General features: G+C 36.5%; 1 pseudogene; it reads right to left on the reverse strand.

Moving 5' to 3' along the window:
• Positions 1 to 24648: 24648 nt before the first annotated feature.
• On the reverse strand, positions 24649 to 25431 carry LOC118021345 (annotated as a pseudogene).
• Between the last annotated feature and the right edge of the window lie 25505 nt (positions 25432 to 50936).

Below are 50936 nucleotides of genomic sequence, written 5' to 3' on the forward strand. Positions count from 1 at the left end.
ATTATTATTATTATTATTATTATTATTATTATTATTATTATTATTATTATTTTAAGTAGGCTCCACATCCAGCATGTAGCCCAACAGGGGGCTCGAACTCATGACCACGAGATCAAGATCTGAGCCAAGATCAAGAGTCAGACACCCAATTGACTGAGCCACCCAGGCACCCCAGGTCTTTTAAATTTTTTACACAGTATTCCACTGTTCAAACACCAATTGCAGTGTATTTTAAAGCTTTGAAATAAAATTGGAATATGAAATCCCCAATTCAATGAAAAAGTATCAAACTTCACATTAGTTCTAAGCCTGAATATATTCTGCTCTAGAACTGACTTCCCTTACAGCAATCTTGTATTTGGACAGCAAATCTCTTTACATAATATACAAAAACTGGACTACAGTGTACTATATAAACACAAAAGAACATGAGATTTCTAAAAGCCTCAATAACCACAAAATACATAATAATTTAAAAGAACAGACAATTGGGGCACCTGGGTGGCTCAGTCAGTTAAGCGTCCAGCTCTTGGTTTCAGCTCAGGTCATGATCTCAGGGTCATGAGATTGAGTCCTATGATGGGCTCCATGCTCAGAGCAGAGCCTGCTTAAGTTTCTTTCTCCTTTTCCCTCTGCCCCTCCCTCCTGCATGCTCTCTCTCGCTCTCAAATAAATAAAGAAAACTTTAAAAAAAGTAAGTTGTGATTTCTAGTTAGTAGACTTTTTAGGTCCTATACACTGCATCATAAAAGCAACTCTAATAAACTTCGCAGCCTTAGGAAAGAACTAGAAATGAGTTATGGATAGCAAAAAGTGAGTCATAGTTACAAATACACAACGTGCCACTGAGACAAACAGCAACAAGATCAGGCCTGAAGTGTTATCACTTAAAAATGGCATATTTTATCCCATTTTCTTGGGTAATACTATTCATCACTAGCCTTGAACATTTGTGTCTGAGGCAATACTGCACAGAGAAGGAGTGTGGATAGATATTGGAGCTCTGATTTCTAAATCAGACTGTTAATTTCTCATGAAGAATCTGAGAAATTACTTTACTTCCATTGAGCTCCGTCTTCTACTTGATTCAAGGTTCGTTGAAAGGATTAAAGGAAAAACATCTGACATCCCAGTACATAAATGACATTTGATAAATATTATTTTCCCTTTTCCTTTCCTAAAAGTGCAAAGCAGTCCAAGGAAAGCCAAGTGTTTTCTATAAAAATTTGAACATTCTAAGCAATAAATAGTTTGACTTTGGTAGCCATGAGTTATCTTTAATCAGAGGGTCTGTTTTTTTTTTTAAATAATCAATCAGGACTTTTTATAAAAATAATGATAATTCTTAATTTCCAGTTTAATGACCTACAGTCACATAAACCAAATCACTCCCTGCCCCCACCCTCCCCTGCCAAAATGGATAAAAACACTTTGTTCTATAATAGCAATGTAATGGGACATTGTCATACAATGTAACAGGTGGCTACCCTTGTGGCGAACATAGCATAATATATAAACTTATCAAATCACTATGTTGTACACCTGAAACGAATGTAACATTGTATCAACTATACTCAAATAAGAAAAACTACTTTGTTCATATATATAAGCAATAGATATGAAATACTGAAAGTCAAAGAAATTCTCATAGTTTCCTTAATATAAGGAAGTCATCACAGAATTTTTTGGCTATAGTTTTGCATCATGTAAGTATACCCTTCTGAAGTCATAATGACTTCGATATGGTAGACACATTAAAAGTAAAGGCAGAATTGTGAAGGCTTTACTCTTTCTTAAATTTCACCATGTGTTCTAAGGATTAGTGTATTAAAATTAGTTTTGTTTCCATTAGCTTAAAACTTAGTTTCTCTTCACAGTTTCCCTAATGTGTTAAGTTTGAAAGCTATCACCACGGACAGCAAGACTCAACATAGGAAAACGGATATCCCTGCTTCTCTCTCTGCTCTCTTCACTTCTCTGTACCTACTACACTCTAGGTTCTTGGTAGTGCTTGTTGGATAAATGGATGAATGAATGGATGATCTAAAAAAACTTCCAAAATTTTAAATAAAAATATATGAAGGTGAATCACTTGGTTGGTACTTAACTGATACCATAACGAAAGGACCCACAGGAGGATACTGCAGAACCGTGTAAAATGGGGTAAGCACATTTGTGCTTTTGAGGAAAGGGATTAGACATTGTAAGTAATATATCCAGAAAAGGGAAAATTACCTAAAATAACTGTAAAAGGTAAGAGACATTGAACTTGATCCAAGTATTCTGCTAAAGGCTGGGAATACAAAGATGAATATAGAGTTCACTTTCAAGGAATTCATAGTATCATGGAAGAAATGAATTCATAAACAACCTAAAATAAATGTATATGTAAAATAGAGGCATAAATAAACTATATATATTTTTATTTATATTCTATATATTTATATATATTTTATCTATACCTCTATGTATATATAATATATATATTTATATATTCTTATCTATACCTCTCTATATACATAGAGAGAAAGAGAGCGCACAAATATATAGGGCATATACAGATATGCTACCATGCTCAAAAGCAGGAATAATCAATACTGCTGGGGGTACAGGGTGTAGACAGGAGAGGGGAGCAATGAGATATGCCTCTGAGGAGACAGTTTAATTGTCTCAAAGATGAGCCAGATATTATAAGCCACACAAGTTGAGGCAGAGCATTCAGGCATCCAGTCGAGGATATGAAATAGCAGAGAGGCCACAAACAAAAGTGACCAGTTTAGGGAAAGGCGGGAAGATCAATATTGTGAAGAGCGGGTGAAAAGGTGTGAGGGTGGGGAAGACTGAACAGCCTTGTTTACCATATGGAAGAATTTGAATTCTATATCACAGGCCAGTGGTTTTCAAGTTGTAGAATAGAGTCCTCTCAGGCCTGCTGGAAGTAAAAGCTTCTTAGCTTTTATCTGTTTGGGCTTCTACTTAACATTTCTTTTGTTTATTAAAAAAAAATTTTTTTTTTAAAAACCTCTGTTATAGGCAAAGAGCCTGTATTTGTTTTTGAGAGTAATGAGAACAGATTTACATTTTAAGAAGTCACTGACTAGATTTTCAGTGGAGGTGGAAGGAGCCTGAGGTTTTTAGATCCTAAGAATAATCATATCACCAAAGCAAAGATCTGGGAGCCTATTCCCAGATGGCAGCAGGCCACTGGAGCAGAACTGAATGGTCTTTGTAACTCTTCTCCACCTCCCTGGAGTAAATGATTGAACTCCATATTAAGAGAAAGCAGATCAGGATTAGTCCTAGGTTTTAGCTTAGGTTTTTGCATATATAAAGAATGGTATTCTTCACCAATGATAAGGAATAAAAGAGGAGGATTAGGCTTGGATGCAAAAATGTAAGTTGAAGTTGAAGTATTGTATTCCGGGTAAATGAATATGTGTATTCAAAAGTTGGGCATAAAAGCTGGGGGAAAGAAAAAAAAATGATCTAGACTGAAGATACAGCTTTGAGAGCTGGTGGCATAGGAATGTGTCTCCATACAGAAGTATGTAGTACATCACTCCAGGAAGAGATAAGTACATGAAAGTTCCAAAAATAAAATGTTTTATTTTATCTAAGGGATAGGCAGAGGAAGAGAAATCAGTGAAAGAAACTAAGTAGGCAGGGAAGAAGAAACTAGGAGACAGTGGTGTCACACAGGGTAACAGCAGTTCCAAGGGAAGAGTCTGCAGAAAGATGAAGACAAAGTGAGGAAAATCTACTGAATTTGGTAATGTGCATCTCCTTAGAGACCTCAGCTAAAGCAGATCCACTGATGGAATGGTGAAAGCAGAAATGGTGCTCCAGTTTGAGAAAGTTAGGAAATCACTGAGTGGAAAGAAGGTACTGGGATTTCATTTAGAAGGAACATCAGGAGCAAACTCTGTGTGTGCAGAGTTTGTCAGAGGCTTCAAGAAAGTCAACATGGCTGTAGGGCAAAACCAGGAAGTATATAATTTATGCTTACCTATGAGACCAGTACCATCTTATAGGGAAGAGGTATTGGTTCTAAAAACCACAGGATTTTTAAAGGAGATTGAGAAGCAGTTCGAGAGTAAAAAATACACTGATGGACTTACTTCAAGCTTGATAACTGATTTATAACTTTGTCTATTCATTCTGGATTCATTTCCTTCAGTTGCCATACTTGCAGAAAATTAGATCAAACTGATGAGAAAGTCCAAAATCAAAATGCCATGCAATGGCTATAGCCAGGAGAGCTGGTGCCAGGAATTGCGCCCTTCTGTCTTGAAAGTAGAAGAAACACTGAAGCATTTAGAAGGCAATAGAGCAGAACAAAGAGCAAGTAAACAGCTCTTTCCTAACTAGGGAACAGATCCATGAAGAACACCATGGCTATTCTAGTATTAACAATGTGATTTTTTTTTTTTTTTGAAGTTCAAGGACTAACATATTTAGTTAATTTGGTGAGGAAAGCAATGACCTACTTTCTACAATTATGCTCAGTGAGAGCACAAGTGAACCTTACTTTTCAAGGACTGTCCATTTTTTCCCCAAGAAGAAAATACTTATATAAAACACTTAGGGTTTTTTTTTGGGGGGGGGGTGGAGATAAGGAATATAGTTTAAGGATTTATGTTTCCTTTAATTTTGATGAAAATTCTATGACCTTTATTTATGAAATAACATGTTTCTAAATAGTTCTTAAAAGCTAAATTCTTCTAATTCTGTTTTATTTAACAGGTTGTAGCCTATCCTACCCCAAATCCAAAGTCTTATTGCTGGTTTGTTGAGAATTGACTGATACTGGTAAAGAAGATCTATAAATTCTTTGAAAGAAGATGGCTATATCCTCAGGGCTTCAGAGATACATTCTTACATACATTTTTTTTTAAGTTTATTTTATTATGTTATGTTAATCCCCATACATTACATCATTAGTTTTAGATGAAGTGTTCCATGATTCATTGTTTGTGCATAACACCCAGTGCTCCATGCAGAATGTGCCCTCCTTAATACCCATCACCAGGCTAACCCATCCCCCCACCCCCCTCCCCTCTAGAACCCTCTGTTTCTCAGAGTTCACAGTCTCTCATGGTTCGTCTCCCCCTCCAATTTCCCCCCTTCATTTTCCCTTCCTACTATCTTCTTTTTTTTTTTTTAACATATAATGTATTATTTGTTTCAGAGGTACATTCTTAATGAACTAAATTAAGTCATATACGAAATAATATTGGCCAAAATTTCACTTATTACGGTGGTGATGTCATCTTACTTTTAAAAGAAAATGCTCCCCAGCACTTACAGATTTAAGAACTCAATAGCTATTAATCTTAAAAAATAGGTTTTGTTTGGATCCATTTGATTGATTGACACAGTTGTCATTATTTATTCAAACAGGAATAGTTTAGCTCAGATATAAAGAAATCAATGCCCATGAGTTTGAACCCTATGTCAGGCATAGAGCTCACTTAAAATAAAAAGAAGGCGCCTGGGTGGCTCAGTCGTTAAGCGTCTGCCTTCGGCTCAGGTCATGATCCCAGGGTCCTGGGATCGCGCCCCGCATCGGGCTCTCTGCTCAGTGGGAAGCCTGCTTCTCCCTCTCCTACTCCCCCTGCTTGTGTTCCCTCTCTTGCTGTGTCTCTCTCTCTCAAATAAATAAATAAAATCTTTTAAATAAATAAATAAAAAAGAAAAACAAAAAACCCAAAAACCAAAAACCAAACAAACAATGCCAAGATAGCTGAGGAGATAACACAAAAGGGGGAAATGTGTGGGTGTAAAGGACCAGAGACCCTTGTGCCTGAAAGGAACCAGGAAGCAGCTACGTCACTCCAGGAGATCGTGCTGCATAGGCATCTGTCCCAGATCGCCTGATTTTTCAGATCTCAGAAATATGTATTTTGAGGATAAATCTCTTGACTTAAAAACTTCAACTCACTTGCTTTGAAAACACCATGTGTTTGAAAACACCAACACTTCTGCTCTAGGTAGATACTTGGCAATTAAGGCCTTCGGACATCAAATCCATTAAAAAGGGTGAATAAGTACAATGAACAGATTATGTGTTCAGCCCGTGCCACCTAAGAATTACAAGTAAACTTTCTTAGTAACAAGGGTATGAAAAATACCGTGTACAGCTGTAGGAATTGTTGTCAAATTCTCTTTTCTCTTTTCAGTTGTAGCAGCCTGTAATGCTACCATAATCTAAAAGTTGAAGATCAAAATGATTAAGAAGAAAAAAACATTTAGAGACTTTTGCATAATTCATCACTGCAGCTGAGACTGAAAGATACATTGTCATGTAGCACAAATAGTTTATAAATTACAATACATAATGAAAATTCAGTTAAAGTACACTTAAGTGAAAAGATTTAAAATGTAATTTCTTCCATTATTAGAAACATCCACAAAACAGTTCATTTCTTGTAACCTAAATGAACAAGTTGCTAACTTTTGGATATATTTATGGAATAACATTGTTTGATTGGGAGAGGCCATTTTGTGCAATTCACCCATGACCTATTCACTCCAAATGGCTGGTTTGTAGGTATTATTACTGTTCCATCATATGAGAAATGCATCAGGGCCCATTCCTCTGACAAAGCATGCTGCAGTAGAAACACCACAGGTGGTGTCAACTTCTGTCACACTTCAGTGAAGGTATTTAGAATAATTTACTTTAGCTGTGGATCATTCCCTGACAAAGACCATCAGTCTGTACCACACAATACTTTTAAGGCTAGATTTTTAATAGCTATGTATTTAGGTGAGTGTGTGGGGGACTAAGAGGTAGTATTTCTCAGCACAGGACAAAACAAATGCCCCAAAGTCACAAAGAGCTGGATTTGAATCCCAGATCTGCCACTCGTTAGCTTTGTAACCCTGAACTAATAACCAGAATATTTTTGAGCAGCTTTCACCTGCACGGCACCCTATGCTAAGCACTGGGTATACAAGAGTGAACAAGATACAGTGCTTGCCCAAAGGAGTTTAAAATTTAATAGGAGAATCAGAAAAGAGTAGGCAATTTCAACACAGAATCTTAAGGGCTAAAGTAAATGTTAGCAGAGAGTATTTTGGGAGCAATAAAAGTAACATCTATCCCAATCTTAAGCCGTAAGGTTTCCTGGAGGAAGTGATATCTGAGCTGATATCTGGAGGAAGGTTAGGAGCTGGTGAGGGAAAAGTAAGGCAAAGAATATTTTAGAAGGAGGAAATAACAGAGGTCAGAAACTGAGAGAGAAGCTAGAACTTCTAAGGACCTGCTCATGGTTTGTATGTCTGTACAAGTGTACATGATGGTCTATCAGCTGGACAACCCTCAGTGTTTATCATAGCCAAAACAAAAGTTGAAAGGACACGTCAAACAGGCAAAAATAAATAAATAAATAGATAGATAGTAAAAAATACTACCTTATTACTATTAATTCATTTATTCCCCACTTAATAAATCGTTAGTTCAAAGCTACTATGTTTATGGTTTCACTCATATGTGGAACATAAGCAATAGCTCGGAGGACCATAGGGGAAGGGAGGGAAATCCAAAGGGGGAGAAATCAGAGAGGGAGATGAACCATGAGAGACTATGGACCCCAAGAAACAATCTGGGGGTTTCAGAGGGGAGGAGGGTGGGGGGAGGGGGTAACAGGGTGATAGGTATTGAGGAGGGCGAGTGCTGTGATAAGCACTGGGTGTTACACTTAACTAATGAATCATTGAACATTACATCAAAAACTAATTATGTACTGAACAGTGGCTAACTGAACATAATAAAAAAGAAAAAAAGAAAGAAACTATAGGTTGCCCCAGCTTTGACCTCTTCTCACCTACCTCCACTCCCGTGAGGAAGGCAGGAAGAATGAGAAAGAGCTAGTGTGCAGAATGCTTTAGTGTGGAGGTTGCGACGGCTGCTCTTCTTACATTTCCAGAAAATCTAGACTTTAAATATGGAAAAAGATACCCTCCCCCCCGGAGCGGGGGAGGTGGGGGAGAGCGCAGATGCAGCATCACCTGAAGCCATAAGCTCCAGGCAGGTGAGAAGATAATCAGGTCCCTGTCATTCCATCTCGGCCAGAACCAAATCTTCATCTTTTAAAAGTGGATTTGGTATTTAGAAGCAGCTCAAAGAAACGAGTTCCTTAACAAAATTAAAGTCTCTTCTATATGGCCGTTAAGAAACTTACACTTTCCAATTTCAAACTATAACTACAAAGCCATAGTAATAAAAAGAGGATGGTCCTGACATAAAAACAGACACACAGACCAATGGAACAGAGTTGAGAGCATGGAAAGAAATCCATGTATATATAGTCAAATAATATTTTACAATACGGCCAAAAATGCTCACTGGGCAAAAGATAGTCTCTTCAATAAAGAGATTGGATACGGCTGTGGGAAAAGTGGATTTCCACATGTAAAAGAATGTAACTGTACCCCTATCTTACACCACTCACAAAAATTAATTCAAAATGGATTAAGACCTCAAACCTTAAAACTCCTAGAAGAAAACATAGGGAAAAAGCTTCTTGAAGTAGGACTTTACAATGATATTTGGTTAACACCAAGAGCACAAGCAACATAAGCAAAATAACTGAGACTATATAAAACCACAATCCTTCTGCACAGCAAAAGAAACAATCAACAAAATGAAAAGGCAAATGTAAAGGGAGAAAGTAATTATAAATCATATTATCTGATAAAGGGTTAATACCCAAAATAGATAATAAACTTACACTACTCAATAGAAGAGAGAGAGAGAGAGAGAGAAACAATCTCATTTCAAAATGGGCAAAGGATTTGAAAAGGCATTTTTCCAAAGACATATAAATGGTGAACAGGTACATGAAAAGATCTTCAATAACACTGATCATCAGGGAAATGCAAATCAACACCATAATGAGATATTACCTCACACTTATTAGAAGCTGTTATCAAAAAGACACGAGATTACAAGTGTTGGTAAGGATGTAGAGAAAAGGGAACTTTTGTTCACTCTTGGCGGGAATGTAAATTAGTACAGCCACTATAAAAACCAATCTGGATGTTCCTCAAAAAGGACTATCATGTAATCCAGCAATCCCACTCCTGGATATATATATCCAAAGGAAATGAAATCACTTTCTTGAAGAGTTATCTGTACCCCTGTGTTCTTTGCATCAGTATCTATAGTAGTCAAGACATGAAAACAACCTAAGTATTTGTATGCAAGTGAATGGGTAAGGAAAATGTGGTGTATATATACAATGGAATATTAGGCAACCTTTAAAAAAAAAGGAAATCTTGCCTTTGGGGATGACATGGATGTCCTTGAGGGCACTATGCTGAGTGAAATGTCAGACAAAGACAAATACTGAAAAATCTCATTTATATGTAGAGTCTAAAAAAAGTCAAGCCCATAGAAACAGTGGGTTTCTGTGGCGGGCGTATTGGTTGTGGTTGGTTGCCAGTGTGGTGATTGCCAGGGGCTGCAGTTTAGGGGAAACAGAGAGATGTTGGTCAAGTATACAACTTCCAGTTGTAAGATGAGTAAGTTTTGGGGGATCTAATGTATAGCATCGAGACTATAGTTAACAATACTGTATTATATACTTGAAAGTTGCTAAGAGAGTAAATCTTAAATGTTCTCACCATACACACACACACATACACAAAAGGTAATTATGTGAGGTGATAGAAGGCTTAGCTAACCTTATTGGGGTGACCATTTCATAATATATCCATGTATCAAATCACACTGTATGCCTGAAACTTACACAGTGCTATATGTCAATTATATCTCAGTAAACTAGGAAAAAAAAAAACCAAAACTATAGCCATTGCTTTCATACAGTCTATTAATTTTCACATTAAATGTGGCAATACTTCTGACACTATTTGAAATAAAAACAGTTAACTGATTTTAACAGAGAAAATGCTCATTTCCAGATCAGCACCTAACTTCATGATGGTCATTCTGCAGAGCACTAGTATTAATAAATTCCATGAGAAGAAAAAAATGTCATTGGTCAAATAATTTGGGGAAATGCTACATACCACCCCTATTGCAAACTGACTATTCATATTAACATATTTAATAATCTGAGAAGTCCTAAAGTAAACAGAGCAATCGACAAACATATTTTAACCCAGGTTTAGATAGAGGTTAATCAGCACAGATTTAGTCAAGGGACTAGAGATACCATTCACTACGCTTGAGCTGAGTGCCCTTGAAATCCTGGAGAATTTCCTTTACAAAGGACCTAACTCCCTTACACCATGATATAAAGAGTACTTTTTTTATCAAAGGAAACTAATGAGATTGACCATCATGATTACTGTCTGCTATCTTTCAACTATATATCTCAAGATAATATGACCCTTCCTAGAAATAGCCTACATATCCAATGAGGAAGAAAAACAGCACACTACAAATCCTTTATAAAAATAAGTTTCATTTTCCCTGGAAGTCCTACTTTCTTGATTGTCTTTTAAGTTACTTTAATAGAATAGGTGAAATTTGCTTATCCATACCAAAATTCATTAAAAATAAGTTGTGACTTTCTTTCACCCAAACCAAAAATTCTTCCCTAAAAAGAGTAATGAAACAGGTCAGAATTCCTCCCCTTTCTTGGTGAGCTTGCCTGTTTGTTTTCAGGGTATCTTGGGCAACTTTTGCCATCAATCCCTATGGCCAAGTGAGCCATGCTACCTTTCAGGGTGCAGGACTTTTCAGATACTTGAAAAGGGATGTCTTCAGCAAAGGGCAGGAACAGTGCCAGTGATAGAGGTGTTACTTAGTACTGAATTTGTTAAGGAATAAAACATAAATTCAACTTCCACTTTATTTTTTAAAAAGAAGCTTCCTAAGGATTTGTTTCCTAACCTGACAATAATGCAAATGATGTCATGCAGTTTCTACCTCATTGTCTGGCATAAAATACCTACAATATGGTTTTGCCTAGAGAATGGAAACATCTATAATTTTGGCAGACCTTACAACACCTTTCTACCTTTTCTATAACAACTTTATAATAAAATTTAGCAGCATCTATAAGAAATGGATTCATGTCAGACTTGTTCACTCCTCCATCCCTTGCACTTAACACAATGTCTGGCACAGATGGGACTGCGATAAATGTTTGTGGAGGGAGACCAGGGATGGAGGACAGGCTTAGAAATCAAACATGAAGACCGCCACTTTTAAAGGAGCAAATCTTTGTCACTGACTTAAGAAATTAAAGATATGTTCTAAAAGAAGTTTTGGCCTCTATTTAGGGGAACATACTGCTTTCGTATTATTTGATACAGAGTAACCCTGGACCTACATTTAAAGAAAATCTCATATAAATTTTTTTTAAGATTTATTTATTTATTTTAGAGAGAGAGCACGAGTGGGAGGGGAAGAGGAAGAGGGAGAGAGAGAGTGAATCTCGAGCAGACCCCACACTGAGTGCAAAGACGAGGTGGGGCTCGATCCCACAATCCTGAGATTATGACCTGAATGGAAACCAAGAGTCGGAAGCTCAACTGATTGAGCCACCCAGGCGCCCCTCATGTAATTTTAATTATAAATAGCATTCATTAGACTTGACTGATCCTTAATTCATATATTTTGATCATTCTCTACTTCATCTGCTATTTTCAAAAGAAATGCTATTTTTGTGTGTAACACCAAACAGGCTCACCTAGCTTATGTATTCATATATCTCGTTACCAGAAGCTATGGTTGAGTAAATGTGTCACTGTTACTGCACAAAAACATATTTAAGGCCCTAATATATACTTGAGGTTCAAGATACCTTCATGAAATCTTCCAAGTTCTTAACTTTGAACTCAATCATGTTGAAGCACTGAAATCATGCATCCACACATTGTAATAATCAGTACATTTTTAGTTACAAGTAGCAGAAACTCAAAACAGACAGGCTTATGAAATAAATGAATGGATGGATGAATAAAATGTTGGCTCACTTCACTAAAGTCCAAAAGTAAAAGCTTGGTTTGAAGATATAATATTAGAAATCTATGTTATTCCATTTCTTAGCTTTCCTATTTTCCATGCTGATTTCATTCGCTAGCAAGCTCTCTCCATCTGTTAACAACATGGCCCCAGCAACTTAGGCTTAGCTTCCTGAATCTTTGCAAACTCAGTATGAGAAAGAGCTCTTCTTTCCAAAGAGCACCAAAAGGATTTTTATTGAGCAGTCCTGGAGTGCCCATCTCTGGAGCCTAGACTAAAAGTAGGGAATGGTGGCTCCCCAAAGGAAAGCCAAGATGCTATTATATCAGCAGAAAGGGACATGGAGACTGGATAGGTAAACATGCATAGCTACTTGCTATGCCCATGTTCTACATTCTTGTGGAATTAGTCAGAAGTCAGGCTTATTGAATTATATTTGGATTGTTCACAGAAAATTCATTAAGTTTTTGTCTTAAATATTATTAAAAGTCATTTTTTTGAAACTAGAAAATGGGTGATTTTAATTCATAAAAATTTACCATTAAAATGAACTGAGAAGCAGGAAGTTAAGCCTTTCATACCCTTTGTGATACTTCACTGTGGTAACTTAATTTACTGATACAGCTCCATTATTCACATATGACCAGTGACTCAAATATCAAACATTCTCATTTAAGAAATAAACATAGGAAAAGGTAGATTTGCTAAATGTGAATGTTTATGAGCATAATCAATAAACTACTGACTAGATAATAAATTTGAACCTGCCAAAATTACTTGATGAATATAAAGTTTCTATTTTTAAAAAGATGAACAATCCATTAGTTAAATAAACAATCCCAGTTCTGTGTGATTTTGATTTTATCCAACATATTAAAAAGAACAGTAAACACAAAGTCAGAATATTTTATTTTTAGGAAAAACCTTACCATATTATAACCATGCAAGTCTGGGGCAAGTAACTATTCTCAAAAAGTTGCACAATAGTTGAAAGGATATTGTATAGAAAGTAGTAACTAAACACAACATAGATTTATGAAACAAAGGGTTTTCTCCATATAATGAACTTATAATTCTGCTCCTCACATAGAAATTCTTAACTAGCTAGTGTTTTGTTGTTCAGTTATTTTGTTTTGATGAATTTATTTCTCTTTATGATTTATTAACTCCTTATGATTATTTTATATGTAACCTATTCATGACCAAACTAGACTGCCCTGCGTTCTCTAATATATTGTGCCATGGTTTGACCTTTTTGACAATGCGGAGAGAATAGAAGGCAGTAAGAGGAATGATGAGGGAAGCTGTTACTTTGGTAACTTATTTAAAAAATAAATTATACATGGGGTTTAAATTCTTATTTAAACTAATATATACTATTTAATTGAATCAACCTGTATTATTTTAAATACCAGTAGTTATACTTCTATCATTTTATCTGAAATGAACTCAATTTTTCCAGACAAGATTTAAAAACAAACAAACAAACAGGTACAAGCTATTTCCTTAACTAAATATGAAAACTAAGTTCTTGGAAATTAAAAGGTCTCCCATGCACATGCATATTTAACTAAACATCATGATGGTGCCAACATATCTTGACATCTAACCATATATATCCCCAAATCAGAATAATTAAACCTGCAGATAGGCAGATAGAGTATTATGCCGAGATGTAGAGTTGACTTGGCCTTGTGCTTTGACATGTCAGACACAAATAAATAAGCCAAGCAATATGCTCTTTCCTCATTCAAAAGTTTGGAAAATATGCTGCTGCCTACACTTATACGTCACAAAATGTTAGGATTTCTATGTTCACTTGTTTTTAGAATATATAGCTTTATTATTATGCTTTATTTTCTTAAGCATTTATTTTCTCATTTTCAAACAATATTATCTGTTTTTCATTCTATGTGTTCATTTATTTTATCTGTTATTTATTATAGCTCTTTATTCATTATCTGTGATAGTAAATACCCAATTGGACAAAAGCATTCCCAGTGGAAGAATAATTTATAACATAATTTTACAGAGCTGAAGTCCCTGGAGCTTCAAGTCTATTTTGACATCTGCTTAATTCATCTGTTTAATAACCAAGTTATGATGAAACAGTTGTGCTGTCAAAAGAAATGATCAGTGCTGTACTATTATTAGTTGCATTGCCTTCTGTTTCCCGCCTTCTAGACTTTCATAGAAATCTAACAAAGGACACAAATAAGCATTTGGAGTACAGGATCATAAAATAGCCTTCTGCATTATCTGGCCAGTTCTTTAGCTCTACCTTTAAAATAGCGAAGATTTGGATAAAATAAGGAAAGCTCAGTCTATGATCTCAGTATTTCTTTTTTCTTAAGCTAAGTTTGTGTAAATACTTATCTTTAGGCATGGTTGGTGAATGGAATACTATTATTAATATTCTATTGAATAGAACTATACATTTATGTGAGTTTCAATAAAAATTGGATTTCAAGTCAACTAATATTTATGGGATATTACTCTGTACCAGGTATTCTATATACTTCAATTTATAAAGTCTCATTTAAACTGCAAAATAAGCCAATGTCATTACTATAACCATTTCACAAATAAACGATCAATAAAAAGAGGTCCAGGAGCTTGCCCCAGGTGCCAAGCTGGTGAGTAATGTAAAGAGACTTAAACCTTCGATTCTAATTTTAAAACTAGGATTCTTACTATACTACATTTAATACAATAAATGACAAGAATTATGGATATTAGATATTAGCATCTGTCATATGCCCTACACTCTTCCTATTTGTCACAATCCGATGAGATTATCTCTACCTTTCAGTTAAGTAAGTGGATAATCAAAAAGTTAGGCAGTTACCTGTAATCACCTGGCAGGTAAGTGGTAAAACTGGAATTCAAATTCAAACCAGGCCACTTGACCAACATTTAAACTCTTCCTATGGTAGCACACTGACTTTCAACTGAAACTAAAACTTGGAAAAACTATAATTCAATCTATACCAGATGATTAGACGATAATTCAGGGGCTAACACTTCAAGCTCACCATTAAGGACTTCTTCTCCATTGTTTCATATATGTGAGGTACTGGTTTAAGAAGTTTTTGATTAACATAGAGTCAATAAATATGAATGCTTGATTCAAATTTTCATTTTACTTCTATCTGAATATTTGGCATTATGCATGATATTTTGAAAATTCTGGCAGAGTACGTAGTTTTTCACACAGTTAGAATAATAAAAAGTGTTTTAACTGATGCAGTCAGCAAAAAAAGACTAAACAGACAAACATAAGAAATCACTAAACAAAAATATATATAATTCAATTTTGTAAAGTAATCTAGTCTATAAGCAGGTAAAGTACACAATTTCATAAATAAATTAATACATATTACTATACATACATCCTTGCCCAGATATACATGATGGAACAGGGAGAAAGTTCAAAGAAGTAAAGGCTGGGAATCCCTAGGCAGTAAGGACTGAAATATAGAAAACAGCAAACTTTTAAGTCTTTATTCAGGGGTAATTTAAGCATACAGTTTATGACCATCGCTTACAGTTCCATCAGTGAGTTTTGACAAATATATAAACTTGTAGAACCACAATGAAATGAAGATCTAGAACGTTTATATCATCCAGTATTTTAATCATGCCCCTGTCAAGTTAATCCTGTTTCCAGGACCAGTTCCATATCTGCTTTATATCACTAAAGATTAGTTTTGCCTACTCTAGAATTTCACATGAATGAAATCTTGCAGTATGCACACTTTTTTGTCTGTCCTCTTTTACTAATCATAATACTGAGTCTTATCCATTTATTTTAAGTATCAGTAGTCACTACTTTTCAATGCTGAGTAATATTCCATTGTATGTATCCACCACAAGTGGTTTATCCATTTACCACTTGATGGACATTTGAATTGTTTCTATGTTTGAATATTATAAATAAAGCTAATATGAACATTTATGTACCAGCATATTTTCATTTCTTTTGGTAAATAACTAGGAATGGAATTGTAGGGTTGTGTAAATGTACGCTATTTATATATGAAACTGTCAAACCCTTCTCCAAACAGGTTGTGCCCTTTAATACAACACCAGCGATATATGAGAATTTCAGTTGCACCACACCCTAGACACATTTAGTATCGTAAGTCATTTTAAATTTAAGCCATTTCAGTGAATATTTAGTGGCTTATCATTGTCATTCTAATTTGCTTTTGGGAAACAGTTTTTGTAGAGGACTAGATTAACAACTGAGAATCCCAGTTAAACAGGGTTAACGATAGAGTAACATACAGATCTGAATCCTGGATCTGGTACCTACTATATGTGTGACTGTGAAGAAGTTGTCTTAGCTTCTCCATGCCTCAATTTTCTCCTAAGTCAAAATAAAAATAGTACCTTCCTCAGATTTTGTTTTAAACTTTGAAGAAAAAATAAATGTAAAGCACTAAACACGGTGCCTGGATCATAGTATGTCTTCAATAAAACTTAACTAATATTACTATTCCTATTCCACAGAATGTACAGAGTTATAAATTTTTAAAACTTATATTAAGTTTACTTCTTTATTAACTTATTTTATTTAAGTTCAATTAGTTAACATATAGCGTATTATTAGTTTCAGATATAAAGTTCAGTAATTTTTCAGTTGCATATAATACCCAGTGCTCATTACATCACATGCCCTCATTAATACCTATCACCCAGTTACCCCATTCCCCATCCACCTCCCCTCCAGCAACCCTTAGTTTGTTTTCTAGAGTTAAGGTTCTCTTATGCTTTGTCTCCCTCTCTGATTTCATCTTATTTTTCCCTCTTTTCCCCTATGATCCTGTTTTATTTCTTAAATTCCACATATGAGCGAAACCATATGATAATTGTCTTTTTCTGACTGACTTATATTGCTCAGCATAATACCCTCCAGTTCCATCCACGTCAATGTAATTATATATTACATAATATGTTGTACATACACACACACACACACACATACACACAACCTCTTCTCTATCCACTCCTCTGTCAATGGACATCTGGGCTCTTTCCATTGTTTGGCTATTGTGGATATTGCTGTTATAAACATTGCGCTGCAGGTGCCCCTTTTGATCACAATGTTTGTATCCTTTGGGTAAATACCTAGTAATATGCATAATTGCTGGGCCATGGGGTAGCTCTATTTTTAACTTCTTTTTTTTTAAGATTTTATTTATTTATTTGAGAGAGAGAGAAAGAGAGAGAGAGCATGAGAGTGGGGAGGGTCAGAGGGAGAAGCAGACTCCCTGCTGAGCAAGGAGCTCAATGTGGGACTCAATCCTGGGACTCCAGGATCATGACCTGAGCTGAAGGCAGTTGCTTAACCAACTGAGCCACCCAGGCGCCCCTCTATTCTTAACTTCTTGAGGAGCCTCCATACTGTTTTCCAGAGTGGCTGCACCAGCTTGCATTCCCACCAACAGTGTAAGAGGGTTCCCCTTTCTCCACATCCTCACCAACATCTGTTGTTTCCTGAGTTGTTCATTTTGGCCATTCTGACTGGTATGAGGTGGTATCTCATTGTAGTTTTGATTTGTATTTCCCTGAGGCCATGTGATGTTGAGCATCTTTTCATGTTTCTGTTGGCCGTTTGTATGTCTTCTTTGGAGAAATGTCTGTTCATGTCTTCTGCCCATTTCTTGACTGGATCATTTGTGTTTTGGGTGTTGAGTTTGGTAAGTTCTTTATAGATCTTGGATACTAGCCCTTTATCTGATAAGACATTTGCAATTAGCAATAATGCTATGCCTTTATAAGATCTACCTAATCCAACATATGAACTTGCTTTAAAGTAATTTTTTTTAATTAAATACATCTATTTTCTTCAAAGGCAATCATAATATAAAGATACATTAGTCTGGAAGGTATCTCTATATCTTGTTCTTTTTTTTTTTTTTTGGAAGATTTTATTTTTAAGTTGGGATTTGATCCCAACAAAGTTTGTAGACATTGTTTTACATGGCCTTAATCCTAGAAAGTGGCAGTATCAGGTGTTTAAAGCAACCTATAATAGATCATAAGCATCCTACCAGCACTACCTCTTCTCCATCCACAAGCAATCTTTGTGGTCTCAATAACTCCCTAAAATGCCAACTTCCATTTTATCCTGACATCAAGTGAACCAACATGTTTTCTCTCCCCACCCACTGGGACAAATTCCCTACCCAGCTGCTTCCACTGCCTTCACTAGCATTGCCTGTAACCATTCTTCTGTCCTGGCCTAGTGACACCATGTCAGCTTCCCTTCTGCTTGTCACATTGCCAAGTCTCTCCTCAGGTCTGAGAGCTCTGCCAAATCATCTAGCTTTTGCTTCTGTGTGGTCTGAGGGAGTTGGCACAGAGTAAAGCAGTGAGTTCTGTAACTTCCTGTTGGATTTCTTTCACAATTAGGAAAGAGGCTTAGGAGTAGCCAATAGACATTATTATTATTTTTTAAGATTTTATTTATTTATTTGACAGAGAGTACAAGCAGGGGGAGCAGCAAAGGAAGAAGCAGGCTCCCTGCTGAGCAGGGAGCCCCATGCGGGGCTCAATCCCAGGACCCTGGTATCATGACCTGAGCTGAAGGCAGACACTTAACTGACTGAGCCACCCAGACATTATTTTTTTAAAGAAGTGTCCTTCTGAGAAAAACAAAGGGGTGCTTTAAAACTCTGCAAAGTTAAAAGTTCAAACTATCACTCTTCAGTCATTGATTTATTTGGTGACCCTGATATGTTTACCACTTGAATACTCAGTTTTTTATGAGCTTATTGTTACAGAATTTTTTAACTATTATGTTTATCTGTTAACATCACAGAGCAATTAACAAATTTATACACTGATTTTGTTTTCCCAGCCTCTCATGTAAAATCCCATTTGAATGTCATAACCATTGTGAGTTTGAAAGCATTAGGTAACAGGACACGTTACTACTACAGCTATCAGTACCAAGAACAAACAGCTTTGAGGTTGAGCTGAAGTTACTGGGGAGAATGACAGTAAGAAGAAAATAAAATCCTGGCAGTAGAATACAGCTGGAGTAGGCAGTGACCAACATTGGGCTTGAGGGATGACAAATAGGCAGAAGTCTGTTCATCAGCCTTGGGAATAGATACAGGGCAGGGACAAGTCAACAATGAGAGTATGAAAGGGTTGCAGAAATTCATCTGGAGAGTGGATCATATTGGTCCATAAGGAGGTCTGCCTTCAAGCAGGAGGCAAATGAACTCATGCCTCCAGACATACACCATTTGGGACAAAACAAGAAGAAGCCATTCACCATGTTTATAGAGTATGCCATTTTTTATGCCTCATTTCTGGTATTTTTTCTCTCAGATCCATCTACACTCAATCCATCTCTACAGCTGAGCAAGAAGCTCACTGCTTCCCACAGTCGTTTGCTTACTATTAAATTTAAGTCCCTGCTTACTATCCAAACCAGCTAGAGTTGGATCTCTTAAGGCCTAGACTTTCCTAATACTTGGCTACTTCTCCCTGTCTTTGCATAGCTTTCTGGAGTTTACCTTGCCTGCCTGCTTAGGCCTGTTATTTTCCAGACCCTCTATGTCTAATCAGACTTCAGTTTCTTGGTCTGCCTATTGAATCAAGTCCTGTGGCCATCCAGATATTACAATTACTCTTGGCTCCTATTTTCCAACCTCTCAGGAGACTACAGTGGGATGGCTAGAGAAGAGGACACCATTGCCATGAACATTATCAAAGAATGTCTTACATGAATAAGCAACATGAAAATCCCTTTAAAGACTGAACAGATATGAGCTCTAGGAGATGAAGCAAGTGAAGTTTCCAAGGTGCTTCCAAGGACTATACTGTCGACATCAGCATTTTCTCACTTTGATTCCTATAGGCTCAAATGTAGCCTGTAAGAAGATATTAAACTCCCTTTTAAAACTCAGACCACTGGCACACAGTGGATAATTTTAAAATGCCAAGGAGGAAGTGAAAGACATCAGTTAAAGAATGTCCTAATAGCTTTTGGCTAATTTTCCATATTTCAGGATTTTTGTTCAAGACAAATTCTATCTTAAAAAAGCTGACCCAACGTCATGGCTCTCTGGCTTGTAGGAAAGGTATGAATTTAGCAAGTATACATTCAAATATCAAAAATACAATTTAGTTTTATAACTAATATTCTATCTACTCTAAAAGCCTCCTTACCAAAAAAGTCAGAATCTATATATGTATCTTGTACTTAAGACTCTCTCATGGTTTAAATGCTTTCTCTTCTCCTTCTAAATATAGTATCTGGGTACAGAATGAAACTGACATGGAGGAGGGACATCCAAGTCTCTAGGTGATATGTCACATCCTGCTTGGTTTCTGAGTTGACCTCTGATGTGGCTGCTTCTGTGATGTGATGTAATTACATGGCCACTGAGTATCCTTTTGAGTTTAGGTTGTCCTGCTTGGTCTTCAGAGTGCATCCAGTTACCATTGCTGATGTCCTGGACTTCACCCTAGCCTCCAGTCACAAGGATCTCACACCTACCATCCATATGGTTACAGGAGTCCTCCTATTGATCACCAGGGTATGTAGCACTTATGAATGGCCTCGGGGGCCCAAGATTTTTTATTTGCTTTCTCCACAAGGCCAAAATGAGATTTCACTCAGGCCCACTCTCTTTAAATATATCTCCTTCAGCTATTGCTACATAAATGCTCCTGACATTTCAAATGCATGGAACTTTATGAAACTTGCCATTTTCCCAGGTCATGCCCAAGAAAGCAGAGCATCAGCCCCAGTGGTCTTTGGAATCCCCACACCTACTTGGATATTGTTAAATCCTTCTTTGGGATTTGTCCTTAAGGGGAAAATCAGAACAATAGGGGCTGATTTTGGTTCTTTTTTTGGGGGGGGTTCCTTCCAGGATCCATCTCTCAATAATCAGACAGGCTTTCCTCTTCCGATTGTCCTTGCATTGTATCCTTTTTCTCCTATTCCTTAGTTCCATCATGTAAATTGCCTGATCCTCTTCAAGTTGAATGTTTGTCTTGGAATTCTGAGAAAATCATCACTTTCTCAAGTAAGCCAGGCATTTGCAATAATCAAAAGTGCTTGCTCTCAGACTATAGAAAAAAAAATTCCATTATTAAATCCAAAGTCAGTGCATTCCTGTTTGCAACTGGGCCATACTTTCTCCATGATGCAATGCATGCTATTGATTCAGTGGTTTGGAGAGCTGGAAAACTGGAACATGGGGATGGCTGGGATGTAGAACACATTGATTCAATGTCTCAAAATCAGTATCTATGTAATTTCTCCCATCTTCTCATTTACCTCTGTATGGCATATATTTCCCACCATATAAGTACAATCACTAGACATACTTGGCCCTCGGGGCAGGACAAAAAAAATCAAACTCCAGCCTCCTCAGACCCTCCCTCTCTGTAAATGATGGAGGTCCAGATCCCAGCCTCTGTCTCACCTAAGGCATGTGAATTTGTCTATTATAAGAGCACAGTTTACTAATACCTTAATTGGGCAAAAACCACAGAAAATAATTAACATATAATACATACATATTTTTTTTAAAGAAGCATACATGTGGAAGGGTTATTTTGCTACACAAAATAGACTAAAATTAAAATGAAGCCCATACTTGAATAATAAGCATATGAAATGATAGCCTTAATTGTTTATAGAAAAAGAAAAATGCACTAATCAAGAAAGAATTACTACATAAATTACTGGGCAAACCTGCAAGGAACAGAATTCCACCTTCTGATTGTCAAAAAGCAATTTGATTTTTTTTTTTTAAAGATTTTATTTATTTATTCGACAGAGACAGAGACAGCGAGAGCAGGAACACAGCAGGGAGAGTGGGAGGGCGAGAAGCAGGCTTCCTGCTGAGCAGGGAGCCCGATGTGGGACTCGATCCCAGGACCCTGGGATCATGACCTGAACCAAAGGCAGACGCTTAATGACTGAGCCACCCAGGCACCCAAGCAATTTGATTTTAGAGTTGCCCCACTGGTTAGGCCTGAAGCATATTATTTGATACTGCTGTCTAATCTAAAGGAAAACCTAGGGCTACCATTTAGTGAATGCCTGCTAAGTACCCTTGGATGAATCTATGGCATTTCATTTAGTTCTTACAACCCTGCAGGGCGGGCAAAGCTTCATTTTTAAAGATGAAGAGATGAAGTCCCCAGTCACAAGCAGAGCTACAGTTGGACTCACTTCTGACAGAGGACAAACACCGTCGAGGTAGGATTGAAGCAAGTTCATTGAATTGCTCCAAAATCTCCTGTGGGGGGGTGAGGATAGAAACACATGCCACCACCTCCAAATACAGTGCCAATAAGAATTATACTTTCACCTCTAAACTTATTCTTGAAATTCAGCTTTCAGTTCTTGTTACAAGCCATTTAGTATTGGTTGACTCCCATTCAAGTCAACTGATACTTCAATCAGTTCATTAGTGAATAGACAGGCTTATAATAAAAAAAGACTCTTTAGAGAAAGTGCCTCAGCAGGATTTGAATGGGCACAGGAGAGGGGTACTCTTCTTTAGGAGAATAAAATTACTCAATGTGACCCTTCTCCTCAGTCCTGAGGCAATCTCTGAAAGAAACTAAAGTTGAAAGCAAACAGAGAAGCAGAAATAACTGGTAAAAAAAAAAAAAAAAAAGAGGAAAAAAAAGGAGGGGGACACTCAGAGGTGGTCTTCTCTCCTGTTGGTCCTTTCTGCTCAGAGTTACATGCAATTGTGTTTCTCTGTCTCCTACTTCTCTCAAATTCATTTGAAATACACTGTAGTAGTTTTAGTAGTTCCTAGAATTGGTTTGATTTTTATGCTTTTAAATGATTTAAAAAGGTAGCACTAGGAAATGTTGCTCTGTGGCATGTTACTACTGAAGATCCAATAGAGAGCAAGGTAGTATCTTTTTTTTTTTTATGTTTTGCTGTGTTTATTTTATTGAATCTTATAATATCCCCTCAAAGGGTGGTGAAGGTCAGGTTTTATTATTTTCATTTACAGGCTGGAGGTAGAGTAAAGCTTAGTTAGGTGTTGAGCATACAAAAATATATGACTTAGGCCTCTGTCCAGGATAAAATACACTAAACCAGCATTTTTCAAAGAATGACCCATGGATTCTAAGAGATATTTTTGCAAAAACAGTTTCTTAATAAAATGTATTTGAGTAATCTCCCATATTGAATGTGCCTCCAGAGATAAACAGTATACACATTAAAGTTCTGTGAAGTCTTGCAATTAAAGATGCTAACAAAAACTTTAACTCAGCATCATTTCCTATAGTACTGTGTGTTTATTTAGTAAATATTTGTTTATATTAACAAAACACATTTTGGGAAATGCTCCATTAAACCATACCATCTCTCTTTTACCTTTTACTACAGTAGAAGACCAGAAATCCACTTGTCTCAGTAAAGGGTACATCTAAATTATCACCAAGAAAAAAGAGAAAGGGAAGGTGACAGAAGAAGAGAGGCTGGAGGGAGAGGTCCTTGAGGCCTGCCAATAGCCACAAGAACCATGAGTGATTTTGAAAGTCACCAATACTATTCCAAGCAACCCTTAAGATGATTGCAGCCCCAGAAGACATTTGATTACAGCCTTGTGAGAGTCTCCAAACCAGAGACACCCAGCTAAGCTGCACCAGATCCTAGATCCTCAGGACTCAAAATAGTAAATGTTTATAGTTTTAAGCTACTACATTTTAGGGTAATTTATTAAACATCCATAGATAACTAATAAAAACACCTAAAGTAAAAGACTGAAAAATAAAAATGAAATATTTCTGAGGACAATTGGATACATAAATGGAAGAATATATTGGAAATAATTGATCTAATATTTATTGAATAAAGGAATACAAAGTTGGATATTCATAAAAGTTCCTTCATGTTTATTTTGGATTAAAATAAAACCACAACTGATCTTTATATTATACAAATCCTTTTGCTTTTATTCTATTGTTTATTTCAACTTGGGAACTAGGTTACTACTCTGAACTTCTACTTAAGCATTTTCTGAATTTTTGTGTGGAATGCAAGATTGAGAGACCCGGAAGGTACACCTAACAGGGTATGCAGCTGCTTGTACACATTTCATACCACTTACGTTCTTCTCCCACCGTCGTGGCTATTTCTATGGAATGATGAGAACATCTACCAGGAAGACATTTATGGAATCAGTGTGCCTGGGACCCATGGTATAAGAGGGAAAATGCGGAATACATTTAAGAAAACAGGGCATACCATCTTTTCCATAAGTGGTAACGATGACGTGTACTGTTGATTAAAAGATTTCTCACATGTTCCTCTAAACGAACTATCAAGTTCTTAAGCTACAAGGGCATTCCACCTAACCACCTTTCCTGGAGCTCCTTTCTTACTGCAGTGGAGAAAGAAGAATGAATTTGCTGAATACTACCATCTATACTCTGGTGGTGGTGTTTGTATTTTTTTTTTATTTTATTTATTTATTTATTCGAAATAAAGAGAAAGAGTGCACCACTGGGAGGGTGGAGCAGAGGGAGAGAGAGAAGCAGGCCCCCCACTGAGCAGGGAGACCGACCCAGGTCTCGATCCCAGGACCCTGAGATCGTGACCTGAACTGAAGGTAGACGCTGAACTGACTGAGCCACCCAGGCACACATACACCCTGTTTTTAATATATCAGTTATTTAATTAGGTTTTTGTAAGAAATTTAGAACATCAATTTGTGAGGGCAAACTCCACTTGTGAGAGAAACTACAGAGCAGAAGTAGCCCTGGAGCTGCGGAACAGCTTTTACTTTTTGCAGAATTTGTGAGTCCATAGCTTTCTGCTCAACCTTGTGCTGCTCTGTATGCTAGTATTTCTCTTTCTCTGAGTCAAACATCTAAACTTTCTGGTGTCTGGGCTTTCAAAGCTTCTTCTTCTTAGGGTAAGGATCAGTGAGATGTTCAGGGATTTTCACACTACTGATATCAATTTTGGTGGAGGTGGCAATGACAAATTTCTGGTATGTTCTGCACATAGAAACTAATTGAGGGGGCGCCTGGGTGGCTCAGTCGTTAAGCATCTGCCTTCAGCTCAGGTCATGATCCCAGAGTCCTGGGATCGAGCCCCGCATCGGGCTCCCTGCTCAGCGGGAAGCCTGCTTCTCCCTCTCCCACTCTCCCTGCTTGTGTTTCCTCTCTCGCTGTGTCTCTCTCTGTCAAATAAATAAAATCTTTAAAAAAAAAAAAAAAAGCAACTAATTGAGTATCAGAGGTCTGGTCACAAGTAGCAAACCACTGCTCAGCTGCTTCAGGAAGCCTTCCTCTTGCCTCCGTGGTGCCCACTGAGGATGATCAGAATGCTGTGGAGAGGGGAATTAGCTCAGTTTTCTCACATGCTAACTGAAGGGATTTTTACCACAGCTCAACAGCTTTCAAGGCACATTTTCGGTAGAGTAACATCTAGGCATTTTGTGAAATTTAACCACTCCTGAACCACCATGCTTATCACCACCAAATAGAAGGAGTGCCCAAATAAATGGGTGCTTTATATAACACAGCAAAGAGAACCAGTACAAAAATAATTTAAATAATATTCCAAACTCTAATCCAAAATTGTATAACATAAAGTTCAGAAGAATTTCAAGTTAAAAAAAAAAAGGATATATGGAAAAGGAAAAAAACAGCAACAACAGAACTTCCACCCCTAAGAGCAAAGAGACTCTTGCTGAAAATTCCTAACCATTACTATTATTATTCTCAATCTCATCTTCTAATGCTTATTAGATATAGTTCATTTCATCATTTACACAATGTATTATGGATGACACAAATTTAAGTCTGTGTAGTAACAGGGAAGCTGGCATCTATTTTATTCTCATAAGAAAAATGTTAAATCAGATGAGTTGAGTTTGTGGGTCAAGGTCAAAGAATCAGCAAGTGGCAGAACTAAGATTAGTATCCATGTCTCCTAATGCTTAAAATTACACTAAGTTGAGAAGAACTAAGTTAATAGTTGAGTATTTTGTGAGGTGGAAGGGATCATTTTAATTTAATGCCACTATTAATTAGTAATTGTAACATGGGGGAATAAAAAGGAAGGTGGAATGAGACAAATTTTCTGAAGAGAGAATTAAAGTTAAAGGAAGAAGAAGAGATTTCAACAGTTATCTGTATAGTACTGATCAAAACAGATCTACTTTTCCAATATCTCGTATGTCTATCGGTCTGCAAAGTACTGGTAGGAGGTGACAAAGAAACCTGAGTAAAAGACTTCATTCAATATGGGCTGATTCATTGAATGAGGGGATACAAAGCCCCCCTAAAAGAGGAAAGAGATTACTAATTAAAGGATTTCAATGAACCATGCAGAATTATTCCTCTAATCAGAGCAGTGAATGAACTGCCTAATCTCTGAGTAAATAAGTAGGTTGCTAAATATTCCAGGATTACAAATAGCCAAATTAATTAATTTCCTTGAATAATTACTCATTCATTTATTCAATTTCCAGCTAACTGAATAATCATTATCTAGAGAGCTTACAAAAATAAATATTCTAAGTTTAGATATTGTATTATGGTTATACAGGACATTACCATTGGGAAAAACTGGCTGAAGGCTACATGGGATCTCCCCTAACATTTTTTTATAACTTGTAAACCTATAATAATTTCAAAATAAAAAATGGACATAGATAAAAGATAGATAGATAGATAGATAGATAGATAGATAGATAGATAGATAGATATTCTAGGGCTTCACCCTCAAAGATTCTTATTCAATAAGTTTGGAATGGGATCCAATGATCCATATTTTTTAATCAGCACTTTGTATAATTCTGATGTGCTGCTATGTTTGGGAACCATTGAATTCCACAATACAGTACTTTTATAGAAGTCAGAGAAAGTTTTCAAATAATTTCTTTTTGATAAAGGATTTTTCAATTGTGACCTTTCTGGGGGGTGGTGAGACTTAGGAAAACGCTAAGTATCTATCCATCTCCTATTGACTGACTTCCACCCAGGAATGACTGAATACATTTACCCCTGTCTCCCAATCTTCTACTCATCTCCATGTCCTATCTCTATCCTGGATGTCATCCGTTTTTATAGAGAACCCATCAACACCTTAGCCTCAACAGCTTCTAGAAGTCCTCAATATCAGCAACCTCATTACAGTGGTCCACATAAAGTGCCTGGAATGCCTAAATAAATTGCCTGGAATGGAAATGAACAACCCAAACATTGCTTTTCAAAGCCCATTGTGAAGCTCAACTTCACAGTCCTTTGAGCCTAAGCACTTTAGCTTCCAGTCCTAAAGAAGTCTTCATGCAAAGGTTCCAAGCTCCCTAATAAAAAAGGTTTAAATGTCCAGATTAATACCCCACTCTAGACTGTTCTAGAACCAATGGAAAATGGCATCCAGGGCTAGAAGTTACCATATTAAAATGCAAATATCTATTTGGGGAAAACACTGTAAACTGTTATCAACTAGCCAGTAGTTTAGTATGGGAGAAAAATTATTAGAAATGCAGGGTTATGGATCCCAGCTCTCTCAGGATGCAGTAAGTCTAGAACAGGATCAAGGAATCTACATTTTGACACATTGTCTACTTAGCATATTCAAAGAAATTTTAACCTAAATATTTAAATGCAGATAAATTAGCTGCTAACCTAGAACAGATGCCAGATGTAAGTAGCATTGGGCACTGAAAAATAAACAGAACAAAGTATGAAAGTTGTCCTTTGAATATTAGATTTCTGAAGAGGTATCTAATTAGGGAGTCTATAGGGGATAAAGTGAAGAACTGGAAAGGAGACAGCTCAAAACAGAAAAAGACAAAAAGAACCAAGAAAACCTTAGTCTATGTACCAATGTTTCTCAGGACTAACTTTGCTTCTGGGTGGGGGTTGGCATGGATGTAGAGCTTTGGGAAACATTCATCTTTCCTGACTGTAAGACTGTCTCCACTTTCCTACATAGATGGACAAGGAAAGGAGTGAGAAAGTCAGAAAATTCTAATGGAAAGATAGAAATAAGTCTGGCTAATAATAACTAAGATGTAAATAGAACTCAAACAAGATTTTCAATACTAAAGACGAAAACTAGGAAGTTTCTCTTATGTCCTTGTTTTCTCTAGGAGCCTGAGAGAACTGAGTGTTTCCTCTGCCCCACTGTTATTGTTAACAATAATTCCCAGAGGTAGTCTCATACACAAAAGGGATCATGTTCAGAAGTAGCAGATGATTCAATAACTTCATTTTAAGGCTTACCCAAAAGTATATTCAAGCCCTGGGCTCTTTATGCTTGTAAAATTTGATTTGCCTATCAGGTAAAATGTTTGTTCTTACTTCCCTGCTGTATTAGCTAAGTTCCAATCAGAAGACAGAAACCATGCAGTAATTTAAATAGGACAATTTAGTATAAAGAGATAGTGACAGAGGATCAGAGTAATAGGGAACTGACTAAAGTTGGGAGGTAGGGGCTCTAAGTGATACACGAAAGTTACTGAGGAAGAGTATTCAAAGAAGGAACAAACTTGGAAGAAGAAGATCCTCCCTACCGCTAGGACTCAGCTCTCATTGGAAAGGATATAGTCTAAGCCCATTGGATGTTGGAAAAATTCACTTGGTTGTTCCAGGCCAGAGAGAGTCCCCAGTTGTCAGTAGTCAGTGAGAATTCCCTAGTAGGATACTGATAAAATTCACTGGGAAGCTATCTGTTTAGGTTGTTATTGACTTGCTAGAAAGCCAGCTTGGGCGCCATCTGAACTCAAGAGAAAACCACCTGGAAGCAACAGGGGTGTGAGAAGGAGGTGCTGTGATTTACTGGAAATGAGCTGGTTAATCCATAGACCTTGTTAGGTGCCCTCAGGAGTGCCATTGAACTTGCTGCTGGAAACCATTCAAGGCAGAGTTTGTGCTGAGGTAACTGAGGTAAGCTTACTGGGAACAAGCCGCTGGCTGCTTTATGCCAGGACACTGCTGAAAAAAGCCATCCACTCCGCAAGAGCTCAGCTGAATGAGCACACCTCACATAACCAGGAAGAAGAAACCTCTCTCCTCCAGTGTCCCTCCAACACCCTGTGCTGACAGTGTTTCATGAGGCCCAACTTTCTTATCACAGAGCAGGAACAACAGGGTGAATCTGGAACTGAGAAGCAATAAATTGGTAACTTGGCACATCTGCCTACTAACTAAATTGTTTCTTTTCTGAGAGACATTTTCCAAATATATATTCTACTATATATACTCAATATATGGAAAAATATTTTCTTGAGAACTACGTAAAGAAAATGCTATGTGAATAAGCAAATGCAACTTTTGTACTTTCTCTTATTTGTCAGTGTCTCAGTTTTTAATTTGGACAGATATCAGTATTATTAGAAAATAAATAGTTCCTGTTACCAACTGACATTGTTACACAAGTCTAATTACTTGAAAATAAATTGGAAATGAGCCTGAAAAAAAAAACCCTTTAGATACCTCTTTAATTTTGAGAATGAGAGGCTTGGAAGCTCATCCTACCCATAGATGGCATCTGTGTGTAGTTATTTGGTAAACAACAGGTCCATTTGTCCTGAACTCATTCTTTCCCCTCACTCCTTTTATGATAACTTTTCATTTTTAGAGTCATTTCTTGGATTAATTAACTACTTATAGAAAGCACTTTTAAAGAAATACAGATGTAATTCTAAAAAGAATAATACACTAAGTAGTTAACAGTCATTAATGCACTAGAGGAGGCAAAAAAACGAGGGAATGGTACATATTGATGGCAACACAAGAAAAGAATTTTTTTTTTTAATGTAGATTAGAAGTCAGCAAACTTTTTCTGTAAAGGACCAGATAGTAAATATTTTAGGCTTCATGGGCCATACAGCCTCTATCACAACTACTCAACCCTGCCCTTGTAGCATAAAAGCATCCATCGGTAATATGTTTCAATAGAAGCTTATTTAGAAAAACAGGCAGATAAGATTTGGCCCAAGTGATGTAGTTTGCCAGCCCCTGATACAGAGGGACAGGAGAAGTGGGTGAAGAGCACACTGTAAAGGGGAAATGTACATGCAGAATAATAACCCTTGACATCTGAGGCTATGAAGCCTGCAGAAATAGTTAAGTCTTGGCTCACTACTCAGTTTTGGGATTTTGTTCAAGGAAGACGTAGCAGAGAAAGCATGGAATATGGAGTTAGACTAACTACAAACAAAACCTGTTTTCTCATTTGTACAATGAAAGATGATGTGAAATAGAGAAACAATAATACTTCATCACCTAGTGTTTGTGAGAAACAAATATAAAGCTACCTTGAAGGTGTTCAGTAGCTGTCAACACTTCATGGCTCTCAATTTCCTCAGCCTTTAATGAGGGGCTTAAATTAGTTAAGTTGTAAGATCTTTCAATGCTTAAGTCAATATACCATGACTGAACATCAGATTTTTGCAACTGTTAGCATGAGATGTGTCTTGTGATTTAACCTTGCAAGGAGGGCCTTTTGCTTTTTCCAGTACAAAAGAATCACATGAGGAAAGTGCCAAGTCCTTCTATTGAACTGTCTAAACAGCGGTTCTCCACAGGGAGAGGGGGCAACAAGGTTTGTTGCTCCCTAGAGTATTATTTTTTTTATATCTTCAAGGTTGGGAAACCTACTGGCATTTAGTGGGCAGGAACCAGGGATTCTAGACTTCCTGGAATGCATGGGACAGTCACACATGATGAATATTCATTCTGTGTTCTATATGGATTTATATTTTCCCACTAGACATTCATGTGAATTTAAAACTTGTTTATAATTTCCTGAGCCAAGAATCTAATCCATTTTACATATGAATACAAGGCATTTTTGAACTGTTTTAATATACACTGAATTTCCTAGAAGTGTAAATATCATGTAAAATGATGGAATACTATACTTTGTTTCCATCAGTACTTTATCAAGAATAAAAGAAATCAATTTCAAGAAAAGCACATCATCAATGCCAATGCTTCTTATGATGTTTTGGTCATAAGTATAATGCACTTGGGTTAGTCTTCAGTCATATGCACAGTGTTTCTATATGTGGACACTCTGACTATCACATTTTGTTTTCTGGTATAGTTTTGTCCCCATATTTGCTTTAAAATACACATGATTTATTAGAAATAACTTTTTATTTATGTCTGCTTTATTAAAGCAATACATTAATATTTTAGGCATTCTGTGTGCAAGTAGGTTATATTATTTATAAATTTATGTTCAGGTTAATAAAGAAGATGTTGATAGATACTATTAGAAGACAGCCTCACATCTGATAAAATTGAGGACTCCTCCACAAAATACTCTAAGTAATCATTGTCCCAGATTCTTTTTGTTAATGACCAGTGAACAGAGGATACAATGTGATTTTGTTTCAAGTTCCCTAGAGCAGAGAAGTTCTCATTAAATGTCTTACATTTGCAGATGTCTCCGCATTATTAATAACATGAAACTTCAAATAAAACACTTTCTAAAACCATGTGATTGAATGAGGGGATCCTACTGTCTCCATCATTTGTAGAAAGATGATTAGCGCCTTTCTGGCAATGAATGGTGTAGGACCTTCTCCTGATGTCCTCACGTTTACTTATCTCTTAATTAAATATCTGCAACTCAGAGCAAACAGTTGTACAATCAGAAGCAGCTAACATTGTCCTATCAGGTGCTCCTGGAGAAACTTCAATGCTTAGTTGCCTTAGTTGCCATATTTTCCCTCTTCGGTGTTGAATTTGTAGACCTGCAGCTTTTCTGGTTGAATTTTTTAATAGCCATTTCTCAGCTAAGAGCCCTAGCAGTCAGTGCCTCTGCAAAAAGAGAAACCTAAGCAAAATTTCTTCAATGATCCTCTTTCATTTCTATTTGAAACAGAGAGAAAGGAGCTCTTCAGTCTGCTAGAGAATGAGATGCAAAATTTCTTGTGGCCAAAAGAAGCACCTGAAGTTTCTTTCTTGCAAAAAAGTGGAAAATAAATATAAATTACTTCTATTCACTAAAAATGACCAAATACACTTTAGAAAGTCTATAATACAGGTATATAGGACTTAAAATGAGAGCTTTTTAATTATTTATGCTTCTTCATTTCTTCATAGGTGATGCTGGTTTTTCCAGAGAGCGTCTAGAATGCTTGGCTTACAGTAGCTCTTTGATGTCACTTGAGATGATTTAGGCTGGCTTTAGAAATGTCACGTTGCTATGTACTTGGCCTTTTCTCAAACTGTAGTCCAGAATAAAAGTGAACGGACTTTCCTTCCATTTCAGACGATCAAACTACCAGATCAGGTACCATATTGAAATCTATGAGGGAGATTTTTGCTTTATACTTTGTCTTTGTTGATACAGATTAAGTGACCGGTTCCCTGGGATGTTTTTTACTTTTTTGTTTTTACTATTTAGACAGCTCTTAAATGCAACAATCTGTGTTAACTATTTCTATTTTATTTTATTAGCATCTGGAGCATTGAACTTACCATAGCAAATATAATTCTTAGCTTTTGAAAACATTTGCCAAAGGATATACCCTTGTTTTTTATTGATATGTAATTTTCATTGCTGCTTGGCAATATTTCTCTGGTATGTCAAGCAACGTGCTTTCCATATTTGGTGTAAACTTCTTCTAGGGATCTATGGCAAAGTCAACTCTGATTTCATTTAATCAAACTTTAAGTCTCCTCTTCCCATGCATTCAAGTAAGAGGATTGACTATAACACTATCTAAAACCACACCCAGGGCTACTGAGATTCAGTCAGGCCTTGAGCACTTTTGATGACTAGGGGCTTCATGACAGTTTTGGTTCAGAGTAAGATAAAGAGTGTTAATCCCTGATATAGGATTGGGGGGATTAGAATAAAGATAACCACAAGATCTTTCCTTCATTTATGGTTCTTCTCTCCCAAGTCAGATATTTTGGGTGCCTGTCTGAATCTTAGTGAGGAAAGAGGTAGAAACAAAGGCTGAAGGAGTTATTGTGGGACCTAGTGACGTTGTGGGCCTACTTGTTCAAGTTATGACACAGAGTGGGGAAAAGGGCCTCTAGGACCTCCAAGTGACTCTGGTGTGGTAAAGTTAACTAAGGGTGTAACTCCAGTTAACGAAGGATAGCTCTATCTGCTTTCAAGCTAGAAAGAATGCATCAAGAAACAACCAGATCCTTGACACCCTGGGCTTCACCAGTGGTGCCTCTGGAGGAGTACCATCTTTAAAAAGTGTCTTATGAGGGGACAGAACTCAACAACGGTAGAAAAAAAAATGTGACAACAGTTTATGAATTTGCATGTGCCAGCCCTGGGAACTACAAGAAATGATTAGATGAAGTTTAGGGGGTGGTTGGGCTTCTGTGTTATTCACAGGGGAACAAAAGCTAGTGGTTTATTATAATAAAGATGACCATCTCTCTAGCCAAAGCTAAAAAAATTCCCAAGGCTTCAAATACCTTTCTAAAGTCACATCCAAGTCACATGTAAAGTCACCATCCAAGACCAATCTTTTGAGCTCAGACCATGCATCCAACTCCCTGCTTGATGTCACTTGCTATCACAAGTATTTCACAGATCCTCAAACTCAGGATGACCCAAATAGGATTTATTGTATTTCCCCAAAACCTGATTCTTTTCCATATCTCAGTGAGTACTACGGTGACCCCGCCCAGTAATTCTCAACTTTGAATACCAGATATTAGAGTCATCTGGGAGTTTTAAAAAAACTGAGGTCTGAGCCCCATCCAAACAAAGTTAAAATCTCTAGAAGTGGGGCCCAGGTATGGGTTCTTTTTAAAAGCTCCCAGGTGATAATATGTTAAGTTGGAGAACCACTACTCATCAGTTTATGCCAGAAACCTAGAAATCACCCAACATCTCCATTTCCTCATCCACTCCTCTCAGTCAGTTCTTTACTAAAAACCGTGCTTCCACTTCCAATATAGATTATGAATCTCTCCACATTTTCCCCCTACTACTGCCACCTCCTACCTCAAGTCACCATCATCCCTTCCATGGATTAATGCAACAGTCTCCTCATGGCCTTTATCCCCTCCTGTCCACCTCTAAGCAATTCTACTAACAAATGGATTTTGTGCATGCTGTTTCTGTTACTTTAGACTCTTTTTCCTTTACTTTTTATCTGGCTTGTCCCTACTTATGCTTCAAAAAAACAACAACTCTTTTTTTCCAGTAAACTTCTTCAAATTCTCAAAGTAAATTAATCTGCCCCATTTATTACCATAGAACTTAAATGCTTTATTTATTGCCTTACCCTAATGAGTCAAATAATAATTTATGTAATTATTGTTTGACTCTCTCACTAACTATACACTAAAGGTAGAGTAACTGATGAGGACAATAATGATAAATGTGGAAAAGGAAAAAAAAATTTCAAAACATCTGGATTTATGGCTTTTTTCAAATTAATCATAATTAGGGCTAACACTGAACATTTATAGTATACTTAGTACATTATATATTATCTCACTTAAGCCTCACAATAATTCTATGAGGGGGGTTGCATTCATTCATTCATTCATTCATTCATTCATTTATTCATTCACTAAATAATCTGCAAGGTGCTACATGTGCAAAAAATTTAGAGTCACATTTCTCAAAAGTGGTTGGTAAGAGAATATGAGACACAGGTTGACCGGTCCATTTACTAAAAATGCAGATTTAATTGTTCCACCTTGAAACTACTGCATCAGGCTTATTGAGATAAAGCCTGGATACCCTCATGGCTAATAAGTCCCACAGGTGATTCATAATTCAGCTGAAATTTCAGAAACTGTGTTCTAGGACAAAGATTCTAACAAGGATGGCCTGTATATATATATGCCACCTATATATATAGATACCTGGACCCCTTCCTTCACCTACTGAGTCATTATTTCCATTGGGTATAGCCCAGGAAAGTGTAACTTTTAGAAATTCTCTAAGTGATTATGAAACTGGACATCTCTGAATATTAGCCATCTTAAAGATGCTGAGACTCTGGTCCAGAAGTGCTGTAGGGTATGAAATTTTGTATGAAAACAATCTCAGTGAAACAAGATAAGGCTACAGTATAGCTAAGTATATAATTCTGAGAATTGATTCATTAATACTGCTCTGTTTGACTACTTCCTTGTTTACCAAAGAGTGTCAGCTTTTATTTTTTTATTTTCTTTAAAGATTTTATTTTATTTATTTGACAGAGACAGCGAGAGCAGGAACACAAGCAGGGGGAGTGGGAGAGGGAGAAGCAGGCCTCCCGCCGAGCAGGGAGCCCGATGTGGGACTCGATCCCAGGACCCCGGGATCATGACCTGAGCCGAAGGCAGTCGCTTAACCAACTGAGCCACCCAGGCGCCCCAAGAGTGTCAGCTTTTAAACAAGTTGTGAATTAGTGAATAGTGCAGCGCCATCGTCATCCTCATGGCATGCACACAAAGATGTGATCCTGCCCAAGATAAATAGACATCAAGAAGATTAAGTCATGTGGCCAAGGAACCAGGGGATTCTTGGTAGGAAAGAAGGTGACTAAAAACTGAGTTAAGACACTAGATGGCTTCCTGGAACTGCGTCTGTTTGCAAAAGAAATCTGCCTAGTTATAGGTATTTTTGAAGAAAATGTATTCTCTCACAGTCTAGAGGAGAAAGATGAAAGTAGAGAAAAGGGGAAGTGAATTTATTTATTCATTCATTTATTCATTCAGTAAACAATTACAGAGTGATATATGCACAAAAAATTTAGGGCCATATTTCTCAAGTGTGGTAAGAGACTCTGACATGCAAGTTCACCAGGATCAGATAGAACTTTATAGTAATGGTACTGAACCAAAAATGTACTTTCAAAGTGAAGATAAAAATATATGAAAACAGAAAAAAAAAAAAAAAACCTCTAAAACTTATCTGGAATCTCTTGCTCTTTTTGAATTAATAATAACCACATCTAACATTTAACACTTAGTATATAAACTGAGAACTTTAATATACATGATCTCATTTAAGTTTCACAACAATTCTATGAAGTAAATATTATATTCTTCATGCATTCAACAAATGTATAATGCATAGACCACAGCTGCTCTGTCTAGCACTAAGAAATGGGCATGAAACTATAAGAAAAGAGGTAAGTTCCTTGCTTTTGTGAAGACAAACAAACAAAATATACATATTTAGTAAATATGCAGACTGAAGGCTTTAGGCAACTGATATCTAAACAGGTCAAACAATGCTCTCAATTCACAAGCAATAAGATGTAAAGCCAGAATCTAAACAATTAATACAGGTTAAGCTGAGAGCTGCTGCTCTTCATTACTGTTTTATGTTCAAGGACCAAAACCACTACTGGTCAAACTACATGAAATTGCCATTTTTATAGGTTAAAAGTGTCAAAATTTCACAATTTCATATGCATCGACCTATACAAATCTTTTCCAAAATTCATAGGGTTTTTTTTTTTTTTTCATTTCCAGTAACTCTTCCTCCCAGACTTGTTCATGGTTGTTGACGACCCAAATTGCAAAGTTGAGAATTAAATCCCATTTCAGAAGATTCACATTACTAGAAAGTCTGTTAGGCCAGAGGGCACTGTAGTTTGACATGACCTGTTGGTCTTTTGAATATGTGAAATGTGGTCTGCTGTAGCCAGTTAAGAGAGAGGAGATGGCCTTGAGCAGTTTCAAAGTAGTAAATGATTATGTAGAGAAGACTTGTTCATTTAATGCTGGATAGTCTATCTCATTCCCATCACAATATAGATCAAATCATGCCAACTGGGCTAAGACAAAGATGACTTCTTAACAGGTTTTTTGTCCAAGTTTGTGGGATTTAAAAAAAATTTATATATATATGGTCTATAACACCAAGTCAAGACATTTTGGACATACAACACAGGTGGGTACCAAGGACAATGTGGTAATACTGTCTTCTGAATTAGAAATAAAACTACTGTTTTGTGAGTCAAAATAACCTACTAGAATTCTAAAACATTCTGAGAGCTATTGTCTTCTAACAACCTAAAAGGGATCCCTAATGAGAAATCATTATGTTAAGTACACACACATAAATATTTCTATTTCTCTTCAACTTTATGCCTCTCCAGATCAAGGTTTCTCAATATTGTCACTACTAACATATTGGGCCAGATAATTCTTTGTTGTATGTGTGTAGGTTTGAGGAAATGTCCCTATTGTAGGATGTGTCCATCATCCTTGGCCTTTGCTGTTAATACCTGCTCAGTAATGATAACTAAAAATGTCTTCAGACATTGCCATATATCCCACCGAGGCAAAACTCTTCCCAGTTGAGAACAACTACTCTTCATAGACCTAGAAACAGATAAGTATAGGGGAGTACTATGATATGGAGACATGAATTTGTGTCTAAGTATGGAAAAGGAAAAGAGTGTTTGTGTGGGTCATTATCAACCATGTGGTACAGTGGTTAAGAATAGCTAGAATCACACTGACCAATTGTGTATTTCGATTCTACCATACAGTAGTTCTAAAATCTTTAAAAAGAAAGACACGGTAGGATTTCAAGGAGTTATGAGCATTTAGCAAGATAAAGCATTTAAAGTCTTAGCATATTGTTTAGCACTGAGTGAGTACTCAGCAACTGTCAAGTCTTATTATTTTAGAAGATCTTGCTAAAACAATTTTCTCTGTCTCTTGGTGCCTCTGCCTCTCTCTGTATTACATTTACATACACAAACATATTATACAAGTATGAGCATATGTAGTCTTATATGTATATACATATATGTGTATTGTGTAATAGGTAAAACATATCAATGGCATGTGTGAGCATGAGTTCCTGAGTCTATGTGTACTGGGGACAGGTGCCCAGAGAAAGAGTGAGCCACCATAATACAAAGCAGATGTTAGTCTGTTTGATAATTTTGGGGGCAGATTAAAAAAAGAGGAGTTAAGTGAACTTTATCTGGCATGCTTGAAGAGTAAGATAATCAAATGTTATAATTAATAGGGTGTTAGCACATAAAACCAAACATGGATTACCAATTGTAAGACATTTCAAATACAACAAAATGCATTTAGCACTAAAACTTACTAACATGATTATTCATTGTTATTTCAACGATTATTAATAAATAACATTCTTTTCTTCACTCTCTGCTAGGCACTGATTTATCTTTTGATGACATTTTAGGAAGATAATGGTTTTAAATACTTTTTCTCTTCAGAGGTGTAAAAGATGTAAGAGTTTATGCTAACTCCATGATCTGAAGGTGTTTTGGAAAGTATTGAAAATACTTGAAAATATTGAAGAAGTTACACTTAGTTCCATTGTATTTGCCTCTTTCATATAAATTTAGAATACAGAGTGTAGTATAAGATGGCTACCTTTCTTCTCCACAAATTAAACTCATGTCAAACGCTAAAAAGCTGCTTTATAAATTTAAATTGTTTTTCTTTTCTATCACTATGGGAACTTAGACAATTTCTAATTCTTCTCTACTACGTCCTCAATAAAAATTAATTCTGTCTCAGCACCTGGTAAAGGAGGTATTTTACTTGTCAACAAAGTAACGATCATATTTATAAATAGCTGAGATGATGGAAAAGTCTTCCTTATATTGAACCAAAGGCTGGCTCAAGTTTATATACAGTATATTGACTATCTGATCATTGAAAGCAACAAAAAATAAGTTGAATTTTTCCATATAACAATAATCCTATATACACATGACATCAACTCATACCCGCTAACATATATACATATGCACACACACATACATGTACAGAATACATATTTTCCCATACATATTCAGACACACACACAAACACACACATACACACACAAAGAGAGAGAGGGAGAGAGAGTAATAAATAGGGAAAAATATAAACAAATAATTTATAAATCTTGTTCTATTTTTACAAAATTTTGTAAGCTTGAAACTTTAATATCCATATTAAAAGTTTTTATAGAAATATCAAGTCATATGGGAAAAACCAAAATATTACCTCCTGCCCAATCAAGTATTGTTACACCAAGGATTTGTTATCCTCTATGCATTATCTGGTAGTTAAATGCATAAAACATGAAGTCATAATTCTAGGAACTTTAAACTTACAAATACGCAACAATGAGTTATGCGTAGTGATGGTTATATCAATGGCATTTTCTTCCAACATTTTAGTTCAAAGGGAAAAAATCTTTAAAAATGATACTCTCTCATAAATAAAAAAGGAGTATCTGAATTGTTAAAAAATACTTTTTAATAAAAATGATACTGTAAAAATGAAATCTACTTGGGGCACCTGGGTGGCTCAGTAGGTTAAGCATCTGCCTTAGGCTCAGGTCATGATCCCAGGGTCCTGGAATCCAGTCCTGCATCAGGCTCCCTGCTCAATGGGGAGTCCACCTCTCCCTCTCCATCTGCCTCTCCCCAGCTCATGCTCTCTCTCTCTCTCAAATAAAGAAAATCTTAAAAAATAAAAATATAAAAATATATCCACTTAAGCATAGAACATTTTTAGTTAGAATAATTATGTTTATATGAATACTTAGGAATGTGTCTATTTATCTGTCCAGTAAATACAAAACACAGTATTTATCAGTTTCACGGACTCTACACTAAAACTGTGAGAAAGTATTTCATTTTGAAACTTGAAACAAGAAGAAATTCAGCTACTTTGGAGTCAAAAATACATCTGCTGTATGTTCTTTAAACTTCTGACAAATTATGAAATGCATTTCCACTTTTTTTTTTTGGCTAGGTCATATTGTATAGAGAGGTTTCGTTTTTCTTCTGTGGTGAGTTATTCATCCTTGTTTCCATTTCTGGTTTTAGATGAAACCTCACAATCCTTCTGAGAATGTTTGCTTTCATATTGTTTTTGAAACCAGACTTTTATGACAAAGCCACAAAACAACTCAGCAATAATACACATTAAAGAAACATGCTGTTTTGAAATCATATTTAGGAGATTTGGCAAAGAAACCATAAAATTTGGTAAGTCAGAGGAGGCCTAGTAGACAAAACCTAAAACTACATCTAAACTCAGATTTTACTTATCCATCTCCCTACTCACTGATCTCTCAATTTTGTTTCTTTCTTTCTTCTTCCTTCCTTCCTCCCTCTCTCCCTCCCTCCTTTTCTCCTTTGGCTTCTCCCTCATGCCCCGCCCCATCTCTCTCTTTCTTTAATAGTTGAGACTCTGAAGAAGTGGAAACAGGATGTAGGCCAGAGGTGGAAAGTTGATTTCTCAGAACCATATGATGGAAGCAGAAAATAAATACTAGAGTCAATTCTACAATCAGGAATTTTGTCATCTGAAGTCATAAGCAGACCTTGGCAACCTGGAGCAATTAGTCATCACCACAATTTCAAGAAAAATTCATGTATATCCACAAACACCCCACTGTTTTAGAATTAGGAGAGTAACACTCCAGGTATTCCCCAGGTGGGAAGGGGCACTCCCTTGGAAGTGGGTGAATTCCCACTGGATGTCCCCATTTCTGCTGGGGATCTTGGCTCACATTCCCTGCATGGGGAGCCCCATGGATTTCTTAAAATGCTTTCTTCAAGAATGGGAACAGAATTGAGAAGCCTACTGTGTTGAGGAAATCTAGAAAGCTCTTCACTGCCTAACAAAATATGAGATAAATTAAAGATTGAGGAATCCCTAGGATACTTCCTTTTATGGCTTCTATCCCCTAATTCATTTAAATGACACAAGATTTAATCCTTGTTCTATTGAAGAGAATCAGGAAATATCATCATGAGACTTTCACTGGATATCCCATAATGAAAGCCAGGTAATTATCCATTCCTTCCTGCTCTTCTTTAGATATGTCTTTATAAAGTGGACTATTGATTGCACACATTTATAATAGGGAAGCATTTACATAGTAACACACACATACACACACACACACACACCATCACCACATAAAGTTTAACTATTTTGTTTGTAATACTGTTTTCTTTTTAATTAAAAAATAGCCTCTTTCAGAATATAATGAAGAAAAGATAATCTTTTTAACAACTGGTGATGGAACAACATCCGCATGGAAAAAAAAATGAACCTAGACACAAACCTTAGATTCTTCACAAACATTAACTCAGAAGGGATTGCAGACTTAAATGCAAACCACTCAGCTATAAAACTCCTTGGAGATAACATAAGAAAAAAATCTAGATGACCTTAAGTTTGATGATGACTTTTTAGATACAACACCAAAAGCATAGTCCACAAAAGAAATAATTGATAAGCAGAACTTCATTAAAATTAAAATTTTCTGCTCTGCAAAAGACATTGTTAAGGAGAATAAAAACACAAGTCACAGACTAGGAAAAAATATTTGCCTAAAATCCACATCAATTATCTACTGCTCCATAGTAAACCATCCCAAAATTTAGTTAAACAACAATTCTCTTAATTATATCAGTTGACATTCTGCTCCACTTAGTGTTGACTGGAATCACTCATATGGCCACATTCAGCTGGGAATTCAGCTAGGGATGGAACATCCCAGATGGCTTCATTCACACCTTTAGCAGTTGGTGCTGGTTGTCAGCTAAGATCCTTCCTTTTTCTTCCATGTGAACTTTTATCCTCAAGGGTATCCTCACATACCCTTTCTAATAGAGTAGCCTTGACTTCTTACATGGCCATTAGATTCCCAATGAGTGAAAAAGAATCTGCAAGACCCCTTAAGTACTAGGCTTAGAAGTTGCTTTCTATTGGTCAAAACAAATCAGGAAGGCCAAATTCAAGTATAAGTAAGGGTATACTCCATTTCTGTTGGCAAAGGGGGCAAAGTCACCTTGCAAAAGAGGACATGAGATATCAGGGGTTGCAGCAGGCATTGTGAGAAATGATATTCCACAAACATAATACTTTTCCACAGAACTTATTATAGTTATATTGTGTCTGAGATTTAAAATACTTGCAAATTAGGGGATGTCTGAGTGGCTCAGTCATCTGCCTTCAGCTCAGGTCATGATCTCAGGGTCCTGGGGTCAAGCCCTGGGACAGGCTCCCTGCTCAGTAGGGAGTCTGCTTCTGCCTCTCTCTCTGCCCCTCCCCCCACTTGTGCTCTCTCCCTCTCTTCCTCACAAATAAATAAATAAAATCTTTAAAATAAAATAAAATAAAATATTTGTAACTTACAAGTATCCTGTAGAATTTTCTTTATAGAATGTTTAACTTTAAGTCTTAAACTTTTATCAAAGTCCAAATGATTAAATTGCTTAAACTGCAAAAATACAATCACATGCATACTCCATTTGTGTTCCCCAAATAAGGATTTTGAGAATTTTTGAGAGCTTCCAGCAGGGAGTGGGTATGGATAATATGCCCTGAAGAACTAGTTAGTTCATTTCCTAAAAATAATGAGAATTATATGTAACCCATTATAGATCAAACTTTGCCTTGACTACCAAAAAGCATTTTGTGATTTCATCAGTAAAGACATTTAAAAATATAATCATTCCTTTACTTTATCACTTGTTTCTTTTATTCTATATAAATACGATTTGGGATATTTTTTACCCTTCTTCTTTTTCACTTTGACAGAAGCCACTTAAATTTTTCAGGAAGTAAGAAATGGATTTTAAATAATCAGTATTATGTTAATGTCTAAGAAGAGAACACAAGAATGATGGACAATGAGAATATTTTCTTACAGATTAGGAAGCTAGAGCTGTGAAAAGTAACACATCTCACCAGAGGCTTCTCATCACTTCCAACAAAAATATCAGGAAGCAGAGGGAGGCACTCACCCTCTGAGTCTTAAAATCCAAACTCATTTCATTCTTACCATACAGTATAAATCTTCAAAAGGACTAAGATTGGTAAATTAAGCCTAAGGCACAGATAATGATCTTTCTCAAGATTAGCAAAGACCAAATTTTCCTGTCCTGTACTTACTAATATACATGTGCTCAATCTTACCCTTATAAATAAACATATTCTTTTAAAAATAGCCAACAACTTTTCACCAAAAGATGTTTAAACACATGATGAAGGAATCTTAGGGAAAATCCAGAGGCTGAATCCAATGTATTCCAAGAAAGGGACAGGAAATAAAAACACTAAAAAAAACTCACCATTTATTTGCCTGAAGTGCTATGTTTTTGTGCATGGTTTGTTTATTGGTGATATAGGCATGTTTCCTAAATGTTGCTGCTAAAATTTTCCACCTCATCTAATTACATTTGTTTTGAAAGAGAAAAATTTTGCTTTTCCAGATTCTAGAAAATCCCCACTCTTTTGTATGTCTCAGTATGTACAATTTTCTAAGACATAATTTTCAAAAATATATAATTGAAGTATGAATGATTCTCACAGCCCCGTCGCTGACCCAATTCTTCTTCATTGGAAGACAATGAAAGAGTACTAAAACAATAAAAGAATACTAAAAAGCATGACATCACTTGTGGATTGTTTAATAGCAAGGCTTGATTTTATTATTTCTCCAGTTAAATATTGCTTCCTTTTTTAATAAAACAGTGTCAACCTCTCTAATACCAAACTTAAAAAATATCTGACTTCCATATTTATCAAGGAGAAGCTTATACTACATTGCTCCCTTTTAATATATCATTTTGGTTGTCTTTGTTACCTTGAGCTCTTAACAAGTAATATGATGACTGGCCCAGGATAATCTAAATCATTGCTCCTGACAAGGCTCCTTTATTTGCAAGAAGCAAACCCTACTCAAATTAACAAAATAGTAGGTTTATTAAAGAGTAAACTATCCCAGAATACTAAAACAGAAAAATGAAGTATAGTTGGGCTTCTTATGACCTGGGACTGCAAAATTGGAAACCAATTACTTAGTCTTTCAAGAACTGCCTGCACGGTTTCCCTTAATTTTACTCTATGAATATGTTCAAACTGTACTATTTTTTATCATCTTTCTCTGCTTACCCATTTTTACCACAGCCCAACCTGGATACCTGCTCAACTCTGTATTACCACCCATAAGTTCTAGAGCTGAATTCTGAATGACTTAGGTTTCTCAGTACCTTGATAACAAAATTCTAAGGAAGATATATATTGTTCCTCTTTTTAAGGTTTGCCCAGGGTCTGTCCCTGCAGATTATCATAAACATACGGTCAACCTATGGGCTTATTTAGCTGAGACTGTAGTAAGGTAGAGTCATGTGATCAACTGGAGCTGTGTATAGACAGACAATGATTAACATGTCAATTGCAATTGACTAAATATGTACCTTGACATAGCAACATATAAGAATCTGTTTCCTCGTATGTAAAAACCAATAATGTTTACTTAATATTTGCCTTGCCTACTCTTAAGTTCTATCTATAAAATATATTTATATCTATAAAAGCAAATGAATTAATAAGAAAGAAAGCACATAGGCAGGACGCCTGGGTGGCACAGTTGGTTAAGCATCGGACTCCTCCTGGTTTTGGCTTAGGTCGTGATCTCAGGGTCATGAGATCAGCCCTATGTGCGGCTCTATACTCAGCGTGAAGTCTGCTTGGGATTCTCTCTCCCTCGACCTCTGCCCTTCCCACTCATGTTCTCTCTCTAAAAATAAATAAATAAATCTTGGGCGCCTGGGTGGCTTAGTTGGTTAAGCGACTGCCTTCAGCTCAGGTCATGATCCCAGGGTCCTGGGATCGAGTCCCGCATTGGGCTCCCTGCTCTGCGGGGAGCCTGCTTCTCCCTCTCCCACTCCCCCTGCTTGTGTTCCCTCTCTCGCTGTGTCTCTCTCTCTGTCAAATAAATAAATAAAATCTTAAAAATAAATAAATAAATAAATCTTAAAAGAAAGAAAGGAAGCACACGGGGCAGCCATTAAGTGCTGGAATGAAGTCAATAACACTTTTCTACTATCAACTAAATTGATGAGGAGACAAAGTGTAGATTAAAATGATAGTTTCTCAAGATGTTGGGGACTTCATATAGGTAATTTTTAATTGTAACAGATGAAATCAATTTTTAATTGTAACAGATGAAATCAAGAGTCTAATATAACTCATTATTTTTTCCCTAGTTATTCAAGTTATGACTCTTTTTCTAATGAAATTGAAGAGATGAATCTCACCTGGATGTATAAGGTTTGAGGGATATCCACTGATTTTAACTTTTGTTTAAAGGTTCCCATTATTGCAAGTGGGTTTATCTGGCTTGGAATTTAGGCATTTTCTTTGACTTTTCTTTGCTTCCTTATTTTTATTTGATTTTTCTTTAGCTGCTGCTGGTTCTGGTGGTTTATTTTTTTTGTAGTTTCTGTTTTCTAGAAATCTAGCAGTGGTGAGGTGTGAAGATAACACAGATTAGAAAAAAAGGAAAATAGCACAGTGTCTAAGCCCTGAGAGCAGACGGGATCCATCCAACAGTTTGCAGAAGTGAAAGGAGTGCTATTGAAAATAAGTTATAGAGGCAGATGTTTGAAGTCTGCATTTATTTCTTTTTATTATTCATGTTGGGATGAATGTTACATTCTTTGTAGATTCAAAATGTCCTCCAAATCCCAAGGATGTTATGAGACTATGTTATGGCCTTTGTTAGTAGTAGAGAAAACTTTTATTTACTAAAGGTAATAATTCATTGACTTTTTAAGATTTCATATTTATAAATTATCATCATTCTTCAAATTTAGTTAAAATTGTCTATGGGATATATCTCCTTATCCAATCAAAACACCAAGTATAGAAGTAACTGAGATTTAAAAAATAAGTTTCCTACAAGACCAAATCAGCAAAACTGGAAATTCAGCATTTTTTACATTTTTTGCGGAAATGTTAAATGTACTAACAAGTGAATGCTTAGTATCAATAAAACCCTTATGATAAATGATAAAAAAAATCACATGATTTTAAAAGGAAAGTTGATTTTTAAAATATTTACTGAGCAACTATTGGAATAAGGCATTGCATTTATAACAAGAAAGACTTAAAAATTTTAAAGGGATATTTGCTTCCAAAGGACAGAAATTCTTTGGCATATAGACCTGAAAAAAGTAAGTTTAAGTAGCAATACAGGCATGGTAAGTTCCAAAAAAGTAAGAGAGAATGAGTGTTATACTAGTTCAGGTAAGAGAACAATAACTGCTTAGAAAGGGAGTGGCCCTGGAGCTCATTTCTTGAAGGAAGTTAAAAATTAATGTGGACCTTAAAGGATAGGCAATATTTGAAAAAGTAATGTATTTCTGCCAGGAGGAATAGCTCAAGCAAAGACTCAGAGAGAAAGTTGCACAGGTTGAAGTGAGAGGATTGGTTCAAAAGCATTGAGAAACCCTTTCTTCCAAAATCACATTGAAATGACAGGGGGAAAAAAAAGAAGTTACAAGATTAAAACCACAAAGGAAAGGGTGTCAGTAGTGGACCAAAAATTTTGAGGGATTTCTGCAAATAGAAAGTGGATGGGATAAAATTGACAGAGAAACCAAAAGAAAGAAACCTAATCTATAGAAAAAAACTGAATTGAGAATTCTCTTCCTAGTGGAGACCCAGAAAAACTCCAAGCTCAAACTGAATGAGCACAAGAATAGGAGTGAAGTGAGGAATTATTAGCCAATTAATCAAATTAATCAAAGCTAATTATACTATATATATTAGCTAGTTAATTAAAGAGAAGTTAGTTAAAGATATGTTTATAAGGTAGCTGGAGTAGAACTACCACTTCCCATCCCTATCAGCAGTAGCTGTTTGCCTTTAGGATAATGTTTTTAATCTGCTCTAAAAATAAAATGCAGGATATTTTCTGATAGGACTTATAGGTTTGGTATCGATGCCAAGTACGGAAATTCTGAAAAAAATGGGAAAATGAAAAGTCCACAATGGATGAGAAGGAAAATATTGTATTTTATTTTTTAAAGATTTTATTTATTTACTTGTCAGAGAGAGAACACAAGCAGGGGGAGCAGCAGACAGAGGGAGAGAGAGAAGCAGGCTTCCCGCTGAGCAAGGAGCCTGACACAGGACTCCATCCCAGGACCCTGAGATCATGACCAGAATTGAAGGCAGACACTTAACCAACTGAGCCACCCAGGCATCCCGAAAAGGAAATTATTTTAAAAAGGAAAGATAACTTTGCCTGCTCTATACCCTCAGATTAAACTCCTTTTTTTTTTTCCTGTTTCTTACCAAATGTGAGACTGTCAAGACATCTGTCTACTATATGCCTACCCATCCTGAAAGGAAGTCTACAAGGCAGTATTCTCCCCTTACTGAGAGTTCCCATAAGAGCCTTCCATCAGGTAAGAGGCCCATTGGGAAAATACACTTACAGACTGTAGAGAAAATCCATGATGGGTTACTACCAGTCAACCCAGCATTCAGGTGAAAAATATGAAAAGATAAGGCTCACAAAAGAAAAACCAAAAACATGATCAGGATGAATAAATTAGGCTCTTGGACCCAAATACAGTGTGTGTGTGTGTGTGTGTGTGTGTGTGTGTGTGTGTGTGTAGGATTCCCCACACCAACAAGCAATTCTCAGATACCAGCATGGTGTCCAAGAGTTCAACTCAATTCTAATATGGTCTACTCAGAGATAGATTCCACGAGGGCTCAGTCCCACAAGACTACCCTCCACTTCAGATGTCAGTTGTAGGCCTAGGTTATTACCTGTGCTTCTGACCTACTGGCTACAAATTGGGGGTTCCAATGACTGTTTCCAACTTAGGATATGAATCACAAGGCCAGGTTGGTACCTGTACTTCTGACCAACTGGCTATAAATCAGAGGTTCCCACAATTCCCTCCTTGGGTTCAATTAGTTTGCTAGAACAGTTCACAGAGCTCAGGAAAACCTGTTTACTCACTAGATTATCAATTTATTACAAAGGTTATTAAAGGATACGAATCAACAGCCAGATGAAGAGATACATATGGCAAGGTCTCCAACAAAAGAGTTTCTGTTCTTTTGGAGCTTGGGGCCCCATACAATGGCACATGGGAGCCTTCTAATACGGAAGCTCCCTGAATCCTTTCCTTTTGGGTTTTGCTGCACGACATAGGCATGATTGATTAATTCATTAGCCATTAGTGGCTGATTCAACCCCTAGTCCCTCTCCTCTCTCAAGGGGTCAGGCAGTGAGGAATGAAAGTTCCAACCTTCTAATCAAGTGGTTAGCTCCATTGGTAACCAGTCCCCATCCATCGGTGCTTTCCAAAAATCACCTCATTAACATAACAAGACATCTTTTTTTTTTTAAAGATTTTATTTATTTATTCATGAGAGAGAGAGAGAGAGGCAGAGGGAGAAGCAGACTTCCCGCAGAGCAGGGAGCCCGATGCGGACCTCGATCCCAGGACTCCGGGATCATGACCTGAGCCGAAGGCAGAAGCTTAACCATCTGAGCCACCCAGGCGCCCCATAACAAGACATCTTTATCACTCTTAACACTTAGGAAATTCCAATGGTTTGGGGAGATGTGAGCCAAGAACTGTGGAGAAGACCAAATATCGATGAGAAATGACCAAATATATACTTATTATAAATCATAATATTGCCATGAATAACTAGTAAATCTAACAGATGTTAGATGAATAAATAAATATCTAACGTATAAATCTGGAAGCAATGACTACAGATATTTTTAACTGTCACTGTTTGGTAGGGGTGGGAGAGCTGCTGGTATCCAGCGAGTACAAGCCAAAGATGTTGGCAAAAATACTATGACATACAGGACAGTCCTCCACAACAACAAAAAAATTGTTCAGCCCCAAATTTCAATAGTGCAGAAGTTGAAAAACTCTGTGTCAATTTCTCTTCTTCCCCCAGAGTCTTTAATAGCATTCTGGAAATACTTTTCTCATTCTGCCCAGTACATGCATCTGAAGCTCCTCCTTCCTTTCACACCCCCGGGAGATTCTCACTATTTTTATAAAGCTGTTCTCTCAGAACTTTGAAGTCCTGAAAGTAATACATCTTGTTCTTGCTGTCTCTGAGCTTAGAATTTCTCTAGGATGAATTGGGGGGGAAAAATCAGCTACCTTCACTTCTCTTTATCAGTTATTTTCCTGTGTCTACTGAAGAATGGTTTTACTTACAGTTTATTTGTGGTTTGCTCTGGTTTCTCCTTGAAATTAAATGTGAATCCTTGTAACTTGCAGAATTTTTTTTGTTAAAAAGATTATGTATATATTTGAGAGAGAGAACAGGGGGAGGGGTATAGAGAGAGGGAGAAAAGCAGACTCCCCAGTGACTGCGGAGCCCAATACAGGGCTCCATCTCAGTCTCAGGACCCTGAGATCATGACCTGAGCTGAAATCAAGAAGTGGACACTTAACCAACTGAGCCACCAAAGCATCCCATGACTTGCAGAAATTTGTGACTGTTGGATCTGTTTTTTGTTTTTGTTTTTGTTGTTGTTGTTTTTTAATGCCCTAGAGCGGCTTCGGATTTATTCCTTTGTTTATATCTTTTTTTTTTTTTTTTTTGTCATTTCAGTGGCCCTCAGGAAAATGAGAGAGGTTAGCATATATTCTTAGACTGCCATTTTTAACTGCAAGTTGCTGATTATTTTTGAAAACTCACATCCCTAAAATTTAGGCTACAAAGACTTACCAGTAACTACAATTTGTGAACATTTTCAGTTTTTTTGTTATAAAAGTCACTGGAACTATTTCCTGTGTCTTTGGAAGTTTAATTTTGACACTGATATTTTCTTCCTGGGGTCATTTCTTAAAGTACAGAGTTATTTTAAAACTAGATATTAATAAACATTACTATAATAATGTTTCATGTTTTACAGCCTTTCAGATATGAAGTGATGTCATAAGCACATTATCCTGTTTGAACCTCACAGTCCCAGGCGTAGGTATTGTTTTGCTATTTTTAACTGAAGCTTGGAGAGGCAAGGTGAATTTTGATTGAAGTAACACAGCTGATTGTAAGCAAGTCTTCTAACTCTATAGTTAATTTACCTACTGGTTTACCACACTGCTTTCTTATTTAAAGAAAACAGAATGTTTACTTCAACATTGTACCAGCTGCTCCATTCCATAATGCGGAAGGAGTTCTATGATGATCCAAGAAGACCTTGTATTAGACCTTGTCTCTTGATCTGCCCTTGTAGATGCCAACTGCAGAGCCCTATTAACATAAACATACCACTAACAGATTGTAAAGAAAATAAAAAATAAAAATCAATCAATAGATGGCAATGCTCTTGATTTAGAAAGAATATTCTAAGGAACTTAAGGATTAAATACAGCCAAGGCTAACTCTGGAGGTCTCAGGCCAAAGAAAGAAAATATTTTTTAAGAAAATTTCCAAGTGTTGCTCAGGTCATGTTATCTTGCATGTACTTCTCAGTGTTTAAAGCCTCACCTTTGTGCCCTCTGATTCATTATTTTCTTGCTTCTATGTTCATTCGAAGGTTGGGAAGTTAGAAAAATGACTTTTACTCTCAATTCTCTTACTTTTGTAGAAAGACAAAGCTTTACTCACTGATCTACTGATTCCTAGTAGAATAAAACTACAGATTCACTGTTAGCCTCTTTTCCCATTGAAATCTAGGCAAGTACTGTGATTTATCTCAGAGGATGTAGACTAGCAAGTTTTTCTTCCTCTTTCTTCCTTACCAGAAGAGTCCTTGCATCTAGCCCAAAGGGAAATACTGTTCTTCGTTGTTGGCCATACTCAGTGTTGTTGGGAGAGGAGCTTTTCCATAATCTAACAAACTCCTCACTTGGGAGTATAGCAGGAGCAACAGAAATATTATTTGTATAAACCTTCCACTAGAGGACAAAGATTTCTGTCCTCACTTTTCCTTAGAACTGGTATTAGGAATAATTTAAAAAAAAAAGAGCTAAAATTTATTTAATGCTTCATATGCAAGTATTGTTTTAAAAAATAAGTATTTTGAATTACTCCATAGTCCTCACAAAATCCCAAAGAAGATGGTACTATTTTTCATATAAAAGGGAGAGCAAGACAGAAGTAGTTTGCCTAGCAAGCAGTGAAGCCTTGATACAAATCCAGTCTGTCCACCTTTAGAGTTTGCTCCTAAATTATTTGATTTATTTCAGTTAACTACTTCTCAGGAAGTTTGGAGTTTTTCAAACCATATCTG

This window comes from Mirounga leonina, unplaced genomic scaffold (assembly GCF_011800145.1).
Source record: "Mirounga leonina isolate KUSES-001 unplaced genomic scaffold, KU_Mleo_1.0 Mir_174, whole genome shotgun sequence".
In the NCBI taxonomy this organism is placed as follows: domain Eukaryota; kingdom Metazoa; phylum Chordata; class Mammalia; order Carnivora; family Phocidae; genus Mirounga; species Mirounga leonina.